Raw genomic sequence first — 72,089 nt, 5'->3', positions numbered from 1 at the left:
CTGGGGGGTTATATTACTGTATACAGTGCTGGGGGTTATATTACTGTATACAGTGCTGGGGGTTATATTACTGTATACAGCGCTGGGGGTTATATTACTGTATACAGCGCTGGGGGGTTATATTACTGTATACAGCGGTGGGGGGTTATATTACTGTATACAGCGCTGGGGGTTATATTACTGTATACAGCGCTGGGGGTTATATTACTGTATACAGTGCTGGGGGTTATATTACTGTATACAGCGCTGGGGGTTATATTATTGTATACAGCGCTGGGGGTTATATTATTGTATACAGCGCTGGGGGTTATATTACTGTATACAGCGCTGGGGGGTTATATTACTGTATACAGCGCTGGGGGGTTATATTACTGTATACAGCGCTGGGGGGTTATATTACTGTATACAGCGCTGGGGGGGTCATATTACTGTATACAGCGCTGGGGGTTATATTACTGTATACAGCGCTGGGGGGGTTATATTACTGTATACAGCGCTGGGGGTTATATTACTGTATACAGTGCTGGGGGTTATATTACTGTATACAGCGCTGGGGGGTTATATTACTGTATACAGTGCTGGGGGGTTATATTACTGTATACAGCGCTGGGGGTTATATTACTGTATACAGCGCTGGGGGTTATGTTACTGTATACAGCGCTGGGGGTTATATTACTGTATACAGCGCTGGGGGTTATGTTACTGTATACAGCGCTGGGGGTTATATTACTGTATACAGCGCTGGGGGGTTATATTACTGTATACAGCGCTGGGGGGTTATATTACTGTATACAGCGCTGGGGGGTTATATTACTGTATACAGTGCTGGGGGTTATATTACTGTATACAGCGCTGGGGGGTTATATTACTGTATACAGCGCTGGGGGTTATATTACTGTATACAGCGCTGGGGGTTATATTACTGTATACAGCGCTGGGGGTTATATTACTGTATAAAGCGCTGGGGGTTATTTTACTGTATATAGTGCTGGGGGGTTATATTACTGTATCCAGCGCTGGGGGTTATATTACTGTATACAGTGCTGGGGGTTATATTACTGTATACAGCGCTGGGGGTTATATTACTGTATACAGCACTGGGGGTTATATTACTGTATACAGCACTGGGGGTTATATTACTGTATACAGCACTGGGGGGTTATATTACTGTATACAGCGCTGGGGGTTATATTACTGTATACAGCGCTGGGGGGTTATATTACTGTATACAGCGCTGGGGGTTATATTACTGTATACAGTGCTGGGGGTTATATTACTGTATACAGGGCTGGGGGTTATATTACTGTATACAGTGCAGGGGGTTATATTACTGTATACAGCGCTGGGGGGTTATATTACTGTATACAGCGCTGGGGGTTATATTACTGTATACAGCGCTGGGGGGTTATATTACTGTATGCAGCGCTGGGGGGTTATATTACTGTATACAGTGCTGGGGGTTTATATTACTGTATACAGCACTGGGGGTTATATTACTGTATACAGCGCTGGGGGGTTATATTACTGTATACAGCGCTGGGGGTTATATTACTGTATACAGTGCTGGGGGTTATATTACTGTATACAGGGCTGGGGGTTATATTACTGTATACAGTGCAGGGGGTTATATTACTGTATACAGCGCTGGGGGGGTTATATTACTGTATACAGCGCTGGGGGTTATATTACTGTATACAGCGCTGGGGGTTATATTACTGTATGCAGCGCTGGGGGTTATATTACTGTATGCAGCGCTGGGGGTTATATTACTGTATACAGCGCTGGGGGTTATATTACTGTATACAGTGCTGGGGGTAATATTACTGTATACAGCGCTGGGGGTTATATTACTGTATACAGCGCTGAGGGGTTATATTACTGTATACAGCGCTGGGAGTTATATTACTGTATACGGCGCTGGGGGTTATATTACTGTATACGGCGCTGGGGGGTTATATTACTGTATACAGCGCTGGGGGTTATATTACTGTATACAGCGCTGGGGGTTATATTACTGTATACAGCGCTGGGGGTTATATTACTGTATACAGCGCTGGGGGGTTATATTACTGTATACAGCGCTGGGAGTTATATTACTGTATACGGCGCTGGGGGTTATATTACTGTATACAGCGCTGGGGGGGTTATATTACTGTATACAGCGCTGGGGGGTTATATTACTGTATACAGCGCTGGGGGTTATATTACTGTATACAGCGCTGGGGGTTATATTACTGTATACAGCGCTGGGGGTTATATTACTGTATACAGTGCTGGGGGAGTTATATTACTGTATACAGTGCTGGGGGGTTATATTACTGTATACAGCGCTGGGGGGGTTATATTACTGTATACAGTGCTGGGGGGTTATATTACTGTATACAGCGCTGGGGGTTATATTACTGTATACAGTGCTGGGGGTTATATTACTGTATACAGCACTGGGGGTTATATTACTGTATACAGCGCGGGGGGTTATATTACTGTATACAGCGCTGGGGGTTATATTACTGTATACAGCGCTGGGGGGGTTATATTACTGTATACAGCGCTGGGGGGTTATTACATAGTTATCTAGGCTGATAAAAGACCGGCGTCCATCAGGTTCAGCCTTTCCTATATCGGTTAATTTTTTGCTGTTGATCCAAAAGAAGGCAAAAAAAACCCCGGTTTCGCTCTTTCCAATTTTGCAGTAACCAGGGAAAAAAACATTCTTGACCCCAAAATGGCCGTCAGATTTCTCCTTGGATCAATAAGCCGTTTCCCCCATAATTACAGATTATATCCCCGGATATTATGTTTTTCTATCCAGTTGCAGTTTAAACGTCTGTAGAGACTCTGATAAAACGACCTCTGCAGGCAGAGAATTCCACATCCTTACTGCCCTTACTGTAAAAACCCCTTTCCTCTGCCTTAGGCGAAATCTCCTTTCTTCCGGTCTGAACGCCTGACCCGGCGTCCTGTGCACAGTCCTGTTTATGAACAGATTTCCACACAATGGTTTGTATTGGCCCCCGAATATATTTATATAATGTATATCGGCCCCCAAATATATTTATATAATGTATATCGGCCCCCTGAATATATTTATATAATGTATATCGGCCCCCCGAATATAGTTATATAATGTATATCGCCCGCGTATATTTATATAATGTATATCGGCCCCGCATATATTTATATAATGTATATCGGCCTGCGTATATTTATATAATGTATATCCTCCCCGCATATATTTATATAATGTATATCGGCCTGCGTATATTTATATAATGTATATCGGCCCCGCATGTATTTATATCATGTATATCGGCCCCGCATATATTTATATAATGTATATCGGCCCCGCATATATTTATATAATGTATATCGGCCTGCGTATATTTATATAATGTATATCCTCCCCGCATATATTTATATAATGTATATCGCCCCGCATATATCTATATAATGTATATCCACCCCGCATATATTTATATAATGTATATCGGCCCCGCAAATATTTATATAATGTATATCAGCCCCGCATATATTTATATAATGTATATCAGCCCTGTATATATTTATATAATGTATATCAGCCCTGCATATATTTATATAACGTATATCAGCCTCGCATATATTTATATAATGTATATCAGCCCTGCATATATTTATATAATGTATATCAGCCTCACATATATTTATATAATGTATATCAGCCCCGAATATATTTATATAATGTATATCAGCCCTGCATATATTTATATAATGTATATCAGCCCTGCATATATTTATATAATGTATATCAGCCCTGCATATATTTATATAATGTATATCGGCCCCGCATATATTTATATAATGTATATCGGCCCCGCGTATATTTATATAATGTATATCGCCCCCCCGCGTATATTTATATAATGTATATCGCCCCCCCGCGTATATTTATATAATGTATATCCTCCCCGCATATATTTATATAATGTATATCGCCCCCCCGCATATATTTATATAATGTATATCGCCCCCCCGCGTATATTTATATAATGTATATCCACCCCACATATATTTATATAATGTATATCGGCCCCGCATATATTTATATAATGTATATCGGCCCCGCATATATTTATATAATGTATATCGCCCCCCCGCATATATTTATATAATGTATATCGCCCCCCCGCATATATTTATATAATGTATATCGCCCCCCCGTGTATATTTATGTAATGTATATCGGCCCCGCATATATTTATATAATGTATATCGGCCCCGCATATATTTATATAATGTATATCGGCCCCGCATATATTTATATAATGTATATCCACCCCGCATATATTTATATAATGTATATCGCCCCGCATATATTTATATAATGTATATCCACCCCGCATATATTTATATAATGTATATCGCCCCGCATATATTTATATAATGTATATCCACCCCGCATATATTTATATAATGTATATCGCCCCCGCATATATTTATATAATGTATATCCTCCCCGAATATATTTATATAATGTATATCGGCCCTGCATATATTTATATAATGTATATCGGCCCTGCATATATTTATATAATGTATATCGGCCCCGCGTATATTTATATAATGTATATCGGCCCCGCATATTTTTATATAATGTATATCGGCCCTGCATATATTTATATAATGTATATCGGCCCTGCGTATATTTATATAATGTATATCCGCCCCGCATATATTTATATAATGTATATCCGCCCCGCATATATTTATATAATGTATATCCTCCCCGCATATATTTATATAATGTATATCGGCCCCGCGTATATTTATATAATGTATATCCTCCCTGCATATATTTATATAATGTATATCGGCCCCGCGTATATATTTATATAATGTATATCCTCCCTGCATATATTTATATAATATATATCGGCCCCGCATATATTTATATAATGTATATCCTCCCCGCATATATTTATATAATGTATATCGCCCCGCATATATTTATATAATGTATATCGGCCCCGCGTATATATTTATATAATGTATATCCTCCCTGCATATATTTATATAATATATATCGGCCCCGCATATATTTATATAATGTATATCGTCCCCGCGTATAGTTATATAATATATATCGGCCCCGCATATATTTATATAATGTATATCCTCCCCGCGTATATTTATATAATGTATATCGCCCCGCATATATTTATATAATGTATATCGGCCCCGCGTATATTTATATAATGTATATCCGCCCCGCATATATTTATATAATGTATATCCTCCCCGCATATATTTATATAATGTATATCGGCCCCGCGTATATTTATATAATGTATATCCTCCCTGCATATATTTATATAATGTATATCGGCCCCACATATATTTATATAATGTATATCGGCCCCGCGTATATATTTATATAATGTATATCGGCCCCGCATATATTTATATAATATATATCCGCCCTGCATATATTTATATAATGTATATCGGCCCCGCATATATTTATATAATGTATATCGGCCCCGCATATATTTATATAATGTATATGGGCCCCGAATATATTTATATAATGTATATCCTCCCCCGGAATATATTTATATAATGTATATCGGCCCCCGGAATATATTTATATAATGTATATCGGCCCCCGGAATATATTTATATAACGTTATCATATCCCCTCTGAGACGCCGTTTTTCTAAACTAAACAGATTTAAATTACCGTATTTGCTCGATTATAAGACGAGGTTTTTTCCAGAGCAAATGCTCTGAAAAATACCCCTCGTCTTATAATCGGGGTCGTCTTCTAATCAGACCCCAAAAAAATGCTGGCGCCATGCTGCTTACCGGTCACGAGCAGCGTCTCTTCTGTTAGAAGCAGGGCAGGAAGCTTGCAGCGTCCTCACAGAACTCTATCTCCCCCCTCCCTCCTCTGAGGGCGGGGCCAGAGAAGTTGCTACAGCCGGTCCCCTGCAGAAGTCTGCGAGTGGGAGATCTGCAGTTCAGGTGAGGGGGTGGGGGAGGGTTTTTGAGTATGTGTGAAGTGTGTGTGATTAAGGGAATGAATGAGTATTTAAATGTTTGTGAATGAGTGTGAGTGTGTGTGTGATAGCATGGATGTGTAAGGGGGGTGGGGGTTGTAGCATGGCATATGGAGGCTGTAATCCCACTGCTATCATCCCCAGGTTCCAGCATGTACTGGCTGCCTTGGCTTGATAGGAGTGTGATTGCTGTTAGCAGTTTGATATATATATATATATATATATATATATATATATATATATATATATATATATATCAAACTGCTAACAGCAATCACACTCCTATCAAGCCAAGGCAGCCAGTACATGCTGGGTTAAAAGGCATATCATGGGGCTGAGTGGCATATAGGGGGTTAAAATGCATTTCTGGACCTCCAGAAATGCATTTTAACCCCCTATATGCCACTCAGCCCCATGATATGCCTATATACCTCCAGAAATGCTTTATACCCCCCTATATGCCACTCAGCCGCATGATATGCCTTTTAACCCCCTATATGCCAGAGTGGCATACAGGGGTATAAGGCATATCATGGGGCAGAGTGGCAAATAGGGGGGTATAAAGCATTTCTGGGGGCAGAGTGGCATAACTGGGGGGGCAGGTTGGCAAATAAAAGGAAATTTAAAAAATATATTTTTCTCAATCATAGCTTTTATTAAACATGAAAATAATTTACATTAATTAATATTTACTGGTAAAACTTTTTCCCTATAGGGTAGTCTTATATTCAGGCTTTTTGTTTTTTTCCTAAATTAATATTTTGATTTTGGGGGGTCGTCTTATAATCGGGGTCGTCTTATAATCGAGCAAATACGGTAGTTAACCTTTCTTCATAACTATAGCGCTCCATTCCTTTTATTAATTTTGTAGCCGCCTCTGCACCCTTTCTAGTGCTGTGATATCCTGCTTTAGAACAGGTGCCCAAAATTGCGCAGCATATTCAAGGTGCGGCCTTACCATTGATTTATACAGAGGCAAAATTATATCTTTATCCCGCGACTTGATGCCCCTTTTTATACACGACAATACCTTACTGGCCTTAGCGGCTGCTGACTGACATCGCACATTGAGGCCTAGTTTGTTGTGCATACGGCGCCGGGGGTTATTACCAAGTACAGCGCCGGGGTATATCTGTGTATTATTGTACAGAGTGCCAGGGTATACCGGGGGTATTTTCACCAAGTACACCGCCAAATTCTGCCGCATTCTGATTGGCTGCTGAAATTCCCAGAAGCGCATTATATACACAATATAACTATGACCTCATAACTACCCCCGGATTAGTGGGGTGTTTAGAACGCAGCGAGGGCACCGCCTGTCACATCATACGATAATAATGCATCTCTACGCCGGTGTAAGGCGTGGAGGGGGGCAGAAACAAAATAGGCAAATCGTTACTTTAGACAGAGGGCGGTGGATAAGTGGAACCGTCTCCCAGCATTAGTGGTAGAGGGTAATACAGTGAGGGGAGTTAAACATGCATGGGATAGACATAAGACGAGACTGATGGCCGTTAAGGTTTGAGTCGTTACAGAATTGCTTCAGACGGAGACGAGGAAGTATTTTTACTGCCAGACCCGGGAAGCTCCTGAATGCAACAGTCCCCAAATATTAACCCTTTAAAGGCTCATCACACAGATCCTATTGCAGCGAGGGAGAGGAGAGCTCAGAGGAAAATATGAAAGAGTCGGTTCCAGACTGTGTGGCCCCAGAATCTGCCCCTTCACCCTAACACTGGGGTAAAACCCTGAGAATCTGCCCCTTCACCCCGAGACTGGGGTAAAAACCCTGAGAATCTGCCCCTTCACCCCGAGACTGGGGTAAAAACCCTGAGAATCTGCCCCTTCACCCCGAGACTGGGGTAAAAACCCTGAGAATCTGCCCCCCCCGAGACTGGGGTAAAAACCCTGAGGATCTTCTTCTTATCATCAGTTTGATGGGACAGAGCAGGACTTCAGGGAAACCGACAGGGGGCGGGGCTAACAGAGACAAGATGGCTGCCCCCGCGCAGAGTCTGCAGCCCCAAGTAACGATTACACGGTGAATAATGGATGTCATCAAACGACGTTTTCCTTTTAGCTTCAGAAGCCAGCGCTTCCTGCAGAGCAGCGCACCTCAGCCGGGGGCCGCGATGCTCTGCAGGTGTTGAAGGTAATGAGTGTTGTGGAGCCGGGTTACGTGACGATAAAACAAGTCCGGATCGGCATTCCCTCCGAGCTCAAAGTACAGACTCTGACTAATCGCGCAGCAGGACGTGCCGGGCGTTCTGGGAAAGGGCGTGAGGAGACACGTTACCCCGAGCTGCCGCGCATCGCTTGCCGCCATCAACAACCCCGGGATACGGAACATTCTAAGGGGCTTATCCACTTCTTTCACCGGATAGTTACCAACACTCCTGAACTTTCAGAGACAGTCCTGATAACCTGGCTTACGTCGCGAATGTTAGCTGCCGTGAAGCGACGCCGGCTCACTGACGTAATGTTGGAGGGTAGTTACCCCCTCCATGGCTGAGGTTGGTGGCAGCCGGTGGCAAAGCCAACATTATCTGATCAATTTCCTGTCCGGCACTTCCTCTTCCTTAACCAATCAGCAAAAACCAGCAACTTAACAATAGGGGGGATATGATAAGGAGGAATAACCATGCAGATCCTGAGGACAGGAAGTTAAGATGGCCGCCGTGGCTCAGATTAACAATCAGGCAGAAGGCTCCTGGCGGCTCCTGCAGTACTTGTTGCGCCGAGTGATATGCGGGGCCCCTCTCTCCGGCAGCGGGGCATCTGCCGGGACACAAACTCTGCAATGTGATTAGGTGTCCTCCTGTCTGTCATGTGACGGGGTCAGCCAGTAAGAAGAGGCCTTTGTGGTTACTTCGTAGACAGTCTGCAGGCAGGCGCGGAGACAGTGAGAGCTGGGGCGCAGCCGCGGAGGAGAGCGGGGCGCAGCCGCGGAGGAGAGCGGGGCGCAGGCTCACCCTTTGAACTCTCGCCCCAGTCCCTGCGCGTCTCGCAGTCTCGCCCCAGTCTCTGCGCGTCTCGCAGTCTCGCCCAGTCAGCAGGTTAAATAAAGCGATAAAACCAATTCTGCCAAATCCAACTGATTTCACACCATTAACCCTTTCCCTCCCCGGGGAGAACACACACAGTTGGTTCTGCAGACAGATTCCACAGGAGCTGCCGTCTCAACTTCCTGTTCTCAGATCTGAAGGATTATTCCTCCCCATTAAATTATTCCTCCCCTGTCGTTAAGTTGCAGATTTAAAGGGCTTAGTACATAAACTCACATGCATCGCACACGGGGCCGTCCCTTTTACCTGCCCACACTGCTGAGGGCCCGTGGTCACGTGGCCCCAAAAATAAATATTAGAATAGGCGTCTTCACCATGGAGACAGCGTGTCCGCGCATGCACCCCGCTCAAACCCTTCAAACGGACTTAATCTGCCTCATAAGCACGGGGCCCACTTTTGAATACTCGTACCTGCATGTGTGAATTCCTACACTTCCATTTATGCTGAGAGGCTGTTCCACTTATCCACCACCGTCTCAGCAAAGTAAAACATTACAGGTGCATTACTTAGTGATTGGTTATAAAATAGACACCTGTCTCATTTAACTCCGCCCCCAGCTGCCCCGACAGAAAGCAGGGAGCATACCTCAGTATGCTTGTTGGACCTCCTCAGCAGCAGTCCCTTTGAAATGGATGGCAGCAGCGGCAGCCAATCACACGTCAGCGATCTGATCACTGATTTAGTAGTTAAACAAGACTGAATTGTCTTTTTACACCGATTTGAGATTGCTGGTGGCAGCCATTTTGGCTGTATAGGCCACGCCCCTCTGTGTGAGAAGCAGCAGCCTCCTGATGATTATAGCGTCAGTCCCGCTGAGTTGTTGTTTGGGAAGAGGCAGTAAGGGGTTAATAGGAACTCCGGCTCCTACTGATAACCGTTAATGAGATAAGGACTGTTTATAAGGCAGGGTTTTATTATCTCTACAGTGCACACCCTGGGGCAGGGGGCATGTTAAGATGGGGCAGGGGGCATGTTAAGATGGGGCATTATCCACCCCTCCCCCTGACCTGAGTGATATACCCCAGGGGGGTACCGGACACCTCAGTCCAGATAATGTTTTTTCACCCCTGTGGCCCCTTAGAGACATGAGTTTAATGAGAAAATGGGTTTATATATCAGGGGCCACAAGCGCGGCTTTACTGTTCCTCTGCCGGCTGCTCATGGGGCGCCAACATACTCTGTAGAGCAGTACACAGACAAAACGGAGCAAAACGTGATCCGACCCCCGGCGACCACGCAACCTGGGGCTCTCACTCCCGGCCCCGGGTCTCCCCGATGCAACACCGGGGGCCAGCTGGGCCCTTCAGCTGTCACTGCTTAATGGGACGGTTACATGGGGGGTCTCTGCACCCCCCATCTGGCTGTGCTGGGCCAGGCCTAGGCCAGCAACTAAATACCACGGGGCACGCAAGCAAGTCAAACAACCACCCCGTTTGGGGTAAATCAGGCCGTGGGGTAAATCCGGCCGCAATGCAAACACGCGACTTAAAAATGTATGGAATTTCTCGCAGGCGCCGTGTCAACAAGAGCGCAGGGGTGTCCCCAGGATCCGGCATAAGTGGGGTTAAAGCCCGGGGGCGGGGTAACCGGTCTGACAGATCCCCCCAGCCGAGCTGGTGACCTCCCTGCCCTCCCCCACACACCATTCCCTGCGCCTGGTTAACTAAACGCAGCGTTCGAGGCACCGCGTGCCGCCTGCCCACAGATAATTATTAGACACGGTCAGGCTTTGGCTCAGTCATTCTTTTTGTCGGGAACACCTAATTGTCAGGTGACACACGCGTAAGTTCACACGCCCGACCACAATAAACCATGAACAGACAGCGCGGACCCCGAGGCCGTCCCGGGAATTACACCCAAAGAGAGAGAGAAAGCACCCCTCCCCCGCCCGCGGCAGTCAGGAAGCCTGAGAGGGCCAAACTAGCTGGGGCCGGCCCCCAAATACCGCGCATGCTCTGCGAGCACCGGCTCCCGGCCAACAAGGGGTTACACGTCAGTGTCCGCAGTCACATAAAACATATCCCCCTCCTCCAACACCCCATACATAACACTGAGAATGAGGGGTTAAATCGGCACTAATTAACTATTTGATTTGATTTATATATCGCCATCATACTCCGCAGCGCTGTACAATGTGTTATTATTATTTATATATCGCCGTCATACTCCGCAGCGCTGTACAATGTGTGTTATTATTATTTATATATCGCCGTCATACTCCGCAGCGCTGTACAATGTGTATTATTATTATTTATATATCACCGTCATACTCCGCAGCGCTGTACAATGTGTGTTATTATTATTATTTATATATCGCCGTCATACTCCGCAGCGCTGTACAATGTGTGTTATTATTATATATATATAGCCGTCATACTCCGCAGCGCTGTACAATGTGTTATTATTATTTATATATCGCCGTCATACTCCGCAGCGCTGTACAATGTGTTATTATTATTTATATATCGCCGTCATACTCCGCAGCGCTGTACAATGTGTTATTATTATTTATATATCGCCGTCATACTCCGCAGCGCTGTACAATGTGTGTTATTATTATTATTTATATATCGCCGTCATACTCCGCAGCGCTGTACAATGTGTGTTATTATTATTTATATATCGCCGTCATACTCCGCAGCGCTGTACAATGTGTGTTATTATTATTTATATATCGCCGTCATACTCCGCAGCGCTGTACAATGTGTGTTATTATTATTTATATATCGCCGTCATACTCCGCAGCGCTGTACAATGTGTGTTATTATTATTTATATATCGCCGTCATACTCCGCAGCGCTGTACAATGTGTGTTATTATTATTTATATATCGCCGTCATACTCCGCAGCGCTGTACAATGTGTGTTATTATTATTTATATATCGCCGTCATACTCCGCAGCGCTGTACAATGTGTGTTATTATTATTTATATATCGCCGTCATACTCCGCAGCGCTGTACAATGTGTGTTATTATTATTTATATATCGCCGTCATACTCCTCAGCGCTGTACAATGTGTGTTATTATTATTTATATATCGCCGTCATACTCCTCAGCGCTGTACAATGTGTGTTGTTATTATTTATATATCGCCGTCATACTCCGCAGCGCTGTACAATGTGTGATATTTATATAGCGCCATCATATTCCATAGCGTGGTGGCATCACTCTGAAGGAAGTCGTTTCTTCTCCCAGTTCTGCGCCCGGAGGCGGAGCTTCAGGCAGAAAGCACCAGAGAGAGATGTCCAGCCAGCATTTACTCTGTGAATCCTCTCTATGGTGTTTCCTGTCAGCTCCACCCACCAGGAGCAGTAAGCCCCTCCCAGCTCTCTACACTGCGGGAAACAGAAGCAATGAACCAGCTTTACCTGCCAACCATATACTCACTGCCCGACAATCAGGACTGGCACATGCAGAACACGGTGACTGGGAAGTACGTTACTCCCCTACATTACATACAGACCCGCCGCTGTCCGACCACTCCTGATAACGCAGTCACATCCCCCACGTTACATACAGACCCGCCGCTGTCTGACCAGTCCTGATAACGCAGTCACACCCCCTACATTACATACAGACCCGCCGCTGTCTGACCAGTCCTGATAACGCAGGCACATCCCCTACATTACAAGCAGACCCGCCGCTGTCTGACCAGTCCTGATAACGCGGTCACATCCCCTACATTACAAGCAGACCCGCCGCTGTCTGACCAGTCCTGATAACGCAGTCACATCCCCTACATTACAAGCAGACCCGCCGCTGTCTGACCAGTCCTGATAACGCAGTCACATCCCCTACATTACATACAGACCAGCCGCTGTCTGACCAGTCCTGATAACGCAGTCACATCCCCTACATTACATACAGACCCGCCGCTGTCTGACCAGTCCTGATAACAGGCACCTGCATATAATATCCTTCCTTTTAATAACTCCCATCACACCGGGACGGTAGAAGGTATGATTACTTTTACTGGACAGGTGAAGCGGCACAGAGCGCAGGCGCACAGCACTGAGTACACGGTTGGCGCTCTGTAGGGCTCCGTGAGTCAGAGCTGCAGGTTTCGGTTGGAGTCGCCACCTTCGCCCTTTCAGGTGAAAGTAAAGCCCGCTGGCCGTGGCCCCGGCCCTCCTGTCTGCGTACGAGCGGCCACCGGCACCGGGACACCTGCCTGTGACTGAGGGGCCACACCTGGCCTTGAAATGGGGACTCGTGTAGAAAAAGTGTACTCGGGGCTGCGTGAAATCAGGAACGGCCGCTGGCGAGTCACCAAACGGCCCGGGGCCACCGGTCTGTGTCAGCATGCGCCGAGCCCCCGAGAGCCGCACTTTGGGGTCTTACCTTGGCAGGTGGGGAGCGCTCGCTCTCACTCCGTGAGTCTCTCTCTCTTCCTGTGTCCTCCCTCCCTATCGGATTCCAGAGTGAGTCAGGACCGGAGAGAAAGGCTCCACCCCGGGCGAGGGAGAGAGGGAGAGCAAGAGAGAGGCATTCCTGGGCTGCCCTCCCCCACCCCGAGTGCATCTCCCTCCACTCTCTCACACCTAGGTGCAGGACACCTCTGCTTAACCCTGTCCCTGCCGGCCAGCCACTCTGCGGCTCCCGAGGGGTTAACGCAGGGGCCGTAAAAGCAGAGCAGTTTAATAAAGCGCCAACATGTTCAGGAGCGTCGTACACCGAGCATATTCAACATGCAATGCAGACTGTACCGGATCAATCGCACGTGGACCGGGACCGATACCACCAGAACCAAAGAGACCCCTCAAACACTATATACCCCAAAATACCCCACACCCCCCTATATAGATTGTAAGCTCCTGTGCACAGGGCCCTCCTCACCTGTAGTTTCTGTAAGTCAAATTGTTATGTTACATACTACTTGGCATGTCCTATTTACACATTGTACAGCGCTACAGAATATGATGGCGATATATAAATAATAATAACACACATTGTACAGCGCTGCGGAGTATGACGGCGATATATAAATAATAATAATAATAACACATTGTACAGCGCTGTGGAGTATGACGGCGATATATAAATAATAATAATAACACACATTGTACAGCGCTGCGGAGTATGACGGCGATATATAAATAATAATAACACACATTGTACAGCGCTGCGGAGTATGACGGCGATATATAAATAATAATAACACATTGTACAGCGCTGCGGAGTATGACGGCGATATATAAATAATAATAATAATAACACATTGTACAGCGCTGTGGAGTATGACGGCGATATATATAAATAATAATAACACATTGTACAGCGCTGCGGAGTATGACGGCGATATATAAATAATAATAACACATTGTACAGCGCTGCGGAGTATGATGGCGATATATAAATAATAATAACACACATTGTACAGCGCTGCGGAGTATGACGGCGATATATAAATAATAATAACACATTGTACAGCGCTGCGGAGTATGACGGCGATATATAAATAATAATAATAACACATTGTACAGCGCTGAGGAGTATGACGGCGATATATAAATAATAATAACACACATTGTACAGCGCTGCGGAGTATGACGGCGATATATAAATAATAATAATACACATTGTACAGCGCTGCGGAGTATGACGGCGATATATAAATAATAACACACATTGTACAGCGCTGCGGAGTATGACGGCGATATATAAATAATAATAATAATAACACATTGTACAGCGCTGCGGAGTATGACAGCGATATATAAATAATAATAATAACACACATTGTACAGCGCTGCGGAGTATGACGGCGATATATAAATAATAATAACACACATTGTACAGCGCTGCGGAGTATGACGGCGATATATAAATAATAATAACACATTGTACAGCGCTGCGGAGTATGATGGCGATATATAAATAATAATAACACACATTGTACAGCGCTGCGGAGTATGACGGCGATATATAAATAATAATAATAACACATTGTACAGCGCTGCGGAGTATGACGGCGATATATAAATAATAATAACACACATTGTACAGCGCTGCGGAGTATGACAGCGATATATAAATAATAATAACACATTGTACAGCGCTGCGGAGTATGACGGCGATATATAAATAATAATAACACACATTGTACAGCGCTGCAGAGTATGACGGCGATATATAAATAATAATAACACACATTGTACAGCGCTGCGGAGTATGACGGCGATATATAAATAATAATAATAACACACATTGTACAGCGCCGCGGAGTATGACGGCGATATATAAATAATAATAATAACACATTGTACAGCGCTGCGGAGTATGACGGCGATATATAAATAATAATAATAATACACATTGTACAGCGCTGCGGAGTATGACGGCGATATATAAATAATAATAACACACATTGTACAGCGCTGCGGAGTATGACGGCGATATATAAATAATAATAACACACATTGTACAGCGCTGCGGAGTATGACGGCGATATATAAATAATAATAATAACACATTGTACAGCGCTGCGGAGTATGAAGGCGATATATAAATAATAATAACACACATTGTACAGCGCTGCGGAGTATGACGGCGATATATAAATAATAACAACACACATTGTACAGCGCTGCGGAGTATGACAGCGATATATAAATAATAATAACACACATTGTACAGCGCTGCAGAGTATGACGGCGATATATAAATAATAATAATAACACATTGTACAGCGCTGCGGAGTATGATGGCGATATATAAATAATAATAACACATTGTACAGCGCTGCGGAGTATGACGGCGATATATAAATAATAATAACACACATTGTACAGCGCTGCGGAGTATGATGGCGATATATAAATAATAATAACACACATTGTACAGCGCTGCGGAGTATGACGGCGATATATAAATAATAATAATAACACACATTGTACAGCGCTGCAGAGTATGACGGCGATATATAAATAATAATAATAACACACATTGTACAGCGCTGCGGAGTATGACGGCGATATATAAATAATAATAACACATTGTACAGCGCTGCGGAGTATGATGGCGATATATAAATAATAATAACACATTGTACAGCGCTGCGGAGTATGACGGCGATATATAAATAATAATAACACACATTGTACAGCGCTGCGGAGTATGACGGCGATATATAAATAATAATAACACACATTGTACAGCGCTGCGGAGTATGACGGCGATATATAAATAATAATAACACATTGTACAGCGCTGCGGAGTATGACGGCGATATATAAATAATAATAACACATTGTACAGCGCTGCGGAGTATGACGGCGATATATAAATAATAACACACATTGTACAGCGCTGTGGAGTATGACGGCGATATATAAATAATAATAACACACATTGTACAGCGCTGCGGAGTATGACAGCGATATATAAATAATAATAACACACATTGTACAGCGCTGCGGAGTATGACGGCGATATATAAATAATAACACACATTGTACAGCGCTGTGGAGTATGACGGCGATATATAAATAATAATAACACACATTGTACAGCGCTGCGGAGTATGACGGTGATATATAAATAATAATAACACATTGTACAGCGCTGCGGAGTATGACGCCGATATATAAATAATAATAATAACACACATTGTACAGCGCTGCGGAGTATGACGGCGATATATAAATAATAATAACACATTGTACAGCGCTGCGGAGTATGAAGGCGATATATAAATAATAATAACACACATTGTACAGCGCTGCGGAGTATGACGGCGATATATAAATAATAATAACACATTGTACAGCGCTGCGGAGTATGATGGTGATATATAAATAATAATAACACATTGTACAGCGCTGCGGAGTATGACGGCGATATATAAATAATAACACATTGTACAGCGCTGCGGAGTATGACGGCGATATATAAATAATAATAACACACATTGTACAGCGCTGCGGAGTATGACGGCGATATATAAATAATAATAACACACATTGTACAGTGCTGCGGAGTATGACGGCGATATATAAATAATAATAACACACATTGTACAGCGCTGCGGAGTATGACGGTGATATATAAATAATAATAACACACATTGTACAGCGCTGCGGAGTATGACGGCGATATATAAATAATAATAACACATTGTACAGCGCTGCGGAGTATGACGGCGATATATAAATAATAATAATAACACACATTGTACAGCGCTGCGGAGTATGACGGCGATATATAAATAATAATAACACATTGTACAGCGCTGCGGAGTATGACGGCGATATATAAATAATAATAACACATTGTACAGCGCTGCGGAGTATGACGGCGATATATAAATAATAACACACATTGTACAGCGCTGCGGAGTATGACGGCGATATATAAATAATAATAACACACATTGTACAGCGCTGCGGAGTATGACGGCGATGTATAAATAATAATAATAACACACATTGTACAGCGCTGCGGAGTATGACGGCGATATATAAATAATAATAATAACACACATTGTACAGCGCTGCGGAGTATGACAGCGATATATAAATAATAATAATAACACATTGTACAGCGCTGCGGAGTATGACGGTGATATATAAATAATAATAACACACATTGTACAGCGCTGCGGAGTATGACGGCGATATATAAATAATAATAACACACATTGTACAGCGCTGCGGAGTATGACGGCGATATATAAATAATAATAACACATTGTACAGCGCTGCGGAGTATGACGGCGATATATAAATAATAATAACACACATTGTACAGCGCTGCGGAGTATGACGGCGATATATAAATAATAATAACACACATTGTACAGCGCTGCGGAGTATGACGGCGATATATAAATAATAATAATAACACACATTGTACAGCGCTGCGGAGTATGACGGCGATATATAAATAATAATAACACACATTGTACAGCGCTGCGGAGTATGATGGCGATATATAAATAATAATAACACACATTGTACAGCGCTGCGGAGTATGACAGCGATATATAAATAATAATAACACACATTGTACAGCGCTGCGGAGTATGACGGCGATATATAAATAATAATAACACACATTGTACAGCGCTGCGGAGTATGATGGCGATATATAAATAATAATAATAACACACATTGTACAGCGCTGCGGAGTATGACGGCGATATATAACACAATAAATAATAACAATAGAGCCCCAGCACCCCTGTACGCCATCTTACGGTATAACTCCCACTGTGTCAGGGGCCCAGGTAATAATTCATCTGCGGAGTCCTGCACCGGTTGTAAGACAAGTTAAAAAGACACAGAATATGCAGCCAATCAGAGAAGAGGACAGGTGCATGCTGGGAATGCAAATGTTTCCCCAAACATAAAACAGAGGCAGGTTTATTTGCAAATGAGTGGCATAACTCCCAACGCTCCCGATTTTTGCAGGACAGGCCCAGGTAGCTGCCCTGCTTTCCTGCAATGAGGATCGTGGGCCGGTTGGGTAAATCCTCGACTACCCCGGACTGGTCCAAGCAGGTGAAAGGGCAATAGAGGTCTGTGCCGTCATGTGTCCTATCGCTGCCTCTCTGGTCCAGAGCCCGCCGGCCCCATCCGGCCCACTCGGCTGGCCAACGATTCTCTCGCTGTAAAGACTCAAACCTTAATCAGTCGTTGGTCTCGTCTTAGATTCAGGAGCCGTATGTCTATCCCATGCATACCCTCTACCACTTCTGCTGGGAGGCTGTTCCACTTATCTGTCCATATGTATGTTTAATACATAAACGCTGTATTACCCTCTACCACTTCTGCTCGGAGGCTGATCCACTTATCTACCACTCTGTTAGCAAAGTAAAAATGCCATATAAAGCACTGTGAGGCTCGATAAGACGCGGAGTTAACGATTAACCCCTGATGTACCAGGTTGTAAAGTCTGAGGCGGTGAATCTCGTTTCTGCCTCTGGCCTATTTTTCTATTTCTGGTTTGTTTTCTTTGTTCAGCTCCTGTGAGAGCCGGGGGCCGGAGGGCCGGGCCAGACCCCCAGAGACACTGCGTCTCCAATGGAATTTGGACAAAAGTTTTTTGGCAGCAAAACAGAAAGATTGTGAGCAGGAGGCGGCTGTGACGCCCCCCCCCCCGAACCTTACATGGAGAGACCCCACCGAGCCGAGAGGCCGCCTGTCCGGGGCAACTACTCAGGAATGTGAAGCCCGGGAACCGTTTCTGGCCCCAACGGGCAGATTCTCAGGGTTTTTACCCCAGTCTCGGGGGAAGGGGCAGATTCTCAGGTTTTTACCCCAGTCTCGGGGTGAAGGGGCAGATTCTCAGGGTTTTTACCCCAGTCTCAGGGTGAAGGGGCAGATTCTCAGGGTTTTTACCCCAGTCTCAGGGTGAAGGGGCAGATTCTCAGGGTTTTTACCCCAGTCTCAGGGTGAAGGGGCAGATTCTCAGGGTTTTTACCCCAGTCTCGGGTGAAGGGGCAGATTCTCAGGGTTTTTACCCCAGTCTCAGGGTGAAGGGGCAGATTCTCAGGGTTTTTACCCCAGTCTCGGGTGAAGGGGCAGATTCTCAGGGTTTTTACCCCAGTCTCGGGGTGAAGGGGCAAGCAAATGGCCCCGCTCCTGCACCGCACCCCGTGTGTGAATTCCAAACATGAGACACAAGTGTCAGCTACACGCATGTACACACACATATTACACGAGTATGTACACACGCATTTCACACACGCATTTCACACACGCATGTACACAGGCATGTATACACACATATTACACAAACATATAACACAAGTATGTACACACACATTCCACACACGTGTGCAAACAGGCCAGCAAAACATCCTGCCCCCGGCTACAAAACCCCGCCATGGGCTATTAACGGAGAGAAGCTCGCTGATCGAATGTTAACCCCTTTATGGCGGAGAGGGGCAGAAAATTTCACTCAGCGCCACTGGGAGCGCTCTGTATAGATATATATCATACACCAGCCGGCCCCGCTCTCTGTATATATATATATCATACACCAGCCGGCCCCGCTCTCTGTATATATATATATCATACACCAGCCGGGCCCCGCTCTCTGTATATATATATATATATATCATACACCAGCCGGCCCCGCTCTCTGTATATATATATATCATACACCAGCCGGCCCCGCTCTCTGTATATATATATATATCATACACCAGCCGGCCCCGCTCTCTGTATATATATATATCATACACCAGCCGGCCCCGCTCTCTGTATATATATATATATATATCATACACCAGCCGGGCCCCGCTCTCTGTATATATATATATCATACACCAGCCGGCCCCGCTCTCTGTATATATATATATCATACACCAGCCGGCCCCGCTCTCTGTATATATATATCATACACCGGCCGGGCCCCGCTCTCTGTATATATATATCATGTACCGGCCGGGCCCCGCTCTCTGTATATATATATATATATCATGCACTAGCCGGGCCCCGCTCTCTGTATATATATATATATATATCATACACCAGCCGGGCCCCGCTCTCTGTATATATATATATATCATACACCGGCCGGGCCCCGCTCTCTGTATATATATATATCATACACCAGCCGGCCCCGCTCTCTGTATATATATATATATCATACACCAGCCGGCCCCGCTCTCTGTATATATATATATATCATACACCGGCCGGGCCCCGCTCTCTGTATATATATATATCATACACCAGCCGGCCCCGCTCTCTGTATATATATATATATCATACACCAGCCGGCCCCGCTCTCTATATATATATATCATACACCAGCCGGGCCCCGCTCTCTGTATATATATATATATAAATATCATGCACCAGCCGGCCCCGCTCTCTGTATATATATATATCATACACCAGCCGGCCCCGCTCTCTGTATATATATATATATCATACACCAGCCGGCCCCGCTCTCTGTATATATATATATATCATGCACCAGCCGGCCCCGCTCTCTGTATATATATATATATCATACACCAGCCGGCCCCGCTCTCTGTATATATATATATCATGCACCAGCTGGGCCCCGCTCTCTGTATATATATATATCATACACCAGCCGGGCCCCGCTCTCTGTATATATATATATATATTATCGGACCCCTTGAATATATGGATTGCATGAAGCGCTGCATACATTGAAGGCGCTATATAAATAAAAGATAATAACAATAAGAATATTAATTTAACCCTGTAAGAGCCAGAGGGGTGCGGGGAGGCTGGAGCACTCAGCGTGGCTGAGGGAAGGGTTAATACCCCTGGTGCGGCAGGGTGGGGCAGTAACAGGAACATCAGGTTGTGTAAAGGCGCGGTCGGATCGGGAGGCAGCTGTCTGCCCCGGGGTGGAGAGGATGGTGGGAGCTCCTCCAAACACCTGACAGCGAGGAGGACCAAGAGAGACAGACAGGGAACAGCGACAGAGACAGACAGACAGGGAACAGCGACAGAGAGAGACAGACAGGGAACAGCGACAGAGAGAGACAGACAGACAGACAGGGAACAGCGACAGAGAGAGAGAGACAGACAGGGAACAGCGACAGAGAGAGACAGACAGACAGACAGGGAACAGCGACAGCGACAGAGAGAGAGAGACAGACAGGGAGGGAGGGAACAGAGAGAGAGAGACAGACAGGGAACAGCGACAGAGAGAGACAGACAGGGAACAGAGAGAGAGAGACAGACAGACAGGGAACAGCGACAGAGACAGACAGACAGGGAACAGCGACAGAGAGAGACAGACAGACAGACAGGGAACAGCGACAGAGACAGACAGACAGGGAACAGCGACAGAGAGAGAGAGACAGACAGACAGGGAACAGCGACAGAGAGAGACAGACAGGGAACAGCGACAGAGAGAGACAGACAGGGAACAGCGACAGAGAGAGACAGACAGACAGACAGGGAACAGCGACAGCGACAGAGAGAGAGAGACAGACAGGGAGGGAGGGAACAGAGAGAGAGAGACAGACAGGGAACAGCGACAGAGACAGAGAGACAGACAGACAGGGAACAGCGACAGAGAGACAAACAGACAGACAGGGAACAGAGACAAACAGACAGGGAACAGAGAGAGAGACAAACAGGGCCAGAGAGACAGCGACAGACAGAGAGAGACAGCGCACGGCAATGGGGAAGGAATGTAATGCTGTTTACAGATTAAAATAAGCAATAATATGTGTTAGAAACCATTCATCCCGCCGGCGGAGCTACAGGATTATTCCTCCCCGTTAAGTTGCTGATTTTAGGTTGTGGCGGAGTTTGTAAGGTTTGTCAGCCGGTGTATGCAGGTCCACACTGCTCAGTGGGCACTTACTACTGCCCAGGGTGCTATCTAAACGGTTAATATCCCCGACATCCAGGGGCAATAGAGCCTTAAATCATCTCTGCTGGGAGGAAGTTCCTGTTCGGCTGTGCAGTGACTTGTGCGCCCTCTAGTGGAAGGACCGGGCATGTAGGCCAGAAACTGACATGCATTAGATTGTTGCAATACATTAATTTATATAGCGCCAGCATATTCCGTAGCGCTGTTGCACCAGCGCAAAATACAATATTTAACAAAGACAATTTAAAATGACGAGAATGTTACAGAAGGAGAAGGTGGCCCTGCTCCCGGGGGCTTACAATCTATTGTTCTAAAGATCCGTACACGTGCCACCTGATATAATAACGTAGAGTAAAGCGCTCTGTTTTACAGCCTCCCATGACTCCTGCTCACAATCCCCCCCATTCCTATGTCTAATTCCTTCCTCATCTAAACCCTGGACGCTGTGTATGTTACTGATACTCCATGCGCAGTCACGCGTTCATTAATGCTGAATCACGAGAATACCTGGAAACATCCAGGCTCCCGCTACCCGGAACCCCCCTTTTTGGGATGCAAAAGGTCAGCGGGACCACCCTCTGACGTCAGTGTGCAGTCCTGGCCGCGTCCCGCAAAGGAAGGCTCGGGGTAGCCGGAGCCGAGAAGTTCCCAGGTATGATGACATCATAGCGAGAAAATGATTCATAGTGGGAAAGGGGAAGATTATGGTGAGAAGGCGTAGATTATATTGAGAAAGGGGGAAGATTGTAGTGAGGAAGTGGGCGTCAATCATAGGTGGAATGGGGTAGATCATATGGAAGGGGTGGGAGGTGGAACAAAGAGGGGGTCATAGTGAGGAAGGGGGTAGAAGATGGGGAGAAGGGGGGGAGATCATAGTAAAGAAGGGAGTAGATCCTAATGTGGAAGGGGGTAGATCATAGTGAGGAAGGGGGTAGAAGATGGGGAGAAGGGAGTAGACTATAGTGAGGAAGAGGGGTAGATCATAGTGTGCAGGGGGTAGATCATAGTGAGAAAAAGGAGTAGATGATAGTGAGAAAGCGGTAAGATTGTAGTGAGGAAGTGGGGGTCTATCATAAGCGGAAGGGGGGTAGATCATAGTCGGGAAGGGGGTAGAAGATGGGGAGAGGGAGGGTAGATCATAGTAAAGAAGGGGGAAAGAGCATAGTGAAGAAGGGGGAAGATCATAATGTGGAAGAGAGGTAGATCATAGAGAAAGGGGGAAGATTGTAATGATGAAGTGGATTGGTCCATTGTAGGCAGAAGGGGGTAGTTCATATTGAGGAAGGGGGTAGAAGATGGGTAGAAAGAGGAAAGATCATAGTGATGAAGGGGGAAACAGATAGGGAGAAGGGAAAGATCATAGTGAAGAAGTGGGGGGAGATCGTGAAGCAGCAGCGTCAATCCAGGGGTAACAATGGAGAGCTCAGAGTTCAAGGAGTTATGGTCCAAAAAGCAACTTGATCTGACCTCACTATAGCCGGGCCAGAGTTCCATAGCCGCGATCCTACAGATTGGTAATAAATCAACTCACTTGGCCTCCAGTATCACCTATATGCAGATGATACCCGAATCCACCCGTCTGCCCCGGGTCTCTCCGTCTCTCACGTCCCGCATTACCAGCTGCTTGTCTGCTATTTCTTCATGGAAGTCACAACGCTACCTGAAACTTAATCTTTCTAAAACTGAACTCATTATCTTCCCTCCCTCCATCTCCACTCCACTACCTGAATTCACCATTAACTACACGACTATCTCTCCTACTAACCGGGCCCGATGCCTGACTCTAACCTCTCCTTCATCCCTCACATTCAGTCCCTCACCGGATCCTGCCGCTGGCACCTAAAAAACATCTCTCTGCCGCGCCATCTTAGCTGCCAGAACTTCCTTGTCATTGATACCACCACAATACCTCTCACCCTTTCTCTATGCCTTATGTTTGTCACCCCATTCCCTCTAGATTGTAAGCTTGCGAGCCGAGTCTCTCCGCCTAATGTATCGGTTTGTCTCAGTCTGTCAATTCTCGTCTTGTCAGATCCCTTGAATATATGTATTAAGCGCTGCGTAAACTGTTGGCGCTATATAAATAAAAGATAATAATAATAAATCCAGGGTTCCCAAACAAGCGCCCTCTCTGTAACCACCACAGAGTGTTGCCCGAGTGTTGCCTGTGTGTGGGTATGTGTCTTTGGGTATGTTAGTGTGCGTGTGGAAATGTTAGTGAAAGCGGGTGTTTGTTAGCATTTGTTTGGCTATGTTAGTGTGTGTTTGGTACATTAGTGTGTCTGAGTATTCTAGCGTATGTTTGGGTACGTTAGCATGTATTTGGGTATGTTAGCGTGTGTTTGGGTATGTTAGCGTGTGTTACTGAAAGCGTGTGTGGATGTGTATCAATTACTCATCTATTAATTTGTGACACCTCATACACATTTACAATTATTACACAATTATTTATTGATTTATATATCACCATCATACTCCGCAGCGCTGTACAATGTGTATTATTATTGATTTATATAGCTCCAACATATTCCGCAGCGATGTACAATGTGTGTTATTATTATTATTGATTTCTATAGTGCCATCATATTCTGCAGCGTTGTACAATGGGGTAAATACATATAAAACACTAAAAATATGTTCACTCGCATTTGTGATTATAATACTTGCTGCAGATCACATATCTCTTTACACTGTGAGCTACATGCTTAGGGTGGCCAACGGGCCGGTATTTCACCAGCGCAGCCGGTATTTAGAGCATGATTGGCAGGAGGGGGAGCACCCATTAGAGCGCACCCTCTCCTGCCACTCTGTCTTTAGCGCAGCGCTACATGCCGCAACGGCGTGATTGGCTGAGCGCTCTGGAGTCTGGCAGCATCCGCAAGCTCGTGGCCTGTGGACTCAGAGGAAAAGGCCTTATGTCCCAACTCCTGCCTGCACTGATAAAAGTGAACTAAGGTAAGTGCACATTATGTTTCTGTGACAGGAAATATTGGGGGGTAGGTGCACATTATGTTTCTGTGACAGGAAATATTGGGGGGGTAGGTGCACATTATGTTTCTATGACAGGAAATATTGGGGGGAAGGTAGGTGCACATTATGTTTCTGTGACAGGAAATATTGGGGGGAAGGTAGGTGTACATTATGTTTCTGTGACAGGAAATATTGGGGGGTAGGTGAACATTATGTTTCTGTGACAGGAAATATTGGGGGGTAGGTGCACATTATGTTTCTGTGACAGGAAATATTGGGGGAAGGTAGGTGCACATTATGTTTCTGTGACAGGAAATATTGGAGGGAAGGTAGGTGCACATTATGTTTCTGTGACAGGAAATATTGGGGAGGTAGGTGCACATTATGTTTCTGTGACAGGAAATATTGGGGAGGTAGGTGCACATTATGCTTCTGTGACAGGAAATATTGGGGGGGGTGCACATTATGTTTCTGTGACAGGAAATATTTGGGGGTAGGTGCACATTATGTTTCTGTGACAGGAAATATTGGGGGGAGGGAAGGTAGGTGCACATTATGTTTCTGTGACAGGAAATATTGGGGGGTAGGTGCACATGTTTCTGTGACAGGAAATATTGGGAGAGAAGGTAGGTGCACAATATGTTTCTGTGACAGGAAATATTGGGGGGGTAGGTGCACATTATGTTCCTGTGACAGGAAATATTGGGGGCAGGGAAGGTAGGTGCACATTATGTTTCTGTGACAGGAAATATCGGGGGGGTAGGTGCACATTATGTTTCTGTGACAGGAAATATTGGGGGGGTAGGTGCACATTATGTTCCTGTGACAGGAAATATTGGGGGCAGGGAAGGTAGGTGCACATTATGTTTCTGTGACAGGAAATATCGGGGGGGTAGGTGCACATTATGTTTCTGTGACAGGAAATATTGGGGGGCGGGAGGGAAGGTAGGTGCACATTATGCTTCTGTGACAGGAAATATTGGGGAGGTAGGTACACATTATTTTTCTGTGACAGGAAATATTTTTTTTGGGGGGGGAGGTGCACATTATGTTTCTGTGATGTCACGCATATGTAATTAATTATCCACATTAGCATGGCCGGTATTTTTTTTGCAAGAAAGATGGCAACCCTATGCATGGTACATAACGATAATAATGTATAGTGGTGATCATATATATATACTGCAGATTGTAGCATTTTACTGTTATTTCATTGTTATTATTTTGGGATCGTATGTTTGATGCAGGGCTAGGGTCCATATTCTGGTAATTAGAGCCAGATGAGGGAAAAGAGACCAGTCCTGGCTACATCAGCTGCTTTGGACTACAACTTCTATCATCCACACCCAGAGGTCAGCTGGGTAAAATGTCATTTGTATTCCAAAACGGCAAGAGTATCAGAGGATGCCTTCTCCCATGGATTATAACTCCCATTAAGCTTATCCAGCCTTTGTAATTATCTGGCTGAGATCTTTGGGTGACGGCGGTCTCTGGTGGACGAGGTCATTTCGAGACCACCGAGCGAGGGACGGCACAGAACTCGGAGGTCCCAATGAGCGCTGCTTTTTGGCTTTTCAGAGATTTCCAGTCTTGGGTCTCAGAACCCGGGGGCAGGCGGAAGGTGAATCTCTGGAGCAGAGTAGTGAAGAAAAGGAAGAGCTCCAGCCGAGCCAAGGGCTCCCCGAGACATGCGCGCTTCCCTGGAGAGAGAGGGGAGAGAAAAACCGAAACCGAGACATTGATGACGGGTAAAAGCCATTCGGCCATCTCCTCTGCCAGTGTGTTTAATCTGGCGTTGGAACATAATACTGCGGGCAGCTCAGACCTTGATATAGACCCCTCACCCACCCGCATTGAAAGGAGCAGCAGTGGCACCGCGATTTACACACCTGAAACATGTACACAGCTCCCTGACGTGTCCACTGATGTCTCACACGTGTGACTCACCTGCAGAGAACGCCATGAAAGCCGGATTTGCCTGGAACTGCCCCTTGCTATCCAGGAATTGCCCTGGGTTGAAATCCTCAGGGGTCTCCCACTGGGTGGGATCAGACAGCACTGACGAGAGGAACGGGATGATTGTGGTCCCCTGTCAGGGAAGAATAAGCCAACGCGTCACTGATTAGGTTTTATTATTTTGATCAGTCCACGGAGATAAAGTTGATTTATTTAAAACAAAGAATAAACTCAGTTCCAGCCATAAGGCTCTGGGCGTCCTGGCCACGTGTGAGATGTATCGGTACCTAGGCCACTGGTGGCTCTGTGAGCTGAAACTCCTTTACCAAAATAATGTAGACCTTTACCTTGGGGAGGGTGAACCCTCTAAACTGAGTGTCTGTTGTGGTTGCGCGGTAAAGACCAATTGGTGCCAGATCCAGCACCCGCTGACACTCGTGGATCACGGCGTTGGTGTACGGCAGCTGGGCTCTATCCATGATCCCAGGAAGACGCTGGGGACCGATGACCTCATCAATCTCTCTCTGGACCTTTTCTAGAGAAATGTACAACAACTGCATTAACCTTGAACTCACATGCCCTCGTCGGTAACTTGCAAAACTGAAAGTCTCATGCCCTCGCAGAGAACTCACAGATTTAGTGATCTGCGAACATTAGCATGTGAGGTCAAGTAGGATTTAAGAGTAAATGTCATCTAAATCACCCCTCGCCAGCCATTCAGCTTCTAGTGAGTTTGGAGCACCCCTTACCTTGGATATCGGGATAATGGGTCATAAGAGATAGGCAGAACTTCAAGGTACTGGACGTGGTCTCGGTAGCAGCTGCAAAGAGGCTACCAGACAATGTTAGGATGCTGGTCTCATTGAAGGGGGTCTTGGGGTTTCCTTCTTCCTGGTGGGCAACAACAAGTATGCGCTGAAAACAACTTCCACGGGAACCAACATGACTAAATGGCAAAAGATTCTCCCAAAGCACTAAGCAAGACAAGGCTCAACAACACACCTCCGACGGAGCATTCCTCATCATCAACAACACATATAACGGGAAATTAAGTTAATGATACAGAGGTGGCAGGAAGACAATTGCTCTCCAACTGCCCTCTCTATGTAGATATAATCTCCATGTATCTCTTATTTACAGATAGCCTTTTAAACCCCCTCTCCCCACTATCTACCGTGCTCGCTTAAGAGTGAGGATTGAGTTTACCTCTTTTATTTTTGCAAGGAAGCTATCGATTAGATCCCTGGGGGCCGTCAGGTCCACTTTTTCCCGGTGGTGATTAATTTCTTTTCTGACAAAGTCAAGTATGTCGAACGTGTCTTTGTATAACTTCTTCCTGATGACCGGAAGCTTCATCAGAATTGGAAACGAGTTACAGACCTGAAGGAGCGGGAAATACGGGAAAATCTCCACCAACTTGTTCCGTTACAGAACAAACATCATAAATTGAGCACAACTTTTCCTGAACTCTATAGATTAATCTCATGTCCTGTAGAAATTCTTATTGAGGATCTGACCATCTACTCAGAAACTCAGACATTCATTTAGTCTTCTGACCGATTCGTATAAAAAGAGGAGAGCCGACCACCAGCGGAGGTATTTCTGCACACTTTGGGATATTTCTGCTCTTAATCCCATATGGCGGTGGAGGGAATGGGGATAATGACAGGTGATAAAGGATAACAAGGAATGGTCCTTCCCGTGGAGATTGAACATAACGAGGTGCGACTGAACCCCGTGTCTGGTCCCCATGCTGCGTTGGTGCGTTTTCCTTACCGAGTGCGTTCTAGAACCACGGAATACCGGTAAAACACATATAACCATTCTGTTAATTAACCTCACCCAGGTAAGACCGGTGTCCTGAAATAACTATAAATACCAGTATCCGGCCACACGTTCCCAGCGGGTATGGTGAAAAATGCCATACCTGATGAAATAGGGACAGCACGCTATTAGCATGTCTTCTTGCAGCCAGTATAAGTTCCTTTAGTCTCCGGTCGTGGTATTCAAACCTCTCCCCAAACAGGATCGAGCTCACAATGTTATTTACTGCAGATCCGAGGAGTCCGATGGAGTTGAAGGCTTTTCCTAAAGAGACGGAATAAATGGAAGAGAGTTTAATAAAATAACCCGCCTGCGCCTAACTGTCGAGAGATAAAGCGAAATGAGACATTCTGCTGAGATTCTTCTCCAGAGTTTCTTTAGTTACGATCGGCTCACCTTTAGTTAAAGACATTGCAGAGATCAGCTGCTCAGCCTCCTCCTGGACTATCTCCTCCATTATCCTCTTCCCCATCCCGAAATTCCTCAGTGAGGTCAGAAGGAAGCGTCTGAATGGGCGCCAGTACCCACTCCCACTCATAAAACCTGTGGACGGCATGGACAAGGATCAGTACAGAGATAACCACTCACTTCCCTCCCAGAGCCACTCGGACCCACATCCCCATCCCACCCAGGGCCACAAACAGTGTATGACACCCCACACTCTGTGTCCGAGGGCATTGAAATGTGTACACAGTGTATCACATCACACGCTGGCATCCGTGGGCATCAAGCCTCATGTCCATTGTTTAAACTCTATTCCAATCACCATTTATCCCCCCCCCAGATTTACCCTGTCCTTTTTAGCCCCCCTCATTCTGTTTTTGACCCCATGTGAACTCAGCCTCCAAATGTGCATGAAATTATTGACACTATGAGCCCTCGATGCGCCTTGTCGCTCCTTCGATCACGTCCCGCCGATGATTAAATAGAGAACTTCTGTGAGATGCAGTAACGGGGCCGCTGCGGCTTTCAGAAGGAAATCATCAAGTGCTAAACGCGCTAAACCTCCTTTACAATAAGCTGACATTTCTGCTGACATTATTAAAACTGAACAACCGAGGAGCAGATATCAGGATCTCATCATTAACCCGCTAACGACGGAAGGATTTTCAGCATCAGCTGTGTGGCTAGGATCCCCTCCTTCGCTTTTCATTTTCCGCACAAGGATTCATGTTTTATCCCCCATTAAGTCCTAAGGAGGACCAGGTAATGGAGAAGCTGGTGATGGCGGACACCAACCGTAACCAACACTACTTTTTGAGGCTGCTTGGCCCATTTTGGACCTGGAGAGAGCAATTAACATACATAAAAGTGGCATTCTCTGAGATTCATCAAGGAATTGTAGAATGAAGGAACCACAATCCACTGGTTCATGATTAAAGCTGATACTACATCAGGGAGGGAAGATAGAACGGCAAAAAGTACTGACTTGTGCTTATGGAAAGCAAGAAAGAATCATGGGACAAGGCCTCCATATTCTACACATGTAATAGCCAGGGCCATCTTCAATGCGAGCCGTTTCACATCACATTAGCCTTTAGGATACAGTAAGAAGGCTGAGGTCCTACAGAGGCATGGGATCTAATTGCTGGACACGATCAGTATCCCGTTGTACAACAATGTGCGTACAATCACAAGAATCCTTGGTTCTTCAGGATCTGTATTTAAAAAGCGAGGCTGTCCAATCAGAGTGTCCTCCATTAGAAGAGGTCATCCTGAAGAGGAAGGTGCCAGATTGGCTGCACCTGCTCTCTAAACAAGATTTGGACTAATTTTTCGTTTTGTTTTTGGTCTATTTATTTTCAGACAACAAATTCCATTTCCTTCCCTTTCGATTTTGATTAAATTTGGAGTGCTTTTAGAAAACTCTTTCCTGCAGAAATGCTTCTCTTTCTCAACGACTCTGTCTTCATCATCATTCTGGCCTTTTGGAGTACTTCTGCAAAAGGGCGGAGGCACAGAGAAAGCCTCTCCCTTGTTCCTCCAATGGGAGAGAGAGTTTGCTCAGAGACTTCACCCTTTTGCGGAAGCACCCCAGGAGACCTGGTTCACGGAGTCGAGACCAGGGAGGAGTGGACGAAGAAAAAAGACAGTAGAAGAGGCAAGAGAAGAAGTTGAACATGCGGGAAGGAAAACAGGCACATGGAGGCAGTTGGCTGAGAAGGTAGCGAGACACTGAGAGAGAGTATGAGAGAGACAGCATGACGACTGTGAAAGAGAGTGTCAGAGAGCATCAGTAAGGGTGAAAAAAACAACAAAAGACAGATGTGGCCAGTCAGAAACAATAACCATTTCCTTCTCAAATTGACTCATGGAGAACCCGGGGCGGTAGTGGAATTGGTGGGTACGTGAATAACAGAGGAAACTTCAAGGCGCAAGCTAGGAAGCCCACAAACAAGACCCTGCGCCCTGACTCTGTATCATGCAAGCTATAAGTTTTGGCAAAAGATCATCTTGTGAATGATCTGATGGAAGATCTCCAGATGGAGAAATAAATTGCCTGGGTCATTATGGTGTCAGCCGAGACTCTCTCAAAGTGGAATAGACACGTCTACGTACTGTATCCTTTGGTGTAATGCTCTACTGTTGGTCGCACTGGGCGGCCGCTGAATTCCTCGCTGTGATTCACAAGGGCGTCCTTCACCACCTCGTAACCACAGAGAACCACAATGGGCTCCGTCATCTTCCAAATGGTGAAAACGGGGCCATATTTCTTACTGAGCTGCAAACACAGAAACGTGGAAATTTGATGGCAGATCAGCCCCATTTGGCCCCCGTCTAGTCACCCATTTCTCCTGTTGTAAAGACTCAAACCTTAATCATTCGTTGGTCTCGTGTTAGAATTGGGAACCATATGCCTATCCCATGTATGTTTAAATCCCCTCACTGTATCACTCTACCACTTCTGCTGTGAAGCTCTTCAATTTATCTACCACCCTCTCAGTAAAAGAAGCCTTCCATACATCACATGAAGGCCTCTATCATGTGCTTCTCTAATTCCCCTTTCCTCGTCTCTGACCACCACTTCCTATCATGCTCTCTAACCTTGGTACCTACTTGCTCCCTTACACCCCAACCTCGCCTAACCAGAGACCCCAGCTCTATTAACATTTGGAAATTCTCAACCGATTTACTCAGTCTCCTCTCTCCTATCTGAAACATGAACGTTTACCGACCACCGGTCCCGCTGACGTTAATGGACGTTAATTGACGTTCCCGCTGGTGTAGGACTCCCTCTACGTCAGCGGGACACACTCCCATTTTCACTAAAGGGAAACGGAGGATTCGGGTCTTGAACCGGAGAAGCGGTGTTCACCCAGGTATGCAGGTATTCCCTAAGTCCTAGGGAAACTTTCTTAACCCCTTAATGACAAAGCTCGTACATGTATGGGCTCAAAATGCATTGTTTTCAATGGGTTTAGGAACCGCCTATTGTCCTTAAGGGGTTAAAGACATCAAAATATATTGAGTACAGAAGAGTGGGTTCCGTCAAGGTGCATACTCTGTGTGGGCAGTACAGAGGTACCTACCTCGGGGTAGTATTTGCAGGCCGCAGCCCTCGTCACATAAATGGGGTTCCCCAGCAGGGGCAGCGGGGGCGGCCCCGGGGGCAGGGAGCGGGATCTTTTTTGCTGCTTCCAGAAGGAGTTGACAAAGAGGAGGATGAGGAGGACGGAGAGGAAGGAACTCAGGATGAGGAAGACTCCCATGGCTCTGTAAGGGGATAAAACACACGTGGTGGGTACCCCTGGTTATAGCAGGTTCCACACACACAGGGGCAACCCAGCAAGGGGCAACACGAATGCACAGACGAAAAGTCCCCCAAAGCACAGGTTGTTCCAGGCGTCATCAGCATGAGCATTTTCATAAAGATTTTTAGGCATCTCACCAAGGGCCGTCCGATATACATGTAGGGACTGTGCAGCAGGGACTCGTGTCCGCCATTTGTATTTAAAGACAAAATCTACTCAGTGTAAGCTGGGACTATGTGTTTAACTGGGTGTGGCTAGAGGTGTGGCTGGGTGGGGCCATTTCTGTAACTGGGTGGGGCATTTAGAAGAAGAATAATGGGGTTTATTTATCCCATTGAATTTATAAATCATTTTCCTGCTGTTTCTATACACATTATCGGGGCTTTTAGGGCTGTAGAACCCTGCAATCCCCTCATACCCAGCAAACATTCTGACCTCCTAGAAAAGAGGGGCATCAGGGGAGGAGAGAGGGGCATCAGGGGACAACTGACAGACTGGCTAGAATAAACAGGGACACTTGCCTCCCTGCCTCCCTTTCACCCAAAGATCTTGAATCTCTGCCAGGTTCGTATCGAACACTTCAGTCTAAAAGTCAGATAAACACCAAGTGCGACCGAGGGAAATAACCCTTTCATGGCCAGCCTGGGGAAGTTCCTCATTTCTTTCAAGGGTTAAAGAGGTTTATTGCCCATGGGGCATTATAATTTAAACACATTAGAGTGACACACAGTACGTTTTCATCACGGGAAGTGGTTACATGGGTAATTCCAGTGCAATCATCAGGAACATTCCGTTGGCTCCATGGTAACTGCTCCCTATCTAGAACTTTGCACTAGAATCGGACGTATAAAAGTTGATGAGGTGTCTCTGGCTTAAAGCGGACGTGGTGTCTGCGACCATCTAAAAACCTATCAGCGGCAGCTCTGCAGATGAGTAACAAATAGAATAAAATCCATGAGCGTCAGACGATCCCAGGGGTACAAATATTACCCCAAATCTCCCAGTAAAATGGTTGTAAGGCTGCCCCTTTTTGGGGTAATAGGAAGGGGTATCCAGTACCCTTTGGCCATAGGTGCAGAGTCCAGGGATTGTGCAGATCAGCTGCCATCTACTCCACACATTGCGTTGGCGTTTTACGTGCCTTTTACTGGTGACCTGATCCATACACCCCCTGGGACATCACACTCTCCCTGATCCATACACCCCCTGAGACATCACACTCTCCCTGATCCATACACCCCCTGGGACTTCACACTCTCCCTGATCCATACACCCCCTGGGACTTCACACTCTCCCTGATCCACACATCCCCTGGGGACATCGCACTCTCCCTAATCCATACACCCCCGGTGACTTCGCACTCTCCCTGATCCATACACCCCCTGGGACTTCACACTCTCCCTGATCCATACATCCCCTGGGGACATCGCACTCTCCCTGATCCATACACTCCCTGGGACTTCACACTCTCCCTGATCCATACATCCCCTGGGACATCGCACTCTCCCTGATCCATACACTCCCTGGGACTTCACACTCTCCCTGATCCATACACCCCCTGGGACATCGCACTCTCCCTGATCCATACAACCCCCGGTGACTTCACACTCTCCCTGATTGTCACGCTCTTCCCAGGCTGCGGAGCTGCATGCCTTTTGTTTCCCTGTCTTGCTGTGGTCCATTTCTGGATTTCTGGATGTTCTGTCCTGAACCTCTGATTCCTTGATTCCAGTCTGCTCTTTGCTTCAGCTCTGTTTCCTTTATAAGGTGCGCCCCACCCGTGTGTTCTGTTTGTCTCAGTCTGCAGTCACCGCCAGGGGATTTTGCACTCTCCCTGATCCATATACACCCCGGGGATTTCGCACTCTCCCTGATCCATACACCCCCGGGGATTTTGCACCCTCCCTGATCCATACACCCCCGGGGATTTGGCACTCTCCCTGATCCATACACCCCGGGGATTTTGCACTCTCCCCAATCCATACACCCCGGGGATTTTGCACTCTCCCTGATCCATACACCCCGGGGATTTTGCACTCTCCCTGATCCATACACCCCGGGGATTTTGCACTCTCCCTGATCCATACACCCCGGGGATTTTGCACTCTCCCTGATCCATACATTGGCTGTGCGATGTAGCTCTTTACCTGCGTATCCCGTACGGCTCGGAGTGACCGCTGTGTGCTGCGCTCTCCTGGGGCAGACAGGCTTTTGGGAGGTAATTATTATCCCGTGTTTATAGATGACAGTGACCTGTGCACACGCGGCTTCTGGGAAGGACTTTATTCTCTCATGGAGGGACAGGCACTTTACACCAAACAAAGAAGTGGGCAATCTAGCCTGGCTGTCCAAACAGCAGCCCGTGGGCCAGGTGCCCCAACCCACGCCTGGTTTTCAGAGGGTCGCCGAACCCCAAAAATAAACCCTCAACCACTGAGAAATCCATGTGAGAAATCCTTCAAATCTCCATAACCCCAGGCTGTCGGAGCTACGATTCAGCAGCTTCCATCCATTCTATCATTAAACTATTCGCATTTATTCTGATACCAGAGAAATAGAGTTTTATTGGCTGAGATACAAAGATAACCGGACATTAATGCCACAGAGAATGGAGAAAGTGCCCCCTTATGCGATATTATTATTATTACCAAATATCTTCTTACCACCATGACTTTTTTACCCACCATAACTTTTGTTATTGGTATTTAGTGTTTAGTAATGCTTCTATTATCAGTATTATTAGTAGTAGTAATATTTTTGGTATTAGTATTATTATCAGTATTATTATTAGTAGTAATATTATTGGTATTAGTAGTATTATCAGTATTATTATTAGTAGTATTATTAGTACTTGTCTGGTGTCTGTAGATGAGTGTTTAGTAATACTTTTATTATCAGTATTATTAGTAGTATTATTGGTATTAGTATTGTTATTAGTATTAATGGTATTAGAAGTATTATTAGTAGTAATATTATTGGTATTAGTATTGTTATTAGTATTAATGGTATTAGAAGTATTATTAGTAGTAATATTATTGGTATTAGTATTGTTATTAGTATTAATGGTATTAGAAGTATTATTATTAGTATTAGTATTGTTATTAGTATTAATGGTATTAGAAGTATTATTAGTACTATGAGTATTAATGGTATTAGAAGTATTATTAGTACTATGAGTATTAATGGTATTAGAAGTATTATTAGTAGTATTAGTATTATTAGTACTATGAGTATTAATGGTATTAGAAGTATTATTAGTAGTATCAGTATTATTAGTACTATGAGTATTAATGGTATTAGAAGTATTATTAGTATCAGTATTATTAGCACTATGAGTATTAATGGTATTAGAAGTATTATTAGTAGTATCAGTATTATTAGTACTATGAGTATTAATGGTATTAGAAGTATTATTAGTAGTATTAGTATGGTGTCTGTAGATGAGTGTTTAATAATAATAATGCTTCTACTACCCCTTAATTTTAAGTGGAAGGGATTTCCATCACCTTTACTCACCATAACTTTTGTAACAAATATCTTCTTACAAATATATAAAACCCCTAAAAATACATATATTCAAGGGTTATGACAAGACTAGAATCGACAGAGTAAGACAAACCGATAAATTAGGTGGAGAGAGCCATAGAAATTGTCATAGTGGTGAGGCAAGAAGGCAACAGCGAAGAAAAAGTCTACAAAGAGTTCCGTATTCCATCAGTTTTTGTGACGATACACCGCTTTAAAACCATCCATTGCCAACTAGATGAGCAGTTGTTATAAGTTATACTATATACAGTATCCTGTTTCAGCTTTATTTTTTTACTGAACTATAGTAAGTGATAGATTTGTAGATTTGATAAAGTCTCTGGATTACAAAACCCAGGACTCTGCGTGAAAACGTTTACAATGTAAGACGCAAGCTACATATAAATAAGCAATGCATCCTCTCTCTTTAAGCTCATCCAGCCAGTGTAGCGGTGTACAGATAGTGCTGATGCCTTTGTGATCATTTGGCTGAGATCTTTGGGTGACGGCGGTCTCTGGTGGACGAGGTCATTTCGAGACCACCGAGCGAGGGACGGCACAGAACTCGGAGGTCCCAATGAGCGCTGCTTTTTGGCTTTTCAGAGATTTCCAGTCTTGGGTCTCAGAACCCGGGGGCAGGCGGAAGGTGAATCTCTGGAGCAGAGCGGAGAAGAAAAGGAAGAGCTCCAGCCGAGCCAAGGGCTCCCCGAGACATGCGCGCTTCCCTGGAGAGAGAGGGGAGAGAAAAACCGAAACCGAGACATTGATGACGGGTAAAAGCCATTCGGCCATCTCCTCTGCCAGTGTGTTTAATCTGGCGTTGGAACATAATACTGCGGGCAGCTCAGACCTTGATATAGACCCCTCACCCACCCGCATGGAAAGGAGCAGCAGTGGCACCGCGATTTACATACCTGAAACATGTACACAGCTCCCTGACGTGTCCACTGATGTCTCACACGTGTGACTCACCTGCAGAGAACGGCATGAAAGCCGGATTTGCCTGGAACTGCCCCTTGCTATCCAGGAATTGCCCTGGGTTGAAATCCTCAGGGGTCTTCCACTGGGTGGGATCAGACAGCACTGACGAGAGGAACGGGATGATTGTGGTCCCCTGTCAGGGAAGAATAAGCCAACGCGTCACTGATTAGGTTTTATTATTTTGATCAGTCCACGGAGATAAAGTTGATTTATTTAAAACAAAGAATAAACTCAGTTCCAGCCATAAGGCTCTGGGCGTCCTGGCCACGTGTGAGATGTATCGGTACCTAGGCCACTGGTGGCTCTGTGAGCTGAAACTCCTTTACCAAAATAATGTAGACCTTTACCTTGGGGAGGGTGAACCCTCTAAACTGAGTGTCTGTTGTGGTTGCGCGGTAAAGACCAATTGGTGCCAGATCCAGCACTCTCTGACACTCATGGATCACGGCGTTGGTGTACGGCAGCTGGGCTCTATCCATGATCCCAGGAAGACGCTGGGGACCGATGACCTCATCAATCTCTCTCTGGACCTTTTCTAGAGAAATGTACAACAAATACACTTAGACCCATGGGAAGGGTGTGTAAGGTATAAGTGGATGTGCAGTCTAATATTCTATCTGCCCCATATAGCATTTCGTATATCCACTTCTTTCTTTATAAAATATTTTTTGTAAAAAATGTAATAATTTATTTTGGTGGATGGTACCCTGCGAGCCTAAGGTAAGGAACTGCATTTACATTGAACTCACATGCCCTCGTCGGTAACTTGCAAAACTGAAAGTCTCATGCCCTCGCAGAGAACTCACAGATTTAGTGATCTGCGAACATTAGCATGTGAGGTCAAGTAGGATTTAAGAGTAAATGTCATTTTAATCACCCCTCGCCAGCCATTCAGCTTCTAGTGAGTTTGGAGCACCCCTTACCTTGGATATCGGGATAATGGGTCATAAGAGATAGGCAGAACTTCAAGGTACTGGACGTGGTCTCGGTACCAGCTATAAAGAGGCCACCAGACAACGTTAGGATGCTGGTCTCATTGAAGGGGGTCCTGGGGTTTCCTTCTTCCTGGTGGGCAACAACAAGTATACCCTGAAAACAACTTCCACGGGAACCAACATGACTAAATAGAGATTCTCTCTAAACATGGAGCAAGACCCCCTCTTCCCGCTACTGCCGAGTCCAACACATCTCCGACGGAGCATTCCTCCTCATCAACAACACATATAGCAGTAACACAGCAGAGGCTGATCTCTCTGTACAATGTCTGAGGGAAGTTTAAATCACGGTTATTTATAAAACATGAAAAATATGTGAAATATGTAAATGTTAGACACAGTAGGATGTGTGTTATCTGTGAAAAAGAGAGAAAAAGAGTCACATGGCGAATTAAGTTAATGATACAGAGGTGGCAGGAAGACAATGGCTCTCCGACTGCCCTATCTATGTAGGTATAATTTTACACCTCTTTTTTACAGATACCCATCAAAACCCCCTCTCCCTGCTATCTACCGCGTTCGCCAAAGAGTTAGCGTTGAGTTTACCTCTTTAATCTTTGCAAGGAAGCTATCGATTAGATCCCTGGGGGCCGTCAGGTCTACTTTTTCCTGGTGGCGATTAACTTTTTTTCTGACGAAGTGATATATGTCGAACGTGTCTTTGTACAACTTCTTCCTGATGACCGGAAGCTTCATCAGAATTGGAAACGCGTTACAGACCTGAAGGAGCGGGAAATACGGGAAAATCTCCACCAACTTGTTCCGTTACAGAACAAACATCATAAATTGAGCACAACTTTTCCTGAACTCTATAGAGCGGGAAATACAGAATGTTAAAAGTTCAGCCGTTCTATGATATAAATAGTTTTTATAGGAAACGGCGCGTAGAGACGCCCAATGATATAAAAGTTATGACATTTGGGCTTCTCTGCCTCCTAGAGCAGCAAGGAGCCCAACGTTGTATAGAAAATAGGTAATCTACTGAGCAAAGAAACACAACAAAAGAATTGGAATGTTTCGGGAAACAAGATTAATTCTGATTAGATTTTTTGTGATTTGTAGCCAATCAGTCAGAAGATGAGTAGATTTGGAATTATGGTCGCTGACTAAAAAATGAACCGATGACAAAAATCTGCCTGCTGTGAGTCTTCACCGAACTGGAGCAGAATAAAGAGATTTCTTGGAGGAACCACAATTTTTCCTTCCTCCTGTACATGCGACACTTGGGCAGCTGGTCTGTGGACGTTACTGGGGTGGGAGATTTTTGGAGACCTGCTTGTCCTTTGCCTTTGGGGAAGACGAGGTGTGACATCCCTGCCACCCCAGCCAGCACTGTGGAAGGGGTTCCTGAACACGTTCCTACACAAGGTTCTCCACCAACTTATTCCATTACAGAACAAACATCATAAATTGAGCACAACTTTTCCTGAACTCCATAGAATAATCTCGTGTCCTGTAGAAATGAGGATCTGACCATCTAAAGAAACAGACATTCATTTAGTCTTCTTGCCAATTTATATAGGAGAGCCGACCACCAGCGGAGGTATTTCTGCACACTTTGGGATATTTCTGCTCTTAATCCCATATGGCGGTGGAGGGAATGGGGATAATGACAGGTGATAAAGGATAACTAGGAATGGTCCTTCCCGTGGAGATTGAACATAACGAGGTGCGACTGAACCCCCGTGTCTGGTCCCCATGCTGCGTTGGTGCGTTTTCCTTACCGAGTGCGTTCTAGAACCACGGAATACCGGTAAAACACATATAACCATTCTGTTAATTAACCTCACCCAGGTAAGACCGGTGTCCTGAAATAACTATAAATACCAGTATCCGGCCACACGTTCCCAGCGGGTATGGTGAAAAATGCCATACCTGATGAAATAGGGACAGCACGCTATTAGCATGTTTCCTCACGGCCACTATAAGTTCCTTTAGTCTCCGGTCGTGGTATTCAAACCTCTCCCCAAACAGGATCGAGCTCACAATGTTATTTACTGCAGATCCGAGGAGTCCGATGGAGTTGAAGGTTTTTCCTAAAGAGACGGAATAAATGGAAGAGAGTTTAATAAAATAACCCGTCACGGCTGGAGGTGACAGTACAGGGTTGTGTGTCCTCCATGTAGGGTTTGTATGTTCTCCGTCTGTAACTGGATATAAAAGACTTGTTGGCTGCTGGTATGACATTCATCCAGACTTTGTATGTTACTTTGTACCCAATTTCTAACGGTTATTTGGTGGATAGTGACTCCCCCGATCTAGAGCTGAGACGGCCAGAGCTGCACCTAACTTTCGAGAGATAAAGAGAGTTTCTTTACTATCCTGACGATCGGCTCACCTTTAGTTAAAGACATTGCAGAGATCAGCTGCTCAGCCTCCTCCTGGACTATCTCCTCCATTTTCCTCTTCCCCATCCCGAAATCCCTCAGTGAGGTCAGAAGGAAGCGTCTGAATGGGCGCCAGGACCGACTCCTACTAATAAAACCTGTGGACGGCAGGGACAAGGATCAGCACAGAGATAACCACTCACTTTCCTCCCAGAGCCACTCAAACTCACATCTCTATCTCAAGCTTTTTTTTTACTTTTATTTACTCTTCCCTACCTAGAGATTTAATCATCTCTTTCTGGCAGGAACCTCAGCTGACACTTTTCCAAACCAACCATGGAAAACCCATGAACAACGGACATAAAGAAAGGCTTCCATCACTGGCTAAAGGCCTACGAGAAAAGGATTTAACACTAAGTTATGAATCCCTTTTTCTTACAGCCCTAGTCAATGCAGAACAAATGGGACATTCCAGAGCTGCCGTTAATGAAGAGCGGGATTTAAGAAGAACTCGGCAAAGGATGCAAGGAGGACGAGGTAATGGAGAAGCTGCCCTCTATTCTGCCCAAGATGTCTACACAGCCCAGGTAGAGTTGGCTTGCAGAGGAAAGGGAGACACTGTGCCCTTAGAGAAGAAAATGTAAGTGATTGTCGACACAACCAATGTGCAACAGTGCTTTCCAGGCTGCTTGCCTAGCGGAACTGGACAGAACGATGAACTTACTAGCTTGATGCTCAGGAGCTACAATCCTGCAACTGTGAGGCATTTTTCAGAAAGATACAGATTTGGTGACTTTCAGAACCTGATAAACTTCTGCATTTTTAAATCAGTTTATTCAGCTCCAGTGCTGCATAGACGCCGTGACAGTGTTTGTTTCTGTAGACGCGGCTGTTGTTTTCCCTTTGTGCTGCTTATGCCTGGATTCTGTTGCCGTGTCCCTGCATGTATGATTTGTTCTTTCTGGGACATTTTCTTTTCTTTATATATTTGGTGGTTTCCTCATTTCTACTGTATGCTTTTTTGATAGGATGTCACATAATAAAAGTACTGACTTTCCTACCTAGAAAAAGACGCTTCAAAGACAAAACATAGAGCCTGCTCCAACTGTGAGAAGACCTTAAGCGAGTCACAGAAATTGTCCGGACGGATGAAGAACCAGGCTGTTTGTCAGATGTGGGTTTCCTCTCATACCACGCTCCAATTTTTTTCTGGTAATTTTCTGCCATTAGATCATTCAGGGATATGGAGGAAGAAGATACGTCCAGGAAGATTGGCCCTTCCCATGGACATGGAAAACCAAAACCTTCCCAGTCCAGTCTTCTGTTATAGCTGAGCAATTGTGACACGAGAATTGTGAGAAGAGACTAACGCTCTCCAAGAGGATTAAAAGTCTGTTTCCCTTTGACCTCAAGATCCTAAGATAGATGCCTTAGTTGCCATGGCTGCAAGAAAGACAACTATACCATCGGAAGACACCTCTCACTGCAAGGATCTAATGGATACGAAGGCTGAGGGTACATTACAAAGATCCTTTGAGGCAGCAGCGGCTAATTTTATCCCTTCACTAGCCATTGCCTCTGCCTCCTGTGCTTTGAGGTTATGGCTTCAATGGATCATTGAAGATCTGGCATCTACCCCAGAACAGGTGGCTAGAAATAAGTTTGACATTTATTTGGCAGGGTGACAGCCCTTTCACGAGTATCCAGGAGGGCTCTTCGGCTGAAGTCCTGGGCCGCAGACGAAGCCTCTAAGAATAATAGCTGCGGAATCTCATTCAAGGAAAAAGAGTTCTTTGGGAGTGAGCTTGAATCCATTCTGGAATGAACTATGATGGCGATTTAAATCCAATCTGTTTTGCTCATCAAAAGGATAACAAAGGGTACAGGACACGACAAAGCACAGGGAAAAAGGCAAGGAATACACAAGATCCGACATGAACAGGACAGGACTCCCCTCTACAGGGGTTCAAGACAGGACTCCCCTCTACCAGGGGTTCAAGACAGGACAACAAAGCACAGAGCTGACAAGACTGACCAGGCTACACATGACAAGAATACACAGAAACCACAGGACCAAACAGGACTAGCCTTGGACTATAAGATAAAAATAGGAGATTCTGTCACATCTTATGGCCATAGTATGCTTAGCCCACCACTACGCCAAAGTACTCCAATATTCGGTGGGTCCTAACGCTAAACCCTGCCTACAGAGGTACCAAACAAACTAAACATGGAATCTAAACACCTATCAGAGAGACATACCTGTAGACTGCAGACTGAGACAAGCATAACGGGTGGAGCGCACCTTATAAAGGAAACAGAAGCTGAAGCCAAGAACAGGACTGGAATCCAGGAATCAGAGGTTCAGGACAGAACATACGGAAATCCAGAAATGGACCACAGCAAGACAGGGGAACAGCAGCAAGACAGGAACACACAGAGACATGCAGCTCCACAGCCTGGGTAGAGTGTGACACAGTCATACTAATCATTTCAAGATAAGCCATCCAACCCCGAGAGGTCGCCCTCAAAGAAGAGGACAGGGTAAGGAGGATATGTCCCCTAGGAAGTTCTGACTAGATTATCACCGGTAGGAGGCAGACTGACATGAGATGCTTGGATCCTTCCAATATTACAACACAGTTATCTATTGCAATTAACTTCAACATCTCCCCAATAAATCATATCTTCTAAAGCAAACAGGACTCTCTGTTATCATAAACAAATTAATCCACAAAGCAATCCTTGTTCAAGTTCCTGCTTCAGAACTTTCTCAAGGGACTTATTTTCAAGTCTTCATCATCCCGAAGCCTCCAGAGAAGCTGAGATTTGGTATCAACCTCTGTCTCATCAATCACTACATTGTCTAGAACAGGTTCAGAAAGAACATTTTAAAATCCACAGCGGAGATCCTTTCATTCAGGTACTTCATGGTTTTCATAGATCTTCAGGATGCATGTCTTCATATTCCAATAGGAAAAGACCAACAAAGATTTCTACGGATAGCCATTCCCACCAAGTCTGGCATTCAGCACCTCCAGTTTCAAGCCCTTCCCTTTTGCAAATTTACAGAGGTGATGTAAGGAGGTATGGCAGAAAGGCATAAAAGAAGGCGAGGAACATTCAGCCATCAGCCAGTCATCTAGATAGGGAATCACCCTGGCTGATAGCTTCGTCTTCTATAAAGCTTCTTCAGTCTCATCTTGACAGAACCTTGTCTCTTTTGAGAAACCTGGGATTGTTGGTCAAAACAGAGAAATCCCAGTTATTCCATTTTAAACGAAGGATTTTTCAGAGCATGATCCGGAGAAGACCTTTCTTCCTATGGATAAATTCCAGAGGCTCAGAGAATTCATTATGTCGCTAAAACAGAAGGCCCTCATTTGATGCACCATGTATCTTCTGGGTTTGACGACTTCTTCCCATTTTGCTGTTTAATGTTTTTTCTCCGGTAAGCTTTATTACTCAACACCAAAGAATTGCGGCGGTGGAATGCCTCACTAACAAACAGCGGCTCCTAGAGAACTGTTACGCTCCATCAAAGAGACCAAGTGGAAAGAAAAAACTCATTAAATAAATAAAAACTCCTGCAGGTGGCTTAAGGGACTAGAGGGAGACCTACCAACCGTCCAGAGCACTATATATAATAAAAATAGGCAGCAGGAGACTGAAACAACAAATTCAGCTTGTAATGGAATTTCTCCCAAAGTTAGTGGAATAGACACGCTCTACGTACTGTATCCTTTGGTGTAATGCTCTACTGTTGGTAGCACTGGGCGGCCGCTGAATTCCTCGCTGTGATTCACAAGGGCGTCCTTCACCACCTCGTAACCACAGAGAACCACAATGGGCTCCGTCATCTTCCAAATGGTGAAAACGGGGCCATATTTCTTACTGAGCTGCAAACACAGAAACGTGGAATTGTGATGGCAGATCAGCCCCATCCGGCCCCCGTCTAGTCACCCATTTCTCCTGTTGTAAAGACTCTTAATCAGTTGTTGGTCTCGTCTTAGAGTCATGGTGCATACTCTGTGTGGGCAGTACAGAGGTACCTACCTCGGGGTAGTATTTGCAGGCCGCAGCCTTCGTCACATAAATGGGGTTCCCCAGCAGGGGCAGCGGGGGCGGCCCCGGGGGCAGGGAGCGGGATCTTTTTTGCTGCTTCCAGAAGGAGTTGACAAAGAGGAGGATGAGGAGGACGGAGAGGAAGGAACTCAGGATGAGGAAGACTCCCATGGCTCTGTAAGGGGATAAAACACACGTGGTGGGTACCCCTGGTTATAGCAGGTTCCACACACAGGGGCAACCCAGCAAGGGGCAACAAGAATGCACAGACGAAAAGTCCCCCAAAGCACAGGTTGTTCCAGGCGTCATCAGCATGAGCATTTTCATAAAGATTTTTAGGTATCTCACCAAGGGCCGTCCGATATACATGTAGGGACTGTGCAGCAGGGACTCGTGTCCGCCGTATGCTTTTTAGAGGCAAAATCTACTCAGTGTAAGCTGGGACTATGTGTTTAACTGGGTGTGGTTAGAGGTGTGACTGGGTGTGGCCATTTCTGTAACTGGGTGGGGCATTTAGAAGAAGAATAATGGGTTTTATTTACCCCGTTTTATTTATAAAGCTGTTTCTGTTGTTTCTATACACGTTATTGGGGCTTTTAGGGCTGTAGAACCCTGTGATACCCTTCTAACGTAACGGGAGCTCTTATACCCTTATACCCAGGAGAGGAGAGAGAGACTGTCTAGACTAAGCAGGGACACTTGGCAGGTATACTGAGGCTGCTATCCCTGTCTCCCTTTCATCCAAAAATTATGAATCTCTGCCAGCTCCGTATCAAAGACTTCAGTCCAAAAGTCAGATAAACACCAAGTGCAAGGGAAATAACCCTTTCATTGCCAGGGGAAGCCCTTCGTTTTTTTAAAAGGTTAAATGTCATAACATTTATCACCCATGGAGCATTATAACCTCTCCCTGATCCATATCCCCCCCCCCGGGATTTCATACTCTCCCTGATCCATATCCCCTCCCCCCGGGGATTTTGCACTCTCCCTGATCCATACACCCCGGGGATTTTGCACTCTCCCTGATCCATACACCCCGGGGATTTTGCACTCTCCCTGATCCATACACCCCGGGGATCTTGCACTCTCCCTGATCCATACCCCCCGGGGATTTTGCACTCTCCCTGATCCATACACCCCGGGGATTTTGCACTCTCCCTGATCCATACCCCCCGGGGATTTTGCACTCTCCCTGATCCATATACACCCCGGGGATTTCGCACTCTCCCTGATCCATACACCCCGGGGATTTTGCACTCTCCCTGATCCATACACCCCGGGATTTTGCACTCTCCCTGATCCATACACCCCGGGGATTTTGCACTCTCCCTGATCCATACACCCCGGGGTTTTTGCACTCTCCCTGATCCATACACCCCGGGGATTTTGCACTCTCCCTGATCCATACACCCCGGGGATTTTGCACCCTCCCTGATCCATACACCCCCGGGGATTTTGCACTCTCCCTGATCCATACATTGGCTGCGCGATGTAGCTCTTTACCTGCGTATCCCGTACGGCTCGGAGTGACCGCTGTGTGCTGCGCTCTCCTGGGGCAGACAGGCTTTTGGGAGGTAATTATTATCCCGTGTTTATAGATAACCGTGACCTGTGCACACGCGGCTTCTGGGAAGGACTTTACACCAAAGAAAGAAGTGGTCAACCTAGCCTGGCTGTCCAAACAGCAGCCCATGGGCCAAGTGCCCCCCCCATCCCTGGTTTTCTTTTTGGGAAACAGATCAATCTAGAAATCAGAGCATTACCGAACCCCAAAAAAGAAACCCTTGTTATTGAAACAAAATGTGAGAAATCTCCATTACTACAGGTTGTCGGAGCTACGATTCAGCAGCTTCCATCCAGTCTATCAGAGAAAAAGGGAGTTCTACTGGGCTGAGATACAAAGATAACCGGACAGACGCTCGAACGCAGAGAGCCACAAACATCCACCGAGATTGCACACACTAACACAACAAGATACCAACACTCCCAAACACTCACACTAACACAACCAGACACACTTACTCATATGCACACAAACTAAAATATCCACGCTAAGATACACGCACACAGACATTCACACTAACACACACCTGGACACTAACACACACGCACAGAGACACACACTAGCACAGATGTAATTGCACTGATGCCTTTGTGATTATGAAGCTGACATCTTTGGGCGCTGCCAGTCTCTGATAAGTGGGACGCCTATGGATAAAGGACACAGTCGTTTCGAGACCACCGGTCAGGGGGGAGGCCCAATGAGCGCTGCTTTTTGGCTTTTCAGAGATTTCCAGTCTTGGGTCTCAGAACCCGGGGGCAGGCGGAAGGTGAATCTCTGGAGCAGAGCGGGGAAGAAAAGGAAGAGCGCCATCCCCGAGACATGCGCGCTTCCCTGGAGTGTGTTTAATCTGGCGTTGGAACATAATACTGCGGGCAGCTCAGACCTTGATATAGACCCCTCACCCACCCGCATGGAAAGGAGCAGCAGACACACTGGATACATCGTTGTTATTAGTACTATTACAACAGTATGGTGAGATTTATTTTGTTATCCTCCAATTCTTGCCGCTCGACGCGTTGTTGCTGTGTGGATTGGGAAAAGTTCACAGGTTGGGTGCTGTTGTGGAAATCTTGGACATCATTAACACATTTTGGTGAATCTCAGATGTTTATGCGATCTGATTCAATCTATAGGTTGCATCATAATATGTGCTAAAGCCATAAGCCAGTGATTTATACCCAAACCTGGGAGCTCTGGCTACCCTCCAGGGGAAATGTGCGGGGAGCGGTTTGCTCCCTGCTCCTGTAGCCTGGGTGTTGCAGTGGAGTGTGTGTTAGTGATTATGAGTAAGTGTGTGTTATTTATGTGTTTACATATGTTGTATGTTGGAAGGGGGGCAAAGAAGGCACAGGGAAGTTGTTTGGGGGCAATGATGGCACAGACCAGCTATTGAAGTTGGTGGGCTCCGGGGCAATTTTCGCACAAGCACTCTGTGGTTTCTAGTTATGCCCCTGCTCTTCATTTGATTAAGCGGTGCTTCTTCCCGAGTTCTCTGGGTCAAACCCGGAGAGTTCCCAGGAATGAGTAAATCCAGGCTGTGCTCAGGCTGGTCTGTGAAGACCTTGAGTCTTGGGTGACTTCTCTTTCTATGGTGCTCGGAGCCTCTGGTGTTGTTCCCAATGCCCTTCTGAGCTGTGCTCATGTACTGACCCATGGGCTCCTGAAGCTTGGTGGTTTGATGTTGGGCAGGACATTCAGTGCTGGACACAACGTATGAGCTTCATAGGGCTGCTTGTTGTTGCCTTCCCCCTGACCCCGTAGGGTTAAAAGGTACCGCTGGGGCAGTATAGCGCTGTATATGCTGTATCAGGAGTCAGCGCTTCAATACGTTCCAATATTAAATAATAAAGGAATGAAGAAAGGATTGAAATCATACATTCAGAAATGAAATGGAACTTTGTACGCGGCGCCAACCTTTCCCAAAGCAACTGGAGTAACAAACGATGCTGTTTATGGATTATACGTCGATTCTGGCGCAGAGCTTGGAAACGGCTCTTATCGCTATAGCAACCAGTGCAACGGTCCAGCCAGGAGGAATATTTCACATTTCATAAATGACCCTCTATGTTTGCAGCGCGTTTCAGTCTTTTCACTTTGTTTTCGGGATTTCTGAGAGAAATTCTTCTCTAGTATTTAGCGGCAGGGGGGAGAAGCGGGTGTGAATGTGTGCGCTCGGATATCACGAGAAAGCCACGTGTTTCCAATTGGTAGCCAACATTTTGGGGCAAAAGCCACAAAAAAGAGACAATCAAGTTTCTATAAAGCATTTACCTTAGAAACACACATCTCATCTAGGAGGCCACGGAAAATGGACGCGGCTGCACCAAGATGGAGTTGGGACTGAAGAGAAGGGGAGGTGGCCAAGGTAAGGGGGCGGGACTTGCCACGCAGAGGCGTGGCACTAGACCCCTGTAGGCTTGAAAGCGACAGGAAGTGGCCAGAACCTGGACAGGAAGTAAACAAGGCCCAGCGCAGCTCTCCCACCTAGGAGTTATACTCACTATAAGCATTTACCTCAGAAACACACAGAACATCAAGGAGGCCACGGAAAATGGACGCGGCTGCACCAAGATGGAGTTGGGGCTGAGGTAAGGTGAAGGGGGTTATATATTAAGGAAAGGGGCAACTGCAGGGGAAGAGATCGCTCTCAAAGCCGATGGAGAGCCGAGGACTCTGGCATAATAGAGCCCATTTGAAATGGTGCACAGGACTCGCTGGCATCTTAATCCAGTTTGGGACCCAAACTAAAGCACCTTCTTTATGTGACTAAAGGGTGAGCCTAATGCCCAAACATCCCACGGATTCCAATAATTCACACCCGCCAACATTTCAGGGATTAATGGGGACACCTGTGCTGAGGGATGTGGAGAGATGCGGGGAGGGCCGGTCCCACCTTACCGAATAACCCCCCTTGCAAAGCCATGTGGGAGATGCCATGGAGGTTTGTGCTGCCCAGAATAATGTGATAGATTAGTCCATGAGAGCAGGGTCATTAATCATATCCCACACTGAGGTCATTTTAAAAGCCTACAATTTACTAGTCACTAATAATTAACTAAAATATTATTATTACTGGAAAAGGTGCGATTGTTGTGTACAGTATCACCCGGATTGTGTTAATTGCGAGGTACAGAAAGTAGTTTTGTGACATTTAGTTTTATTTGGGACATTCTTGTCTTCATATTTCAGAGTGTATGAAACGCGTCACGGTGTATGATGTCACAAGGGCAGAAACTGTATTGTGAGGTCACACCCACTCACAGCTCCCGGTGAAAACGGCATCCAGGGTTCAATAGAATTGAAGAGACAAAAACCAAAAGTGTGTTTTGTTTCCTTCATTTATTGTGATTGTCGTTGGAAACGAGAGATCGGGAGTCACTTGGCCGGGGCTCAGTCCATCCTTCAATTCATCCAGTCTGGGGTTACAAAGGTAAAGCCAGACAGTTCCTTTCTATCGGATGAAGAGGAAAAGCCAGACAGTTCCTTTCTATCGGATGAAGAGGAAAAGCCAGACAGTTCCTTTCTATCGGATGAAGAGGAAAGGTTCTCTGGGATCCGCAGAACCGATGGATACGTGCAGCGTTTATTCCGGTGGAGATCTAATCTTACCGTCGGCCGGTACGGGGGGGTCGCACGTCGGCTCTCGATGTCGTCCCACTTGATCTTTCGAAAGAACGGATGCCGTCTGATATCTCCTTTCAGTCCGAGGCGACGCTCAGGATCTTTCTCCAAGAGTTGCTTCAAGATGTCGCGTCCTTTCCTGCTCAGGTTTTTGCTAAGCCGGGGGCTGCCATGCACGATATCTCTGAAGCGAGCCTCCCTGCATTTGCCGGCAAAGAAAGGGTAAGCTTCGGTCAGCATGCGGTTAAGCAACACCCCGAAGGACCACCAGTCCACGGCAGCGCCATATGCTTTCTTGAGATGTACTTCTGGGGCCATGTACATAAATGTGCCGCAAGGTTCTGTGACCTCTGCGGTCCCGAAAACATTTTCTGCAACAATTCCAAAATCGCAGATCTTTGCGTGGCCTTCTGCATCAAACAAGACGTTGTCCGCCTTCAGGTCGCGATGTATTATTCCCCGAGAGTGGAGGAACTGGACGCCGCACACGATTTCCGCTGAATAAAAGGCAGCTGCGGACTGAGTGAAGGAGCGGTAAATCTTCAGATAGAACTCGAAGCTCCCTCCAGCCATATACTCCATGACAAGGACTGCGCAGGTCTGTGTTTGGAAGGCTGCGTATCCATGGCACAGGAATGGGCTGTTCCGAGCCACCTCCAGGGTCCTCCTCTCCTTCATAATGTTCTCGGGTCTCATGGCGTTCTTGCTGATCACCTTAACCGCTACCGGGGAGTCCCTGGCAGGGACAGAAGCCAACACCACCTTTCCAAAGGCTCCTTTTCCCAGCACGGAATGGAAGGTGAAGTGAAAGATTGACATGGGGAGAAGACTCCTAAATCTTTTGGCAGGAACGATACTCTCCTGCTGACTCCTGCGTCTTTTGATGGGGACCTTTCCCTTCATCAGCATGCATTGCTTCAGGTGTTCAGGTCCTTTTTGTTCCCCCTGCTGCCCCAGATCCTGGCTGCCATCATCTCTGTCATTAGCAGTTACTCTTCTCCTCTCCTTTGTAATGCTCTCAGGTCTCATGGTGTTCGTGCTGATGAGCTTAACCGCTACCGGGGAGTCCCTGGCAGGGACGGAAGCCAACGCGGCCTTTCCAAAGGCTCCTTGTCCCAGCACGGAATGGAAGGTGAAGCCGGATTCTGACACGGGGAGAAGACTCCTAAATCTTTTAGCAGGAACGATACTCTCCTGCTGACTCCTGCGTCTTTTGATGGGGACCTTTCCCTTCATCAGCATGCGTTGCTTCCGGTGTTCAGGTCTTTTTTGTTCCCCCTGCTGCCCCAGATCCTGGCTGCCATCATCTCTGTCATTAGCAGTTACTCTTCTCCTCTTCCTTCCTCTACATCTTTCTTCCTCTGAACTGCTGCTCTCTCTCTTTCTTTTGAGTACGACTCTACTGGCCGGGTGCTCCGTGCTGTCAGCTCTCCTCCTCGGCCGCCTCACAGCGCTTCTGAAAGCTTTTCTTACTCGTTTGCAGAATCGTCTCAGTTTTTTGGGGCAGCATCTCTTTAAACTCCACCGAAGTCCAGAAAGGAGGCAGCAATCCCCCACAGCGCTTACTTCGCTTTTCTCCTCCATAATGGTTTGAAATAGTTGGTAGCAACACTTTAAGTTCGCTATGGAATAGCACCTTAAGTGTCGAGCGCCCAACTGCACTAAAGGGAAAGAGGAGCGGCTTGCAGCTTTATAGGCTCACACCGATGATGTCACAGAGACCTATGATTTCACAGAGAACTATGATGTCACAGAGACTGATGACGTCACGGAACACCGAGGCTGCTGTGCTGCTGGTTTGCCAACAGAGACCATGAATAACCGAGAATTCAGTTTCACGCACAGATTTCAGTTTATTATTCGTTTTCATTGATTATTTGATGTATTTCCACATTCATGTTTCGCCTTGATAAGGGTTTTGTTCACCCGAAACCGCTCGGTATTTCCAGAAATAAAGAAAAGAACAGCTGTGACTGTTACCCTGGCTGACGTTTCTACTTTCTCCTCATTTATGATTGAGGGCGATACATTTGTATCCGGTGAGTGCCCACTCACTCCTCTGTGTCCCCGGCTCTCTCACTGAGAGTCTTCTTGTATATTCGTTGTTGCTGCGTACAGAGTGGAGTCCGCGTTATAAGCAGCTCCGGCGATCCTCTGCTATTTATTATTTTATGGTTTTACCAGAAGCACAAACGCCGCGTAGGTTTGGTAACCGCTGATATCCGCTGTTTATTAAAACTGTTATTAATTATTAATTCAGACAAATTAATCACAAAAGAAGAAAACTGACAATATGGAGAAGATCTTCAGAAAAAACTATCCTAAATCTCATAAAAAAACTGATGATGAAATCTCAAACTGTCATTCCTAAAATCACCTGAAAAAATAAAGAGGAATCCTATTTAGATGCTAAATAACTAAATTATGGAAAATCTGGCTATAAAATCCTGTTTTCTTTGATTTATGAGGATATTTAAAATGGAAATGTATTCTGTCACACAGCGCGTGATTGTCAATGGAGATATGTATTATGCTGGATCAGGGCCGCTCTTAGTACCCGGCGGCCAAGGCTGCCGTCTGGGGCCCTCAATCAGGTGGCAGCGGGCGAGGGCAGAGCGGGCCGGCTGGGGGGTCACAGAATGAAGGGGGGGCGCGAGGTGTGGGGTTGCGCGGAGATGGGCATCACGCTGAATATCTCGTTTCCAACAATGTCGGGTTTTAGCAGAATTTCCGTCGGATGAAATGGAGCGTCTCTGAACACGGACTATTTATCTATAGCTATATCTGGAATGGGGTAATCTGACTGAATGGGTTAATCTGACTGAATGGGTTAATCTGACTGAATGGGGTAATCTGACTGAATGGGTTAATCTGACTGAATGGGGTAATCTGACTGAATGGGGTAATCTGACTGAATGGGTTAATCTGACTGAATGGGGTAATCTGACTGAATGGGGTTATCTGATTGAATGGGGTAATCTGACTGAATGGGTTAATCTGACTGAACGGGGTAATCTGATTGAATGGGTTAATCTGACTGAATGGGGTAATCTGACTGAATGGGGTAATCTGACTGAATGGGTTAATCTGACTGAATGGGGTAATCTGATTGAATGGGTTAATCTGACTGACTGGGGTAATCTGACTGAATGGGTTAATCTGATTGAATGGGTTAATCTGACTGACTGGGGTAATCTGACTGAATGGGGTAATCTGACTGAATGGGTTAATCTGTCTGAATGGGGTTATCTGACTGAATGGGGTAATCTGACTGAATGGGGTAATCTGTCTGAATGGGTTAATCTGATTGACTGGGGTAATCTGACTGAATGGGGTAATCTGACTGAATGGGGTAATCTGAATTATTTGCCTTTTCGGGGCAAAATAAATCCTCCCCCTAATGGGTTTTTCCGCTCAGGCTCACCGTTAGGGCCACGGCATGATAAAGAGAACTGATGCAGCTGCGCAGGTCCGAGAGAACATGACGTCTCCGGCCGTCAGCAATAACTTTTATTGCATCAACGTAGAGAAAGATGTAGAGCCGCAGAATGTTTTGGGGCCTCAGCGGTCTCTTGTTCAGTTGCAGTTAAATGCAGATGAATGGAAGGTGTTGACTTGAGGTATGCTATTCTATTTAATGTATGTAATGTATTCGCGCGCCCGCCGGGAAGCAGCGTTATTTTGGCGTGTCACTCTTAGTGCTGGTAACAGGATTTGTGTAATTAAAGGTGACGGTAATGGCAGAATATATGGCTGGAAAAAAATAACCTCTGTGAAAAAATAGGTGGGGGAGGGGAAATCCGTTCGTTTTGGCTGTGACTGCTGCATGCGAGCGTTACAGAGAGGGAGAGTTCTGCGTGAGATCCTCAGCCGGCCATTTCTCAGTCTGCTCTTACTGAAGCTGGATTTCTTTCCGGTACTCGTGTCAGCTGTGTAGCGCTGTCGAGCCGACGGTTTTTGCTGCACTGGGCTGCCTGTTCATTTTTTTAACTGGATTTTGTATTTTCAGGACAGTCAGCCAGTGAATAACTTAGCTGAACTGTATTAGTAATGAAATAATATAATTTATAAATGTAATAATATAATAATATTGTCATATAGTATACTAGTGTATTATTATAATCGTTCATATTTCATAATAATATTATTATAATTTATTTTAGCTAAATTATCTATTTTGTATTAGCTTATTAAGCTTGAGACAGTCTGTCAGGTAGAAGAGTTACTTTATCCCGCATTAACCAGATTAACCAGGCCACGGCTACCCCTAAGCCTAACCCAGAAGTTGATCATTCATGTAATCATTAATTAAATTAATATAAGAAATCCCTAATAATTATTTGCTTAGTTAATTATTATTATTTATTTTTTTATAAATCTTTTTATTGAGTTTTCTGTGTTTCATTGACAACAAAATCAAAAGCAACAAAAACGCGACCCCACAAGTACGTCCCCCAGAGAAAACCAAAGGACAACCCTGCTAGAAAGCAGGCCGAGGCCGTTAAAGACGATGCGTGCAAAACTTTGCAACTGGAGATACGCAAACCATGAAATGCACGTCGTCGACGCCGTTCCCTAGCAGACACCAGAGAGAGAATTTTAGGGGTATGAAAGTAGAAGAAAGGAAGCAGGTTATGGATTCCCCTGTCTGCCCACCTTTTAAAGACACCAAGCGCAACCCCTCCTGAAAGGCAGGATTATTACAAAGAAAATCCCCACTGCAACCCCATACGAATCCTGACTGATTTCCACGCTCCTTGGAAAAAGGAGAGGATCAGCCCTGACCTGCGAGGAGAGTTGAGTAAAAGGAGTGTGGAGAAGAGCCTGTGAAGCAGCTTGGGGATGGAGCTGTTGTTCGAGGCCGGTGTCAGCGTGTGTGTCGTGCGCGAGACCCAGTCCGCCGTATAACGGTACCAAGCAGCCAGATTATAATCACGCACCCTGGGGAATCTCAGGCCCGATATACGTTTATTCCGTTGGAGAGTGAATATTGACAGACGGGGTCTTTTATCCTTCCAAATACATTCCCTGAAAGTCCTGGTCAACGCGTGGTCAACTTTTTTTTTTTGATGAACAATGGAAGTGATTGGATAAGATACAAAAGTTTAGGGAATGAAAGCATCTTAATAAGAGCCACCCTACCCGAGAACGATAAAGGCAAATGCGGCCAAGCATGCAGTTCACCAATGAGCTTAGCTAAAAGGGGGCTATAATTTAAGACGTAAAGGTCATCGGGATCTTAACACCCAAATAGGAGAGGGACCTCGAATCCCACTGTATACCCAAATCAGGCATTTGTGGTGGTTGCTTATGTCCAGTGAGGCACAAAGCCCGTGGTTTATGTTTATTGATACAGAATCTGTGACCCGTCCGCACTCGTGATTTGTGGATAAGTTACATACAAAAGGACATCATCCGCAAATGCATATACTTTTACAGTACGGGAGCCTGCCCGGGAGATCACGAGTCAAGAAGCACCCTCAATATCGGGTCCAGTCCTAAGTTAAAAAGTAGCGGCTAAAGAGGGTAACCCTGTCTCACCCCGCGGTGCAGAGTGATTGGTGGAGAGTCGAGCCCGTTAGAGGAAGCGATAGTAGTTGGAGTATTATAAAGCTGGCGAATTAAAGTAAAAAAATGCTGAATCCTAAACAAATGCGCCCAGGACACCCGGTCAAAAGCTTTCTCCGCATCTAGGCTTAATAGCGTATATAAAGTATGGGAGGGATGCGACCGAGCGGCCAAAGTCACCGCGATCGCAGACCTGATCCCCCTCACGGAATGCCGTCCTCTCAAGAATCCCAGTTATTGGGCGCATAACACGTCAGGGAGTATGCGTTGCAGACGCATAGCAAAAATCTTCATGTCTTGATGTAATAAGGTTACGGGTTTATAGGGCCCCCCCTGGACGGTTAGGAAGGGGGAACGTGACTGCTGGCCCTTTGACCGGGGTCAGTAGTTCATGGTCCGGGCACAGGCGTGGGTAGTAACATTGTTGCTATAATGTTCTTTGGGGAATAAGGGTGGGCTTACCGGAGCAGGGTTTCAGTCATTCCTGACACTCTGTACGAGCTTCCCTCCCGCCCTCCCCTCCTATCTATGTGTTCTGTATATTTTTCCTGTGCCGGTGTTGGTTTCTTTTATTCTCTTTTAGTCACAGCGGGAAGTCTCGGGCAGCCCGTTTTATGTGAATATCCAGTGGATGGAGGAGGCTTTGGGGAGACGAGTTCTGTGGAGGCTGACCTCTTGGTAAAGTGTTGGGTATCTGGCTGTCGGTAACACGGCAGCTGGCAGGATGGTTATGTTATGTACGGTTATGATGTGCTGGTTCATGACGTTAATAAAGCTGTGGCCAACGCCCTTACCCACAATGTTGTGTTGTGTATTTCTTGGGTGGGATGGGGTTTTTTGCCATAATTAAGGCTCTGTTGTCTTGGTCTAAGCAGTCAAGGAATCCATTTGTGTTGGATCTTTATTCGGCTTGTTAATCAGTATCGGTCTGGCACCCGTCAGCCCTTTAATGTCAGGACCATCTCTCAAAATGCTGTCGCAGAGCGATGTGAGAGTGTCTGTGGTACGTGGTTGCAGGATTTCGTAAAATTCAGCTGAATAGCCATCAGGACCGGGAGCCCTTTTATTATGTAGAGTAACAGATCTAACCTCAGACGCCGAGATATCAGCGTCTAAGATATCACGTTGTGACGGACTCAATTGGGGGAGAGCCGCCTTTTTAAGTAACGCCAAACCAGACTCAAAATCATCAGGGGCAGCGGTGGAAAGTGTGGTAAAGTGACTCTGGAACGCCTTATTAATAAGCAGAGGGGATGAATCTACCAGGGGCCGTTTCAATGTGTGTGATATTATGTCTCGGTCTCCGTGGGTGCGCCAAAGTCGCCAAAAGTTTGCTAGCTTTGTTACCCCATTTAAAAGACTTGGCCCGTGTGTATTCCAATTGGGAGTGAGCTCTGGCCTGTAAGAACGTGTCGAGGGCCTGTTTAGTTTGTTCATCATATAAACCGCTCGTTCCAGTCCTTGGCACATTTAGCAGTATATGAAATGATATGACCTCGAATAACCACCCTAGCCGTTTCCCAGAACAACACAGGGGTATCAACATGTGCTATATTATAATCAACAGAGTTACCCCAAGTAGCCTCCAAGAATGACTTCCTCCTCCAAGAACGGGTATGGAAACTCGTAACTTGCAAATCAAGGAGCAGAGTTCCTGGGGCATGATCCGAGATTATGATAGCTTCAATGTTACTATTTCTGATTTGAAGAATAAGGGAGGGCTCTCGAGACATGCGTGTAATCTCGGGTAGTAGGGTGAGCAGCCCTCTGGGGTGTCAGTCGGGGCAGGCCGACTCGGTCCCAGTCTGTCTAGGTTACCATCTAACACCGCATTGAAATCCCCGCCCAGAAGAACATCAGCAAAAACAACATCAGTTAGCAAGTCAAACAGTTTACCAAAGAAACGGTCATTAGGGACATTAGGAGCATAGACATTAACCAATAGAAGCCATTTCCGGTCTTTCATGATGTCCAACAATATGTATCTGCCCTCTGGATCTAAGACAGTAGAATGTTTAACGTAATTCAGGGATTTATGCAAAAGAATAGCAACCCCTCTGGAGTTAGATTTATACGAGGCAGAGATACGCTCCCCTATCCAAGTATCCCTAAGATAGCGTGTTTCCTGCGTCTTAAGTCTCTTGAGATGGCTAGCGACTAATTTACGCTTCGCTGGAGTGTTTGGACCATTAACATTCCACGAGCAGAATCTTAGGTAGTAGGACGGTGTAATGCCCTGTATCATCAGCCACCCCATAGAGCAAAAGGGTAGTAACTGAAAAAATAAAACAATAATCGGGGGCCTCCCATGTCCCAGCGCCTGGAGGGATACCCAACGACGAGGATAAAGTGCAAGGGAAGTAGTGACATGAAGCGTGGACTGACCATTACCCCAACAAAAATAACAACAACAAAAAAATAACAAAAACCATGAACCAAACGTATATAACCTCGAAACATGTGTGTCACCAGAGGAGATATTCGGTCACCGGACCCGTCCCCCCGCCGAGGAAGAAAAAGAAAAGTGTTAAACGCCAAGCATCTCCCCACGCCAAGTAAACAGCAGTGCGGACAATGCCAACAGTCAAGCGCTCCCAAGCCCACAAACCAATGTTCATGAGTCACTAGGAATCCGCAGAGAGTCAGAAAGTCCTTAGCATGCGCTGGTGTAGTGAAGACGTGGGTATGACCATCAGAGACAATACGTAGTTTCGCTGGATATAACAGGCTGAACTTCACCTTTGCCTCATAAAGCTGTCTATGTAAAGGAGTAAACTCCCTACGCCTCTCCGAACCCATCCTGTGCGCTCTCTCAATTATCAGAGGTTTCTCCGCGGAGTACGGGAGATTCAAAGCAGTTGTCAGCCAGTCCTGGGGAGTGCTGAGAAGTTGATGAGGTTTAATAGATTCGTTGTTCCTACGACTGCCATTTTCCAGATCCTCATTCCTGTCCAGCAGTGTTTGAATGGTCAGCCAATTTTGCGTTGCAGTTTCCTGCGTTTGGAGCAAGGCGTCATCGCGATCACTAATCCTTTACCCCAGGGTAACAATTTTAGCTGAATTGGCTGAGATTTGGCCCAAGGTAGAACCTATCTTGGAAGAGAGTTCCTGGAGTCCAGCAGCGGCCCTCGCCACCTCCGCAGCAGTTTCTGCCGCATCTCGGGGGTCAGAGGGTGTCGGAGAGGATGCTGACTCCCCATGTGATGGCCAAGAAGGTGGAGACGCCTCAGACGGGCTCTCCCTTAACTTTGATCTAGAACCATGAGAATCCTTGGACGGTTTTTGAGAGGCCTTACCGGCGGTTTGTATCCATTCCGCAATAAAGACGCAGATGCGAGACAACTCAGCGTATAGGGAGTAGTATGACGTGAGCGGGTGACGAGTCAGGGTAGTCTCAGCCTAACGAGGCATGATGCTAAGGAGCTTGATGAAAAGACAGGAGGAAGCCTGACGGCTAACCGTGGAAGAAACAATTATGCTGGAGCAGCTGGAAAAAACGTCTACAAGACTAATCGCTGATGAGTAAATGGCAGAGACATCCAGCTCACAAAATTGTAGCAGAGTGGGTAAGCTGAGGGTAAAACTGGAAAGTGTCCACAAGGTGGCAGTATCTGCTGGGGAGTAAATGGCAGACACAGCCAGCACACAAAGTAATATGAACTGGACAGAGCACTGTCACAAAATAAAAAAAAAATCCGCGTCAGTCCACAGAGCCTGCCACTCACCCACACCGTCGGGAGCAAGGCAGGGAGCGGGAACAGCCTCCCCGTCGGGCACTCGCCGGACCAGGCAGGCAGCCCTCTGGAACCATGGCAGTTCAGCTAATCTTACTAGTACTGGTGCTGCAGCGCTTTAGTTTGCGCTTTGTGTTACCAACATCAAGAGACAAAGTCAAACTTTCTTCTTAACAGTATTAATTCATAATTTTATTAAATGTAATTATTTTTAATTTCATTTGTTTTGCTCACCTCAGTCCATCAGTGGAGTGAACCTGTTGGGCTGGTGAGTGCAGCCGCATAAGTGGCGAGTGTTTTTGTTCAGCAAGCAGTGACGCTAACTGTTTTGCTGTTAAATTTAATTTTCTTTTCAAGGAAGGTTGACTGACGACAGCAACAACTGTACTAAGCGAAGCTTCGAGCGACTCGCTGTAATACTATTAAAAAAGAAAATCGTTTAGCACGTTTTTGTAGATTTAGCAGAAGTAGGACAACTATATCTGCCTGCTTCTGTATCTGACTTACAGTAAACGTTGTTTAACCCCATAATATAATAATTATCATTTATAATCTATTAATATTATATAAATTAATAATATTAATTAAAAATATAATATACTGATATAACCTCCCTTTAGCTTAGTGGGATTGAGAGCGTCTGCGTCTGCCTAGAGGTAGATTTAGAATAGGAAGTAAATAGCTTTAGCGTAGTAGTAGGATCTTAGGCCCGTGTAAATTTAAAATAAAAATAAAATACTGCCAGTTAAACTTGAGTTAATAAAACCATTTAGTGGCTTTAGGGAACCAATTTTTAGATAACCCGAGCCCTGTGGCAGACAGCGCGGTGCCGTTGTGCATAGATTTTCAGCAGTAGCACTGAAGAGAAATATCCTCTAATTTTTTGGGGTTTCCATTTATTTATTTTTCTAAATCCTATCATTTTCCCTGCCCCCCTAGCTTTAAACACAACGCACACACAACATAAAGTTTGAAATGGATCCTCATTGTGTGACTAAGAAAAGGCGGGAGGGACAGGCTCCATCTACCACCACCACCTGTTCTTCTACGATGCAGCCTTCGCGTCAGTCTCGTCGGACAAGCAGGCCAAGCTCTCTGTTATTATTTGGGGAATCATCCAGTAAAGGAAAGGCACCGATAGCAGGCATGAGCAGTGCTGCTAGGCCCACCAGCTCTATGTTTATTTATGGAAAGCCTGAAGCACCAGAAGCACCTTCAAAGGTAAAGGGTAGCCCAACTTGAACTTCTACTAGCCCAGTGAGTAAAAAGAAGTGCCTTTGCCCCCAGCAGCATCTTCCTCACCCACGAGCAGCATGCAAGGTACCAAGCAGAGCAGCAAGAGAGCGGAGTTCCCAGTCCAAAGCGATCTCGTTCTTTCTCACGGACGCTTTTTGTAGATAATCCGCCTCCCAAGATCACCCCCTCTACCAGCACTAGTGCTGCGTCTGCTGTTCCCACCGGTACCGCCACGCCATGTCCTCCTAGCACCACCTCTAGCAATCCACCAAGTCCTATATAAATATATACATTTACAGACAGAGAGAGGGCTGCACATAGCGGAACTCCATCTAGCAAAGTACCAGAGGAGCGTGAGGGGCCAAGTGCAGAGTTAGGCCCTGTTCTTCCTGCTAGTACTACTGCTAGTCACGATGTCAGTCTTAGCTCCAGCCTAGCAGGAATTCCATTTGATTTGGCTAATGAAGAGCTAGACTATGAGCCAGAGGACGTGGAGGAGAGAATAGAGGAGAATGAGTGGTCAGGGAGCAGTGTATGAGTGACTAGTGCACAATTTTCCCCTGAGCCTCCACCTTCTCCACTACTACGATCATCATCACCAGCAGCAGCAAAACCTACCAAATCAGGTAGTATTAAAAAAATTAGCGGTCCCACTGGCATTTCTATGGCCAGTACTCCTGTTTGCACTGGCACGGTTACCAGTGCCACCACCAGTAATGTAACTGTGCCAATAAAAAGAACAACCACTGTTAGTAGCAGTGTAGAGAGCCTAGAGACGGAGAGTGAGATTAATGTGCCATCTGCCAGTGTTCTCAGAACTAGTCCTGCTGCTGCTCATCCACTCAGAGCAGTAGAAGCAGCACCCAAAAGTTCACAGTCCAAGGCTCTCCGCGCTCCAATTTGGGAGCACTATAAAAGTGTAGAAGAAGGGCACTATGGAAAGAGCAAACATTGTGCGAAGCTAATAAGCAGAGCTTTGCCCCATGTGTTTCCTGCTCATCATCAAAGTTTTAAACCCTTATTTGAACCTTCTCACCTTCTCTGTCCTGTCCCAGGGCTTATAATTCTTTCTGTCTGACGACAAGCAGCAGCAGCAGCAGCAGCAGCAGCAGCAGCAGCAGCAGCAGCAGCAGCAGCAGCAGCAGCAGCAGCAGCAGCAGCAGCAGCAACAGAATAAGAGAAGTAAAATAAAAAACTTTCACCCCTGCGGCCGTACCACCCTGAAAGCGCCCGATCTCGTCTGATCTCGGAAGCTAAGCAGGGTTGGGCCTGGTTAGTACCTGGATGGGAGACCGCCTGGGAATACCAGGTGTTGTTGGCTTTTAATTTTTTCTCACAGTCCGGGGAGAGCTTTTTGCCATGTGTTTCTTGCTCATCATCAAAGCTTTAAACCCTTATTTGAACCTTCTCACCTTCTCTGTCCTGTCCTGTAACACATTGTACAGCGCTGCGGAGTATGACGGCGATATATAAATAATAATAACACACATTGTACAGCGCTGCGGAGTATGACGGTGATATATAAATAATAATAACACATTGTACAGCGCTGCGGAGTATGACGGCGATATATAAATAATAATAACACACATTGTACAGCGCTGCGGAGTATGACGGCGATATATAAATAATAATAACACACATTGTACAGTGCTGCGGAATATGATGGCGATATATAAATAATAATAACACATTGTACAGTGCTGCGGAGTATGACGGCGATATATAAATAATAATAACACACATTGTACAGCGCTGCGGAATATGATGTCGATATATAAATAATAATAACACATTGTACAGCGCTGCGGAGTATGATGGCGATATATAAATAATAATAACACACATTGTACAGCGCTGCGGAGTATGATGGCGATATATAAATAATAATAACACATTGTACAGCGCTGCGGAGTATGACGGCGATATATAAATAATAATAACACACATTGTACAGCGCTGCGGAGTATGACGGCGATATATAAATAATAATAACACACATTGTACAGCGCTGCGGAATATGATGTCGATATATAAATAATAATAACACATTGTACAGCGCTGCGGAGTATGACGGCGATATATAAATAATAATAACACATTGTACAGCGCTGCGGAGTATGACGGCGATATATAAATAATAACAATAACACACATTGTACAGCGCTGCGGAGTATGACGGCGATATATAAATAATAATAACACATTGTACAGCGCTGCGGAGTATGACGGCGATATATAAATAATAACAATAACACACATTGTACAGCGCTGTGGAGTATGACGGTGATATATAAATAATAATAACACACATTGTACAGCGCTGCGGAGTATGACGGCGATATATAAATAATATTAACACACATTGTACAGCGCTGCGGAGTATGACGGCGATATATAAATAATAATAATAACACACATTGTACAGCGCTGCGGAGTATGACGGCGATATATAAATAATAATAACACATTGTACAGCGCTGCGGAGTATGACGGCGATATATAAATAATAATAACACACATTGTACAGCGCTGCGGAATATGATGTCGATATATAAATAATAATAACACATTGTACAGCGCTGCGGAGCATAACGGCGATATATAAATAATAATAACACATTGTACAGCGCTGCGGAGTATGACGGCGATATATAAATAATAATAACACATTGTACAGCGCTGCGGAGTATGACGGCGATATATAAATAATAATAACACACATTGTACAGCGCTGCGGAGTATGACGGCGATATATAAATAATAATAACACACATTGTACAGCGCTGCGGAGTATGACGGCGATATATAAATAATAATAACACACATTGTACAGCGCTGCGGAGTATGACGGCGATATATAAATAATAATAACACACATTGTACAGTGCTGCGGAGTATGACGGCGATATATAAATAATAATAACACACATTGTACAGCGCTGCGGAATATGATGGCGATATATAAATAATAATAACACACATTGTACAGCGCTGCGGAGTATGATGGCGATATATAAATAATAATAATAACACATTGTACAGCGCTGCGGAGTATGACGGCGATATATAAATAATAATAACACACATTGTACAGCGCTGCGGAGTATGACGGTGATATATAAATAATAATAACACACATTGTACAGCGCTGCGGAGTATGATGGCGATATATAAATAATAATAATAACACATTGTACAGCGCTGCGGAGTATGACGGCGATATATAAATAATAATAACACACATTGTACAGCGCTGCGGAGTATGATGGCGATATATAAATAATAATAATAACACATTGTACAGCGCTGCGGAGTATGACGGCGATATATAAATAATAATAACACACATTGTACAGCGCTGCGGAGTATGACGGCGATATATAAATAATAATAACACACATTGTACAGCGCTGCGGAGTATGACGGCGATATATAAATAATAATAACACACATTGTACAGCGCTGCGGAGTATGATGGCGATATATAAATAATAATAACACACATTGTACAGCGCTGCGGAGTATGATGGCGATATATAAATAATAATAACACACATTGTACAGCGCTGCGGAATATGATGGCGATATATAAATAATAATAACACACATTGTACAGCGCTGCGGAGTATGACGGCGATATATAAATAATAATAACACATTGTACAGCGCTGCGGAGTATGACGGCGATATATAAATAATAATAATAACACATTGTACAGCGCTGCGGAATATGATGGTGATATATAAATAATAATAATAACACACATTGTACAGCGCTGCGGAGTATGGTGGTGATATATAAATAATAATAATAATAACACATTGTACAGCGCTGCGGAGTATGACGGCGATATATAAATAATAAGATATTAATAACGTTATCTGAGAGAGGGCTTTCTGAGAGAAGAAAGAGAGGGATGGGAGGGAGAGACAGGAACAAAAGAGAGAGACATTTAAACACATAAACGGATAAAAGTACAGGAGGGAATTTATTTCAAAGGAGGAAAAAAGTTACAACAAGAGTCCGGAATCTAACACTCAATGGTCAGAGGCTGGGATGGAAAGAAGTTTTACTTTACTGAGGGGGTTGTGGATAAATGTAGCAGCCTCCCAGCAGAAGTGGTAGAGGGTAACACGGTGCGGTTAATTCGGCTCGGATGTCAGGAATAAGACGAGGGACTGTTCTAGAAGGTGTGTTCCTGGCAGGCGTATATGAGTAATCGGTATGGTAGTTCCTGCTGTTTGCCCTCGTTAACCCTCGCACTGCCTTAATGACCTACTTGGGTATGTTTGGGTCCTGCAAGGCTTTATCTTACTGCACTTGACCCAAAGCCAAGCCCGGTGAGTCAGAGCCAAGTGACCAAGAATGGAGCCCGGTGGGTTAGAGTGCTCCCCAGTAGCGTACTTAGCGGGGGGTTTGGCGGTCATCAGGGAGGGTGCCACCACGCCGGCACCCCTCCAGAGACGGACAGCAGGCTCGGGTGGGGGGATCAAAGATCTCCCTCTGACCATCTTAAAGACAATCAAGGGAGCGGTAACTGATGCTGTGCGTCGGGATTTGATGTCATATCCCGGCGCACAACACTGAAGCCACGCCCACCGCCTTCCGCACTCACTGCACTGGAAGGACAGGTCACAGAAGAAGAAGAGCCAAGAGGAAGAACGAAGAGGAGGAGGGAAAGTGACTGTGACACAGGAAAGGTAGGAAAACATTTAGTGAGAGTGGATTAGCAAGTGTGTGAGAGTGATGGGTGTTATGATGGAGTTGAATGCTGAATGTTTGTGAATGAGTGTGTAAGTGTGCGGGGGGTAGCATGGCATAGGGAGGCTCTAATCACATTCCTATCATGCCCAGGTTCCAGCATTTTTTTTCTCCAATTTTGGTCCAACCACACTTTTCTGTCCAATTTCGGTGTGTTACTTACTTTTAATAAAAGTGGTTTTTGTTTTTAAAGGTGTCGGGGGGTCATTTTCGGCTTCGGCCAAGTGAATGCTGAATTCTCAGTTTCGGGCCAGAATTTTCATTTCGGTGCATCCCTACATATACTAAGCCAGACACTGAAGTGGTAAGCCTACACCGCATCAATGTCTGGCTCAATGTATAGTGATAGGGATTACGCTGTACCACCGTCAATGTGTGCCTCTATATATAGTGATAGTTCTTATGCTGTACCCCCGTCAATGTCTGTGTCAGTATATAGAGATAGGTGTTATGCTGTACCGCCGTCAGTGCGTGTCTCAGTATATAATGATAACAGTTATGCTGCACCCCTGTAAATGTCTGCTTCAGTATATAATGATAACAGTTATGTTGTACCTGCGTCAATGTTGCCCTGTGCAAGCTCGCTGCCTGTGGACTCGGAGGAAAAGGCCTTATGTCCCAACTCCTGCCTGCGCTGATAAAAGTAAACTAAGGTAGGTGCACATTATGTTTCTGTGACAGGAAATATTGGGGGGAGGTAGGTGCACATTATGTTTCTGTGACAGGAAATATTGGGGGGGGTAGGTGGACATTATGTTTCTGTGACAGGAAATATTGGGGGGGGTAGGTACACATTATGTTTCTATGACAGGAAATATTGGGGGGGGTAGGTGTACATTATGTTTCTGTGACAGGAAATATTGGGGGGAAGGTAGGTGCACATTATGTTTCTATGACAGGAAATATTGGGGGGAAGGTAGGTGCACATTATGTTTCTGTGACAGGAAATATTGGGGGGGGCACATTATGTTTCTATGGCAGGAAATATTGGGGGGGAAGGTAGGTGCACATTATGTTTCTGTGACAGGAAATATTGGGGGGGGCACATTATGTTTCTGTGACAGGAAATATTGGGGGGGTAGGTGCACATTATGTTTCTGTGACAGGAAATATTGGGGGGGGGTAGGTGGACATTATGTTTCTGTGACAGGAAATATTGGGGGGGTAGGTGGACATTATGTTTATGTGATTTCACGCATATATAATAAGCACGCATATATAATTAATTATGCAAATTAGCACGGCCGGTATTTTTTTGCAAGAAAGGTGGCAACCCTAATTTAGAGATGAGTGAGGAGAGAGCGGTTAGGAGGGTATTTAGAGATGAGTGAGGAGAGACCGGTTAGGAGTGTATTTAGAGATGAATGAGGAGAGCGGTTAGGAGGGTATTTAGAGATGAGTGAGGAGAGAGCGGTTAGGAGGGTATTTAGAGATGAATGAGGAGAGCGGTGAGGAGGGTATTTAGAGATGAGTGAGGAGAGAGCGGTGAGGAGGGTATTTAGAGATGAGTGAGGAGAGAGCGGTGAGGAGGGTATTTAGAGATGAGTGAGGAGAGAGCGGTGAGGAGGGTATTTAGAGATGAATGAGGAGAGCGGTTAGGAGGGTATTTAGAGATGAGTGAGGAGACCGGTGTGGAGGGTATTTAGAGATGAGTGAGGAGAGAGCGGTTAGGAGGGTATTTAGAGATGAGTGAGGAGAGAGCGGTGAGGAGGGTATTTAGAGATGAGTGAGGAGAGAGCGGTCAGGAGGGTATTTAGAGATCAGTGAGGAGACCGGTGTGGAGTGTATTTAGAGATGAGTGAGGAGAGAGCGGTTAGGAGGGTATTTAGAGATGAGTGAGGAGAGAGCGGTGAGGAGGGTATTTAGAGATGAGTGAGGAGAGAGCGGCGAGGAGGGTATTTAGAGATGAGTGAGGAGAGAGCGGCGAGGAGGGTATTTAGAGATGAGTGAGGAGAGAGCGGTGAGGAGGGTATTTAGAGATGAGTGAGGAGAGAGCGGTGTGGAGTGTATTTAGAGATGAGTGAGGAGAGAGCGGTTAGGAGGGTATTTAGAGATGAGTGAGGAGAGACCGGTGTGGAGGGTATTTAGAGATGAGTGAGGAGAGAGCGGTGTGGAGTGTATTTAGAGATGAGTGAGGAGAGAGCGGTTAGGAGGGTATTTAGAGATGAGTGAGGAGAGAGCGGTTAGGAGGGTATTTAGAGATGAATGAGGAGAGCGGTGAGGAGGGTATTTAGAGATGAGTGAGGAGAGAGCGGTGAGGAGGGTATTTAGAGATGAGTGAGGAGAGAGCGGTTAGGAGGGTATTTAGAGATGAGTGAGGAGACCGGTGTGGAGTGTATTTAGAGATGAGTGAGGAGAGAGCGGTTAGGAGGGTATTTAGAGATGAGTGAGGAGAGAGCGGTTAGGAGGGTATTTAGAGATGAGTGAGGAGAGAGCGGTTAGGAGGGTATTTAGAGATGAGTGAGGAGAGCGGTGAGGAGGGTATTTAGAGATGAGTGAGGAGAGAGCGGTGAGGAGGGTATTTAGAGATGAGTGAGGAGAGAGCGGTTAGGAGGGTATTTAGAGATGAGTGAGGAGATGTAGGGAGGGGAACCGCTGTGAAGGGCTTTGAAAGTAAGAGTGAGGATTTTGAAATGAATTCTGAAGCGCACAGTCAGCCGGTGACGAGACGAATAGAGGGGAGAGACTGACGGAGGGGAGAGACTGACGGAGGGGAGAGACTGACGGAGGGGAGAGACGGACAGAGGGGAGAGACTGACGGAGGGGAGAGACGGACAGAGGGGAGAGATGTTAGTAAAGCGATGTGAGAGGAAGATAAGTCTGGCGGCAGCATTCATGGTGGATTGTAGAGGGGTGAGACGGTAAAGAGGGAGACCGGCTAAGATATTGTTACAGTAATCAAGATGGGAGATAATCAGGGCATGGAAGAAAGTCTTAGTGGCACGCTGCGCTAGGAAGGGATGGATGTGGGGAATGTTTTTAAGATGGAGACAACAGTTTTTAGAGACAGACTGAATGAGGGGGGCGAACGAAAGGTCGGAATCAAGGGAGAAAGATGGGGGAATCTTAGCATTGGAGGGAGGGAAGATGAGGAGTTCTGTTTTGGAGAGATTGAGCTATCATATTCCGCAGCGCTGTACAATGTGTTATTATTATTTATATATCGCTGTCATACTCCGCAGCGCTGTACAATGTGTTATTATTATTTATATATCGCTGTCATACTCCGCAGCGCTGTACAATGTGTGTTATTATTATTATTTATATATCACCGTCATACTCCGCAGCGCTGTACAATGTGTTATTATTATTTATATATCGCCGTCATACTCCGCAGCGCTGTACAATGTGTGTTATTATTATTATATATCGCCGTCATACTCCGCAGCGCTGTACAATGTGTGTTATTATTATTTATATATCGTCGTCATACTCCGCAGCGCTGTACAATGTGTGTTATTATTATTTATATATCGCTGTCATACTCCGCAGCGCTGTACAATGTGTGTTATTATTATTATTTATATATCGCCGTCATACTCCGCAGCGCTGTACAATGTGTTATTATTATTATATATATATCGCCGTCATACTCCGCAGCGCTGTACAATGTGTGTTATTATTATTTATATATCGCTATCATACTCCGCAGCGCTGTACAATGTGTGTTATTATTATTTATATATCGTCGTCATACTCCGCAGCGCTGTACAATGTGTTATTATTATTTATATATCGCCGTCATATTCCGCAGCGCTGTACAATGTGTGTTATTATTATATATTGCCGTCATACTCCGCAGCGCTGTACAATGTGTGTTATTATTATTTATATATCGCCGTCATACTCCGCAGCGCTGTACAATGTGTGTAATTATTATTATTTATATATCGCCGTCATACTCCGCAGCGCTGTACAATGTGTTATTATTATTTATATATCACCGTCATACTCCGCAGCGCTGTACGATGTGTGTTATTATTATTTATATATCGCCGTCATACTCCACAGCGCTGTACAATGTGTTATTATTATTATTTATATATCGCCGTCATACTCCGCAGCGCTGTACAATGTGTGTTATTATTATTTATATATCGCCGTCATACTCCGCAGCGCTGTACAATGTGTGTTATTATTATTTATATATCGCCGTCATACTCCGCAGCGCTGTACAATGTGTGTTATTATTATTTATATATCGCCGTCATACTCCGCAGCGCTGTACAATGTGTTATTATTTATATATCGCCGTCATACTCCGCAGCGCTGTACAATGTGTTATTATTTATATATCGCCGTCATACTCCGCAGCGCTGTACAATGTGTTATTATTTATATATCGCCGTCATACTCCGCAGCGCTGTACAATGTGTTATTATTTATATATCGCCGTCATACTCCGCAGCGCTGTACAATGTGTTATTATTATTTATATATCGCCGTCATACTCCGCAGCGCTGTACAATGTGTGTTATTATTATTTATATATCGCCGTCATACTCCGCAGCGCTGTACAATGTGTTATTATTATTTATATATCGCCGTCATACTCCGCAGCGCTGTACAATGTGTGTTATTATTATTTATATATCGCCGTCATACTCCGCAGCGCTGTACAATGTGTTATTATTATTTATATATCGCTGTCATACTCCGCAGCGCTGTACAATGTGTTATTATTATTTATATATCGCTGTCATACTCCGCAGCGCTGTACAATGTGTGTTATTATTATTATTTATATATCACCGTCATACTCCGCAGCGCTGTACAATGTGTTATTATTATTTATATATCGCCGTCATACTCCGCAGCGCTGTACAATGTGTGTTATTATTATTATATATCGCCGTCATACTCCGCAGCGCTGTACAATGTGTGTTATTATTATTTATATATCGTCGTCATACTCCGCAGCGCTGTACAATGTGTGTTATTATTATTTATATATCGCTGTCATACTCCGCAGCGCTGTACAATGTGTGTTATTATTATTATTTATATATCGCCGTCATACTCCGCAGCGCTGTACAATGTGTTATTATTATTATATATATATCGCCGTCATACTCCGCAGCGCTGTACAATGTGTGTTATTATTATTTATATATCGCTATCATACTCCGCAGCGCTGTACAATGTGTGTTATTATTATTTATATATCGTCGTCATACTCCGCAGCGCTGTACAATGTGTTATTATTATTTATATATCGCCGTCATATTCCGCAGCGCTGTACAATGTGTGTTATTATTATATATTGCCGTCATACTCCGCAGCGCTGTACAATGTGTGTTATTATTATTTATATATCGCCGTCATACTCCGCAGCGCTGTACAATGTGTGTAATTATTATTATTTATATATCGCCGTCATACTCCGCAGCGCTGTACAATGTGTTATTATTATTTATATATCACCGTCATACTCCGCAGCGCTGTACGATGTGTGTTATTATTATTTATATATCGCCGTCATACTCCACAGCGCTGTACAATGTGTTATTATTATTATTTATATATCGCCGTCATACTCCGCAGCGCTGTACAATGTGTGTTATTATTATTTATATATCGCCGTCATACTCCGCAGCGCTGTACAATGTGTGTTATTATTATTTATATATCGCCGTCATACTCCGCAGCGCTGTACAATGTGTGTTATTATTATTTATATATCGCCGTCATACTCCGCAGCGCTGTACAATGTGTTATTATTTATATATCGCCGTCATACTCCGCAGCGCTGTACAATGTGTTATTATTTATATATCGCCGTCATACTCCGCAGCGCTGTACAATGTGTTATTATTTATATATCGCCGTCATACTCCGCAGCGCTGTACAATGTGTTATTATTTATATATCGCCGTCATACTCCGCAGCGCTGTACAATGTGTTATTATTATTTATATATCGCCGTCATACTCCGCAGCGCTGTACAATGTGTGTTATTATTATTTATATATCGCCGTCATACTCCGCAGCGCTGTACAATGTGTTATTATTATTTATATATCGCCGTCATACTCCGCAGCGCTGTACAATGTGTGTTATTATTATTTATATATCGCCGTCATACTCCGCAGCGCTGTACAATGTGTTATTATTATTTATATATCGCTGTCATACTCCGCAGCGCTGTACAATGTGTTATTATTATTATTTATATATCGCCGTCATACTCCGCAGCGCTGTACAATGTGTGTTATTATTATTTATATATCGCCGTCATACTCCGCAGCGCTGTACAATGTGTTATTATTATTATATATCGCCGTCATACTCCGCAGCGCTGTACAATGTGTGTTATTATTATTTATATATCGCCGTCATACTCCGCAGCGCTGTACAATGTGTGTTATTATTATTTATATATCGCCGTCATACTCCGCAGCGCTGTACAATGTGTTATTATTATTTATATATCGCCGTCATACTCCGCAGTGCTGTACAATGTGTTATTATTATTTATATATCGCCGTCATACTCCGCAGCGCTGTACAATGTGTTATTATTATTTATATATCGCCGTCATACTCCGCAGCGCTGTACAATGTGTGTTATTATTATTTATATATCACCGTCATACTCCGCAGCGCTGTACAATGTGTGTTATTATTATTTATATATCGCGGTCATACTCCGCAGCGCTGTACAATGTGTGTTATTATTATTTATATATCGCCATCATATTCCGCAGCGCTGTACAATGTGTGTTATTATTATTTATATATCGCCGTCATACTCCGCAGCGCTGTACAATGTGTTATTATTATTTATA

At 45.2% G+C, this 72,089-nt stretch overlaps 4 protein-coding genes and 1 non-coding gene across 5 annotated transcripts in view; 1 reads left to right on the top strand and 4 right to left on the bottom strand.

Annotated features, from left to right (window-relative positions):
- FAM83H (family with sequence similarity 83 member H) overlaps nucleotides 1–13,517 on the bottom strand; it is a 23,341-nt gene extending 9,824 nt beyond the window's left edge. Inside the window, exon 1 of the mRNA XM_053467967.1 lies at nucleotides 13,447–13,517. The gene's annotated coding sequence lies outside the window, so the exon portion shown is untranslated. The remainder of the gene's footprint in view (nucleotides 1–13,446) is intronic.
- Nucleotides 13,518–26,569: 13,052 nt separating this feature from the next.
- LOC128497512 (cytochrome P450 2C8-like) lies at nucleotides 26,570–35,113 on the bottom strand. Its single transcript, XM_053467618.1, has 10 exons — nucleotides 35,069–35,113; nucleotides 32,700–32,883; nucleotides 31,729–31,891; nucleotides 29,566–29,712; nucleotides 29,273–29,433; nucleotides 28,552–28,725; nucleotides 28,095–28,236; nucleotides 27,693–27,880; nucleotides 27,337–27,478; nucleotides 26,570–27,089 (listed from the first exon to the last, which is right to left on the bottom strand). The coding sequence occupies exons 2-10, from the start codon at nucleotides 32,877–32,879 to the stop codon at nucleotides 26,893–26,895; spliced, it is 1,494 nt and encodes a 497-aa protein (XP_053323593.1). The 5' UTR covers nucleotides 32,880–32,883; nucleotides 35,069–35,113; the 3' UTR covers nucleotides 26,570–26,892.
- A 1,642-nt stretch (nucleotides 35,114–36,755) lies between these two features.
- LOC128497513 (cytochrome P450 2C8-like) lies at nucleotides 36,756–45,008 on the bottom strand. The gene is made up of 9 exons (XM_053467619.1): nucleotides 44,806–45,008; nucleotides 44,486–44,648; nucleotides 40,761–40,907; nucleotides 40,298–40,458; nucleotides 38,969–39,142; nucleotides 38,351–38,492; nucleotides 37,775–37,962; nucleotides 37,419–37,560; nucleotides 36,756–37,171 (listed from the first exon to the last, which is right to left on the bottom strand). The coding sequence occupies exons 1-9, from the start codon at nucleotides 44,983–44,985 to the stop codon at nucleotides 36,975–36,977; spliced, it is 1,494 nt and encodes a 497-aa protein (XP_053323594.1). The 5' UTR covers nucleotides 44,986–45,008; the 3' UTR covers nucleotides 36,756–36,974.
- A 2,051-nt stretch (nucleotides 45,009–47,059) lies between these two features.
- Nucleotides 47,060–51,583, bottom strand: LOC128497780 (protein kinase C delta type-like). Its single transcript, XM_053467941.1, has 2 exons — nucleotides 49,805–51,583; nucleotides 47,060–47,152 (listed from the first exon to the last, which is right to left on the bottom strand). Exons 1-2 carry the CDS (start codon nucleotides 51,581–51,583, stop codon nucleotides 47,060–47,062), a joined length of 1,872 nt encoding a protein of 623 aa, XP_053323916.1.
- A 10,156-nt stretch (nucleotides 51,584–61,739) lies between these two features.
- LOC128498140 (5S ribosomal RNA) lies at nucleotides 61,740–61,858 on the top strand. The gene has a single exon (XR_008354396.1). It is a non-coding gene; the product is annotated as a 5S ribosomal RNA (ribosomal RNA).
- The last annotated feature ends 10,231 nt before the right edge of the window (nucleotides 61,859–72,089 follow it).

Source organism: Spea bombifrons, chromosome 5, assembly GCF_027358695.1.
Source record: "Spea bombifrons isolate aSpeBom1 chromosome 5, aSpeBom1.2.pri, whole genome shotgun sequence".
Taxonomy (NCBI): domain Eukaryota; kingdom Metazoa; phylum Chordata; class Amphibia; order Anura; family Pelobatidae; genus Spea; species Spea bombifrons.
Note: the sequence above shows the minus strand (reverse complement) of the source record. Positions and strands in the feature narration are given on the sequence as shown.

Bases quoted from the DNA above. Each gene is read 5' to 3' on its own strand.
- LOC128497512 (XM_053467618.1), bottom strand. From the start codon at position 32,879: ATGGGAGTCTTCCTCATCCTGAGTTCCTTCCTCTCCGTCCTCCTCATC. The intron at 31,892-32,699 runs GTAGGTACCTCT...CTGTGTTTGCAG, and splicing joins CCTGCAAATACTACCCCGAG to CTCAGTAAGAAATATGGCCC. The intron at 27,090-27,336 runs GTGAGTCACACG...CTCTCTCTCCAG, and splicing joins TTTCATGGCGTTCTCTGCAG to GGAAGCGCGCATGTCTCGGG.
- LOC128497780 (XM_053467941.1), bottom strand. From the start codon at position 51,583: ATGGAGGAGAAAAGCGAAGTAAGCGCTGTGGGGGATTGCTGCCTCCTT. The intron at 47,153-49,804 runs GTAACCCCAGAC...GCTCTGCTCCAG, and splicing joins AACTGTCTGGCTTTACCTTT to AGATTCACCTTCCGCCTGCC.
- LOC128497513 (XM_053467619.1), bottom strand. From the start codon at position 44,985: ATGGGAGTCTTCCTCATCCTGAGTTCCTTCCTCTCCGTCCTCCTCATC. The intron at 37,963-38,350 runs GTAAGGGGTGCT...ACATTTCTCTAG, and splicing joins CCATTATCCCGATATCCAAG to AAAAGGTCCAGAGAGAGATT. The intron at 37,561-37,774 runs GTAAAGGTCTAC...CTTCCCTGACAG, and splicing joins GAGGGTTCACCCTCCCCAAG to GGGACCACAATCATCCCGTT.